At 36.0% G+C, this 72,089-nt stretch overlaps 1 protein-coding gene and 2 long non-coding RNA genes across 5 annotated transcripts; 2 read left to right on the forward strand and 1 right to left on the reverse strand.

The window, feature by feature from the left end:
• Window positions 1–15,631: 15,631 nt before the first annotated feature.
• Window positions 15,632–20,346, forward strand: LOC126695141 (uncharacterized). Its single transcript, XR_007645976.1, has 4 exons — window positions 15,632–15,761; window positions 17,580–17,958; window positions 19,163–19,282; window positions 20,116–20,346. It is a non-coding gene; the product is annotated as an uncharacterized LOC126695141 (long non-coding RNA).
• An 8,061-nt stretch (window positions 20,347–28,407) lies between these two features.
• LOC126695140 (uncharacterized) lies at window positions 28,408–30,553 on the forward strand. Its single transcript, XR_007645975.1, has 2 exons — window positions 28,408–28,773; window positions 30,095–30,553. It is a non-coding gene; the product is annotated as an uncharacterized LOC126695140 (long non-coding RNA).
• A 3,113-nt stretch (window positions 30,554–33,666) lies between these two features.
• LOC126695137 (increased DNA methylation 1) lies at window positions 33,667–57,245 on the reverse strand. 3 transcript variants are annotated; one of them, XM_050391782.1, is made up of 10 exons: window positions 56,903–57,245; window positions 51,374–51,529; window positions 42,731–45,909; window positions 39,939–40,062; window positions 38,848–38,930; window positions 37,625–37,866; window positions 36,890–36,976; window positions 36,103–36,202; window positions 35,194–35,395; window positions 33,667–35,099 (listed from the first exon to the last, which is right to left on the reverse strand). In XM_050391782.1, the coding sequence occupies exons 3-10, from the start codon at window positions 45,632–45,634 to the stop codon at window positions 33,721–33,723; spliced, it is 5,121 nt and encodes a 1,706-aa protein (XP_050247739.1). In that variant the 5' UTR covers window positions 45,635–45,909; window positions 51,374–51,529; window positions 56,903–57,245; the 3' UTR covers window positions 33,667–33,720. The 3 variants fall into 3 exon arrangements, with proteins under 3 accessions (XP_050247739.1, XP_050247737.1, XP_050247738.1); XM_050391780.1 differs by having other exon boundaries at window positions 33,667–35,105; window positions 56,903–57,244; XM_050391781.1 differs by lacking the exon at window positions 51,374–51,529 and having other exon boundaries at window positions 33,667–35,105; window positions 56,903–57,244.
• Window positions 57,246–72,089: the final 14,844 nt, after the last annotated feature.

Genomic DNA, 72,089 nt, shown 5'->3' on the forward strand with positions numbered 1-72,089 from the left:
TCTTTGTTGCCGCCAAATCACTAATACAGCAATGTGTGAATAATGCAAGCTTCGTGAGGAGAACATGTTGCATGTTATCTGGTATTGCAGGGAGTTAGCTATCGTTTGGAATTCCTTCACCTAGTTTCACCAAGCGGTTAACTCTCCTCCATCAGATTTCTGTGATTTGTTTTCCAAATTTTTGTAGGTACCAGACGAACATAGCGCTAAAATATTTGCCATCACAACTTGGTTGATTTGAAACTAGAGAAATTCTCTACACTTTAGTCGACCAGTCCATCCTCTAGCCAGTTTGTGTGCCATGGCAGGCAACTATCTACACGAATTCCTTGCTGTCCAGGAACTTGAACCAGTGCTGCCACTCCCTCCGGTTCTATGGCAGTGGCGTACTCCAGAAGTTGACCACTAAAAAGTGAACTTCGATGCATTGGCCTTAAAAGCGTCAAACTTGGCTAGTATCGAGGTTATTATACGTGATTGACATTGATGACGCCGAAAATCGTCAATTAGTCACACAGTCTTCACGTGCTCAAGACAACACCTGCATAACACAGAACAAGAAGACCTTAGGAGAGTACCGGTGTGGTACCGGCCAAAGACCCTCCGAAAGTTAAGTTAGGGAACTTTCACAACTCTAGAGTGCCAGAACTGGATAAATTATACATACCTTGGTTTGTGAGTGCTTTGGGGTTTTTATAGTAGTGTAGAACCGACTTTTTTCTTTCTTGGGGAAGAGGAACTTTTCCTTATAAAGAAGATCCTCATAAAAACACATATTTTACAGGATCCTTTCCTTATAACGATTTTACTGATTAGGGTTAATCATGAGGCACAAAATATTTCCATTTGAAGTTTCTTCAGGACTACTTAAACCATGTGGATGCCACGTGACCTTGTCACCGTCCACTTTGTATCCGTCTGCTTTCCTATCCGTCCTCCATGGAGAGTTCATCTTCTTGTGTATGCGCCCCTCGTCTTCTTCCATCATCTTAATCACAAGCTAAAAGTACCATCGCTCATGACTAGTTTAGTAGAATGAGACCGTCTACATCCATTTTACCTTCTCCAGTTGCCCCTTCACTCTACAGGTCCGTCACATAATGTTAGGACAAATCCGTGGAGTGACGGTCTAACTTTAACTTTGGGAGATGTGTTTTGATTAATAAGCTAGCCTAGGGTCATTAATGCAATAGGGGCACATGTCATATTTTTAGTGGTTAATTGCTCAAACCGAAGTGTCCCTTCGTCTTCCATGCCGTTCCCTCTATATATATGTTGCTCATTCCTCTTATTTTTTACTTTTCGCAACCAATTTTCTGATCAAAGAGTTACCGTCTTCTTCATCAAACCTTTATGCTGTCCAATTGGTGTGATCGTCTGTTATAATTCATTCGTCCCCTTGCTTCGCACTGTTCAACTGTAAGTACCTTTCTTTTTATACTTCCCCCCTTTTTAATTTTTTACTTAAATTTTGCACGCTCGTCACCTGTATAGACCTATAGAGTCTTAGGATTTTTATCCGTCACGTGTAGGTGACCGATGTCTAGTGAGGTGTCCAGTGAACAATCGTGGGTCTACGAAGAAGCGGGCTACAATGAGGTGTTTCCGTCAGGTCAAGGTGACCTCGGCACCTCCAATAGTGAAAGGGTTTTATTAACCAACTCTTCTTCCGTGGGAGAGGACAAGGACATGGATGTGGATGGGTCGGAGAGTGATTCCAATGATGACTTAGCTGATGATGAACCCCCCACTCAATCCGTCATAGGCCCTGATGGGTTTAGGGAGTTTATCATGATTCCATTGTGGACAATTAATGACTTCAACTCTTCCATCAAGCAAACACACTTTAATACAATTAAGGAGAAATACCAGATACCTATCAACATACCAATCCATCTACCCTCCAAACGTGAAAAGTGATATTATGAAGGTCTGGAAGACGTTAGTGTGTATGAGCAGATGCTAAAAGCAGGCCTGAGATTCCCTCTTAGTGCCCTTCACCGTCGTCTTCTTCAGTACCTTGGACTATTCGTCACCCAAATCTCTTCGAACGCCTGGAGAGTCTTCCTGGGTGCGGAAGTCCCGCATGGGGTTTTGTCCAACAGGGCATGAAGGATGATGGTGGAAGAGTATTTTCATTGTTATCGTCCGTCCAAGATCACCCAATCAAGGGGCATGTACAGTTTCGTGCTTAGGAGTCCGTTGCTTAGGTTAGTATGCGACACTCCTGATTCGAATAGAAACTGGAAGAGTCGTTACTTTTTCATTCAAGTGGATGACTAGATGTGTCATCCCAATAATCATGAGTGCATGCTTGTGGACAAAACTTGGGGTATAATGCCCCCATCTGGTATGTATTCGTCCATCTCAGGTCTTCATTTACTACTGTTTATTTCGTCTAATATTCTAACCGTCTCTATTTTTAGCTCGGGATCATCCAAAAGTCACCCTTGAAGAGTGGAGCTTTTTGGAAAGGATCTTTACGACCACTAAGCTATCGGAGAGGTTGTGGTTGAAGTTGGTTACCTTGGATACCCTCCACTGGTATTGCAACAGTCCTGAACCAACTAAGGCTACCCGTCGTTACGACACACGAGTCCGTCAACGTAAGTCCGTTGCCCAATACTTTCGTTTTTTGCATTTTAGAAGCTTAGCTTTTAACCCATCCATTTTTATGCAGAAATGGAAGATAGCAAGAGGAAAGCCTTCATTAAGCAGCAAGCCATTGCTAGGAAGAAACTAGAGGGTAGCCTACCCCTTAAGATGGGTCAAGCTAATCCATCCACCAAGAGAAAACCGTCAAAAAAGGTGGACCGTCTACCTAAGAAACCAAAGGTTGGGTCGGGGTCAACTATTGGTGAGACCCCTACCATCAGCAAGTTACCCCTCAAGCCAGGTCCGGGCAAGGGGAAAGGACTGATGAAGGGCCAGGTTCTTGCCATCGAGGAGCACCCCGTCCTTCTTCGTGAAGACTCAAGCTATGCCCTCAAGTAGCTCTCGTCCATTATCAAGGACGATGACTATTCAGTCTTGGTTAATCATGCTATAGAGGCCAAAGGGGAGACGAGCCCTTTTAGCTTGGCATAGGTATGTCTATTCGTCCACTTGTGTTTGTTTTGTTCCAGTGTTGTCTTTTTAAAACCTCACGATTATGAGCCGTCTGAGGGACAAGCTAGACACTAAGGAGACGGAGGTACAGGAGCTATTGGCCTGGAAGGACGTCCAAGTAGGGAAGCTTGACTTGACCAAAGAGCTCTTAAAGGAATTGGAGGCACAAGTCGAAGCACTGAAGAAAATTTTGAAGGACAAAGAGGGCGAGGTCACGGAGGTAAAGAGTCAACTCCATCAGGCAAAGTAGGATGCGATTAAGGAATATCGTGATTTTGATGACCTCCTAAGGGAGCTCAGCAACTCCTTTGCTGATGGTTTTGATGACTGCTTCCAATAGGTCAAAGCCTCTTTTCCGAACTTGGACCTTTCCCGCATCTCAATTGATACCAGAGGCTAGACTCCAACCCCTCCAGTTAACTTGGAAGGGATCGACAAGCTCTTCGCTGAGGACATAACCGTCAACGTTCAAGATGACGGGGATGCTGTTCCTGGTGATCAAGAGAAATCCGTCGAGCATGGTACCCATCAACCTGAAGATGTGCAGATTATTGAAGAGAAGAATGAAGAAACCCCCACCGTCCAGCAGTAGTTTTACTTTTTTCTTTTTACTTAGCTTTTTTTTTTCTTTTTTTTAAGTGTAAAGATCTTTTGGAAGAACAATATTTACGTTTAATTTTAACCGTTGCCTATTGCTTTTGCATGTAGACATTTCCCTTTATGGGCCTTTATAATATTTTGATTAGATGCTTAACAATATAGATATTTGTGCAAGATATCCGTCTATTTAATATCTGTAAACCAACTCTTGGGATGAACCCTCTTGTGAACTTTAATAAATACAAGCCATTGGCTAGAATGAATCCGTCCACTTTGTAGACTAAGCGATTATAAGTCAACCATTGAGCCCGTCCAGTTCCTGGGTTTTATGAGTCATCCCCTTAGGGTTAATCCGTCCACTTTATGGACTTAATAAATTTGAGTCATCCCTTCGGGATGAATTCGTCCACTTCATGGATTGGTATGAATACAAGTCACCTGTATGGTAATTTTGCGGACTGATTAAATTTGAGTAATCCCTTTGGAATGAACCCATCCACTTTGTGGACTAGATAAACTTGAACCTGTCCACTTTATGGACTTGTTATACTCATCTCTTAAGGATGAAACCCGTCCACTTTGTGGACTGGAAAAATTTGAGCTCGTCCACTTTATGGACTTGATAATGATTATGTAAAGATGTAGATAGCATACTCATGGCATTTTTGAATAATTCCTCTTATTGTGTGATAAATACGCGTATAGAAATTGTTTTTGGAAAATGAAAAATCTACCCTTCAAGCTTAACAGGAATAAAAATTTAACTAAAAAGTGATAAAATGGAAATAAGGAGTATTGTTGTCCATGCTGCTGTATACTGGTAGTACTTCTTCAGGTGCTTCGTGTTCTAGGGGTGGTGCAACTTCTGCCAGTCCAATGTCTCCAGGTGGTAAGTTCCCTTCCTATGCCATGATGCGATCCTATAAGGTCCTTCCCAATTAGGTTCTGGCTTTCCTTGGGAGGTGTCTTTTGCAATGCCTGTTACCCTCTTAGGACAAGATCTCCAACCTAGAAGTCCCTATGTCTAACCTTGGAGTTGCAGTGCTTGGCCATGAGGTCTTGATATCGTGCTAACCTTTGCTCAACCGTTGCTTTGACCTCGTCCACCAGATTAAGCTGCAAGCGCATTGCTTCGTCGTTTCTACCTTCGTCATGGTTTCCTACTCTGTAGCTTGTGAGCCCTATTTCAGTTGGAATGACCGCTTCGCTTCCATATGCTAGTTGAAACGATGTCTCTCCTGTAGGTGTCCTTGCTGTCATCCTGTATGCCTATAAGACACTTGGCAATTCTTCCAGCCATATAGCCTTTGCCCCCTCGAGCCTGGTCTTAATAATTTTGAGCAAGGATTGGTTCGTGACCCCAACTTGCCCATTGGCCTGAAGGTGGACGGGAGATGAGTAGTGATTCTTGATCCCTAGTTGTGAGCAAAAGTCTCTGAATGTGTCGTTGTCGAACTGCTTCCCATTGTTTGAGACCAGCACTCTATGTATACTGTACCTGTAAATGATGTTTTTCCATACGAAACTTCGCACATTTTTCTTCTTGATGGTGGCCAGTGCTTCGGCTTCCACCCATTTGGTGAAATAGTCTATACCAACCACCAAAAATTTCAGCTGTCGAATTGCTGTTGGGAATGGGCCTATGATGTCCAATCCCCATTGCAGGAAAGGCAATGGGGCTGTCATTGGAGTGAGTTCTTCTAACGGCCGCCAGATGAGGTTGGCAAACCTTTGGCACTTGTCACATGTTTTGATGTAAGTAATGGCATCCTTCTGCATGGTAGGCCAATAGTATCTTGCCCAGATAAGTTTGTGCATTAATGATCGCAGCCTAGAATGGTTCCTGCAGATTCCTTCGTGAACTTCTCGCATGACATAGTCTGCCTCCTCGGGGATGAGACACCTCAGATACGGTTGGGAGAAACCCTTTTTGTATAGAACGTCTTTAATCAGAATGAAACGTGTTGCTTAAACCTTCAACTTCCTTGCAGCTTCCTTATCGTCAAGCAGCACGCCATCCTTTAGGTAGGAGATTATCGGTGTCGTCCAATAGTTCTCGGAACCTATTTCCTACACATTGATGCCGTCTATTAATGGTGAGATTTGAATGAAAGATAGTACCTGACTGGGGATAAGTATGTACTTTGCTGATGCAGCTTTAGTAAGACGGTCGGCGTTCTCATTCTCCTCCCTTTATATCTGAACAAATTTCACTTGGAGGTCGCTTACTCGATTCTTCACTTACTCAAGGTACTTCTTCATCTGTTCATTCTTGCAGTCTCAGTCACCATTAACTTGACTAGTCACTACCTGGGAATCGCAGTACACGACCATATTTGCAGCTCCTACCACTTTGGCGAGATCCAGCCCCGCTATCAAAGTTTTGTACATTGCCTCATTATTGGTCATAGGGAAATCAAGATGGACCATGCATTCGAACTTATCCCCTTCCGAGCTGTGGAGTACCACACCAGCTCCACCTGTTTTCTTGTTGGAAGATCCATTCGTGTGGATGCTCCATTGTGGGCTTAATTTTGCCCCTTAGCCTTCCACAAGAGTGAACTCTACGATGAAGTCAGCGATCACTTGCCCTTTATAGCCGTACGTGGTCGATACTGTATGTCAAACTCGCTCAACTCAATTGCCCAAAATGCCATCTGTCCAGCAACTTCAGGGCTGCTCAAAGCCCTTCGCAGGGGCTTGTCTATTAGGACGATCATAGTGTGTTTGGAAATATGGCTTAAGCTTTCTCGCCGTAGTTACCAAGGCGAAAGCGAGTTTTTCCATCGGGGGGTATCTCTCTTCCACTCCTCAGAGTGCTCATCTTGTGAAGTACACGGGTTTCTGTACCCCGTTCTCTTCTCTAACTAAAGTCGCGCTGACAGCGGCTGGGGCGACGGCTAGATGTAGGAACAATTCTTCCCTTGGTTTGGACAGGCTGAGTAGTGGCAGGGAAGAAAGATATGTTTTCAAGTCTTCGAATGCTTGTTGACATTCAGTCATCCATTCAAAGGACTTTTTCAATGTGCGGAAGAAGGACAGGTACTTATCCGTTGCTCTTGAGACGAACCTATTTAGTACAGCTATCTTACGGTTCAGGCTCTGTACCTCCTTAACAGTCTTTAGCGGGGTTAACTTCATTATGGCCTGTATCTTATCCGGGTTGACCTTAATACCTCTTTGGGATACCATGAACCCTAGGAATTTTCCTGCCATCACCACGAACACACACTTGCTTGGATTCAGTTTCATGTTATAGGACTAAAGGGTGTCGAAAGTCTCTTGGAGGTCGTTCAAATGGCCATTCTCCCGTATGCTTTTTACCAGCATGTTGATCACGTAAACTTGCACATTCCTCCTAATCTAATGTATGAACATTTTGTTCATCAGCCTTTGATACGTGGCTCCTGCGTTCTTAAGTCTGAACGACATTACTTTGTAACAGAAGAGACCCTGGCTGGTGACAAATGAAGTCTTCTCTTAATCGGCCTCGTCCAGCTTGATCTGGTTGTAATCAGAGAATGCATTCATGAAACTTAGTAGCTGGTGTCTTACTGTTGAGTCCACCAAGATGTCAATCCGCGGGAAAGGATAACTGTCCTTCGGGCAAGCCCTATTTAGGTCTGTGAAGTCCAGCACATCCTCCACTTTCTGTTGGCTTTCTTAACCATCACCACGTTGGCTAGCCAGTTGGGGTAGTACACTTCTTGTATAAAGTTTGCTTCCTGTAACTTGCGCACCTCATCTGCTATGGCTTTGTCTCGCTCCTGTGCGAACACCCATTTTTTCTATCGGATGGGAGGGAAAAAGGATGATACATTCAACTTATGGACTATGATTGACGGATCAATTTCGGGCATGTCATCATGGCTCTAGGCGAACACGTCCTGGTTTTCCTTTAGGAATGTTGTGAGCACCTAACGGACTAGCAAGCTAGCCAAAGTGTTGATCCTAGTTGTTCGTTCAGGTTTAGAATCATTAAGGAGTACTTCTTCCAGTCCTTCCACCAGTTCTGCCACCATTCGTTGTTCCACTATACACATAGTCTGCAAATGATCGTCCATTTTCAACATGACTATGTAGCATTTGTGCGCCATACTCGGTGGGGAACTTGATCATCAAACGATAAGTTGAAGTTACGGCCTTCCATGAATTCAAAGTGGGGCAACCCAATATGGCATTGTAAGTGGATGAACAATCAACAACCAGGAACATAACATCCTTGGTGATCTGCTGTGGGTAATCTCCAACTATTACAGGCAGAGTGACTGCTCCTAGGGGGTGTACCCTTGTCCCTCCGAATCCAACGAGTGGCACGTTAACTGGAATCAGCCGTTCTCTATCAATCCTTATCTACTAGAATGCTGGGTAGTAAAGGATGTCAGCAGAGCTCCTATTATCCATAAGGACTAAGTGGGTGTTGTAATCCCCCACCCGTATGCTAACCACGAGCACATCGTCTGTGGGTGGTGGAGACGCTTGGCATCTTCCTCTGTGAACCCAATTATAGGATTGTCAATCTGCACCATCTTTGGGACGAATCCCGTCAACTGGATGTTCTGAACCATCCATTGGTAGGTTTTGCGAGCCTTCTTGGACGAGCCAAATGCTGAACTTCGGCATACGAAACTTCAGTGGAAGGGGGAACGAAGTGACGGGTGCGGTGAATGGTGAATCAATTCAATGGACCAAGTCATCGAGGTCACTAGACACCCATCCTCTAAAGGCGTTCATCATAAATTCCATCAATTCCTTCATCATCTGCATCTCCATGACTATGTGAGGTGGAGCTGTATCCATGGTAGATGGACGGCTTGTGTCCTGTCGCTCTGGTCTGCTTGGGGCGTTGCTACCTTCCGACCCCTCTTAGTCCCTCTGCTTAACGCTGGTGCCTTTTTGGTCCTCCTCCTGAGTGTTAAGCCCCATGTTCTTTTGGCGCAGCTGCTCTTCTAGATCATGGTTTTGCTTGGAAAGGCATTCCACTACTGTCGCAAGAGTTTGAACCTATCGCTCAAGGGTCGTGCTGCGTGGTTCGTCACCTTGATGGTTAGTGGTGGTTGCCATCGAACAAGTAAGTACCATCCAACTTTTTTGTCTGAGAAGCGTTAAGTATGGCTTATTTCCTATCTCTCCCCACAGAAGGCGCCAACTGATGATGCTAAAAATTGTCAGTTAATCACACAGTCCTCACGTGCTCAAGACAACACTTACACAACATAGAACAAGAAGATCTTAGGAGAGTACCGATGTGGTACCTGCCAAAGATCCTCCAAAGGTTAAGTTAGGGAACTTTCACAACTCTAGAGTATTAGAGCTAGGGTAAATTATGTGTGCCTTGATTTGTGAGTTCTTTGGGATTTTTATAGTAATATAGAACCGCCTTTTTTCTTTCTTGGGGAAAAGGAACTTTTCCTTATAAGGAAGATCCTCATAAAAGCACGTATTTTATGAAATCCTTTCCATATAACTATTTTGTTGATTAGGGTTTATCGTGAAGCGCAAGATATTTCATTTTGAAGTTTCTTGAGGACTACTTAAACCATGTGGATGCCATGTGACCTTGCCACCGTCCACTTTGTATCCGTCCGCTTTCTAATCCATCCTCCATGGAGAGTCCGTCTTCATGTGTACACGCCCCCCGTCTTCTTCCATCATCTTGATCACGAGCTAAAAAGTACCATTGCTTATGATTGGTTCAATAGAATGAGACCGTCTACATCCATTTTACCCTCTTTAGGTGTGGTGAAGCAGTTCCAACTCTATCCATGCCTAATCCTCTATCTTATAATGTGAATGAATTAGAGGCATTAGCTTGTCGCAGAGCAGTACAGTTTGTAGGAGAAATCGAGCATCAAAAAGTTATCTTTAAGGGTGACTCGTCAGTGTTGATTAATGCTCTATCTCAAGGGTCTGGTTTTGCTTCCTATGGGAATATCATTGAGGATATCCTCTTCCTTGCTGGTGATTTCCATTTTTTTTTTTTTTTGTCATGTTAAAAGAATTTGTAATGTTGTGGCCGATGCTCTTGCTAAAAAGGCCAAAGACTTGTTGGGGATTCAGGTTTTGGTTGGAAGACCTACCTGAAGACATTTCTCCACTTGTCCTTTTGGATATTCATTAATTTGTTTTCAGTTTAATATTTCCACAAGCTTGTTGTCAGGTTTCTCAACCAAAAAAAAAAAAAAAAAAAAAGCTAAATAGATTGAGTTTTTAAAGCACTTTTTATAATATAAAAAGTATCATATGTTAGTCAAAAGTCCACAAGTATAAGTGCTTGTGGAGTGTGGGGGGCAAGGGCTAGGGTTCAAGTCTCCAAGAGGGAGCTCCACACACATATACACTTAGATTAGGTTAGAGTAGAATTTCTACCTTATATAAAAATAAATAAATAAATAAAAGGTCCAAAATTCACCAATATCAGGCTATGCAAAGTTATGTTTGTATCAGCTCGTACAAAAATTTCTATATATTTTAGCATAAGAACTTTTTTTTTGGCATGCTCACTTTTCAAAACACTCTACATCAAATCATCTATTTTACACTACATTTCATTAAAATATCAATTTTTCTTGATTTTTTTTTAATTGTTTCTCTTTCTTTACACACAAAAATCACCATCCACTATTTTCCTTCTTTCTTGGGATATATAATGAAAAAAAATAAATGCAAAATGAATAGTGTCATTGTAAATTTATACCGTTACTATAACATATTTGTAAATTTACACAATTATATACCGACTTATGTGAGTCATTTTTATGCAAAACTATGTAAATTTTACACTTTTTTCTATTATACACTCACTAATGTGAGTGCTCTAACTGTATAAATTTTGCGTTTAGTTTTTATTCTTTCTTTATGTATTTGGATGATGAAGAAAGAGAGTAAATACTAGTTGTTGTGTGTAAAGAAAGAGAAACAATTTTTAAAAAATCAAGAAAATTTGATATTTTAACAAAATTTAGTGTAAATAGATAATATGACATGGGTATTTTGAAAAATGAGTACATAAAATAAAAAATGTAGATTCTGATGCTAAAATAGACAAAAATTTACACGTGTTGATGTGAATGCTCTCCATTTGGTATAGTTGTAGTGTTTTAATCCATAGAGCTTTTACTATTTCAAAAAAAAAAAAAAAATTCCATAGAACTTTTACAATAAAGAGATTTAACTCATATTAAGCGCTTTATTGTTTAGAGTATTTGACAAAGGACCTATGTTCGAATCTCTACTCTATCATAAAGAAACTCATCAGTGTCTTGACCTAAAGTTAAAGAGAAATTTTAGTTAAACGGATTATAAATTCAAATCTTATTATATCTATAAAAAATTAAATAAAATAAAAGTTCACAAGTACTAAAATTACAGGCTCGTCCATGCAATGGACAAGTATTAAATCTACAGGCTCGTCCTTACAAATGACGAGCATCCAATCCACAGGGCTGTCCTTGAAAGGACGATCACACAACATTAATAGCATAGTCATAAATGGCTTCGTAATCGACGACCTCCAATGGTCAAAAAGGCCAACCATGAGCCAGTTAAGCCTCATTTAAGCTGAGGAATACATTACAAAAGACAGCCAAGAAGATAGCCATTAAGAGGCTACCATCAGTTATACTCATAATAAGCCTCCCAATAGTTGTATTAAGGCTATAAATAAGCCACCAAGCAATAGGAGAAAGGTACACAGATTCAAACATACAGAATTACATTCTGATTCTCTAAAAGATATTGAGAATTCAACTGACTTAATCATCAAAGAACTGTTGGCTAACGCCACTCCGATGCCTTTCTCTCTCATCTTTACAGGGAACATTACCTCGTCATAGCTCAAACAAGGTCATTAACTAACGACCGTTTTTGGCTTAATTAGTTTGGCTCTATCTGTGGGGAATGTAGATCTGAATCATACAGATTTTCGTAGCTCTACCATTCAAACGACCCAATGGATCCAAGTTCATCAACCCCATTTAATCCAATGCAGATGACCCAGCAAATTCAAACGCCAGCAACAAGTGTTGAAGAATTGACCAAACAAAACGAGGAGTTGAGGCATTGCCTCTCTCAGGAGAATAGTAACGTGCCTACTTGCCAATGTAACTAGAACAACGATGACAAGGAAGGTCATATCCCATGAACCAGTAATAGGGAAGAAAGTTCCAGGTGAACAAAGTAGTCCAATTCCAGGTGAACAAGGCAGTCCAATTGAAACAATGATGAGCTTTTGATGAGCATGAGGAAAGAGATGAACGAATAAAAATGCCTTGAAAGGAAAGTCATCCAAGAAACTAGATGGAATTATCAAAAGAAAAAACTCTCCATTCACTAGTGAGGTCCTAGAGTGCCCTCTCCCATCGAAGTTTCAACTCCCCTAATTGGAGACTTATGAATGTTCAAAATGTGTGTAAAACACTCTTGAACGTTTAGACCCCCAAATTACAAATTACCAATTCAAGCTTATTAACAAACAATGTACGTGCAGAAAATTTAAATAAGCTAAAACAGAATTGATAACATAATCTAAACCAAATAAAATCACAACCACAGCAGAATTTAAATAGCAAAGATTAAGGGAAGAGGGATGCAAACACAAAGACAACATAGCGATATGTTATCGAAGAGGAAACCGAAATCCTCAACATAAAACCTCTCCACCGCCCTCCAAGCGGTAAATAATCCACTAGAGAGTCAAGTTGGGATACATGAACAGCAGAAGACCCTCCAAGCCTAATCTACCCAGTGTACCTAAGCCCTCCAAGCTCCTACTCTAACGAGGTTACGCCGAACCTTTGTCTTCTCTAGCTTACCGAATTCCGCTATAGCCCATAGCATCAACTAATATTAATTGGTCCCTTCCTAACTGCTTCCCAAGAACCAAATAGCCTTCTTACAGATATGGGTATGGTGAGAAAAAGGATTTGGCTAATAAACCTCTCAAGGATGTAACTATGGAGGGGTGAGAGTTGAGGAATTTGAAGAGTCACTATGTAAAGATTGTGGATGAGTCAATCTATTTTTTCTCTAGGGTTTCTCTCTTAAAATTCTCTCCGGAAGCTCTCAATATTTCGTGGGTATAAGGGGTATTTATACTGGAGTGAGAAAGGAATGCGAAGAGTCAGTTTTTCTAAAACAGAGTCGACTGGTGACTTGGCCTCGCGACTTGACTGAGTTGCGAGTCCAAGTCGCGAGCTAACTGAATGGTCAGTCTGGACTTTTTGTCCTGTAGTGCTACAGCTGGCATGACAGTTCAGTTTCTCTACATGCTTCACTCGTGTGCATCATCTCACAGCTTGCCAGTCGTGAGCCACCCACGAGATCCAGTCACGAGTCCCTGCTTCAGTGCACATTCTTAAGTATTTCTTCACACTCTCTCACACACTATCCTTACATGATTCCCACCTAAATACAGGGTTTCTAAGTGCTGAATTACAAGCAAATTGGTACGGAATAAAGGCAATAAAATGGTTGATTAAATTCAACCTTACTACTTATAACGGGCATACAAATCCACTAGACCACATAGAGTCTTTAAAGACATTGTTGAACCTTTAGCAGACACTCGATGAAGTGATCTGTAGATCCTTCCCAACAACTCTCAAAAGAGTTGCTCGAGTTTGGTTCAGCAAGTTAGCAATATCTTTGCTCACAAATTTCGAACAATTAGGTGATTCCTTTGTACGACATTTTATTGGTGGCCAAAGACACAAAAGGCTAACTTCGCATCTACTAACAATAAAACAGCAAGAAGGGGAAACTTTGAGGGCTTACGTGAAGTGTTTCACCCAAGCAATCTTGGAGATAGACGAAGCTAACGACCAAGTTCAACTGACGGCCTTCTAGGCTAGCTTGATGACCAAGAATTTCATCTTTTCGTTAGCCAAGACCCCAGTGACTCCAATGATTAGCCTTTTGTTCAAAGCCCAGAAGTACATGAACGGAGAGGATGCGTTAACGACGAAGGGGATAGATGGAAAGAAAAAAATGGAAGAAATTGATGAGCCCTAACACAAAAAGAAGGAGAAGAAGGATCATTCCCCCAATCGAAAGAATGACAACGAAAGTAAACAAGCCCATACAATATCGTCAAGTATTCTAGAAGAGGAACTTATTACCTCAAATCACTTGACAGCAAACAATCACCTCATCCATGGAATGTAGAGCACCTTAAGAGGTATTACTTTTAGTTAGGTGATATTTTCAATTTTCTTTCATCAAACTGTTTTGTAAGCAGGAATGAATAAAAGGACAATTTCCCCCACATGAATAAATGTCGTTCTCTTGGAAAATCTAAAAGTCTTATTTACTATACAAAAGACAAATTATTTTCAAGAAGAAAGCCCATCATTGAAGTCCAACGAGTGAAACCAAGTAGATGATGAAAATCTCAATAACAGTAAAATCATCACATAAGGTTAAATTCAAATGAGTAAAATCATATTGACAACCAAATTATTAAAACGAGAGTAAGTCATATGATTCAATTCACAAGGTTAAAACCAACGAGTACAATCATAAAGACGATTAAATTCTCAAAGCGAGAGTAAGTCATATAATTAAATTCATAAGGTTAAAAACTGATGAGTACAATCATAATGACGAATTAAATTCTCAAAGCGAGAGCAAGTCATATGATTAAATTCATAAGGTTAAAAACCGACAAGTACAATCATAATGACGATTAGATTCTCAAAGCAAGAGTAAGTCATATGATTAAATCCATAAGGTTAAAAACCAACGAGTACAATCATAATGACAATTAAATTCTCAAAGCGAGAGTAAGTCATATGATTAAATTCATAAGGTTAAAAACCGACGAGTACAATCATAATGACGAATGAAATTCTCAAAGTGAGAGTAAGTCACATGATTAAATATGCATGGTTAAAACTTGACAAGTACGATCACAATGACGATCAAATTCTCAAAGCAAGAGTAAGTCATATGATTAAACTCACAAGGTTAAAAACCAATGGGTAAAATCATGTTGATGATAAAATTCTCATCACGAAAGTAAAAGCCACGTGAGTAAACCCACAAGGTTAAAATCAATGAGAAAAATCACATTGACAACAAAAAATTCTCAACACGAGAGTAAGTCATGTGATCAAACTCATAAGATTAAAACCTATGAACAAAATCATATAAACAGCCCAATTCTCAAAATAAGAATAAAGTTGTATGGTTAAAGTCACAAGTATAAAAACCGAGGGCATAACCATTTCAACGAAATTCTTAAAGAAGCAGGCAAGATCAACAATATCAACAAATCAAAAGTTCTACCTAATTATCAAGATTAGCAAGAAATATGTGATATAAATGGCATTCAAAAATAGGAGTCTTCATCAAAATAGGTGTAAACTGTCAATATTCCAATAGTCATCCAAAAGGTCAATGCAAGAATAAGGGGTAACTGATGAGTACTAAAATTACAAGCTCGTCTATGCAATAGACGAGTATTAAATCTCTGTCATCATCATCATTATCTATATATATATATATATATATATATATATATATATATATAATCGAAAGCTCTGATTTTTGGTTGACATTTTCACAATTTTACACATTACCATTTAAAAAAAAATTAAATCTGATTTATTTCTTTCTATTAAAATTAATAAACTAATTAAAAAACCTCTCTTTCTTCCCCAAAAGCAAACCCGAGATTTAATCAAAAAAAAAAAAGCAAACACAATCATAAAAATCTGAATCAAACCTCTCTCAAACGCAGACCCAAGCACTACCATGGAGAAATTATAAAGTCCTTTGGTGGACAAGTGACGTGGTCCACCATTCCACTAAAAGACTCCCACTTGTTTAAAATTGCTGAGTCAGTAATCAGTTTCTGTTTTAAAAAATTTTCTAACTCAGCAATTTTAAATAGGTGGGAGTCTTTTAGTGGAATGGTGGACCACGTCACTTGTCCACCATGAGGACTTTATAATTTCTCCACTACCATAGGTGCCTCTCTCTCAAACGTAGACCCAAGCTTGACCATGGGTTAAATCTTCGACCCGGCCCCTACATCAGATCATTCTCTCTAGGTATTTCTCAATTAATCTATGACTATTTTCTTTTCCTATTGTCTTCAATTAGGTTTTCTATCAATTTAGGAATTTCAATTCCTAACCCTTTTTTCATTGTTGGAACTACCATAAGTAAAGTTTTTTTTTTCTTCTTTCTTAGATCTAGGTATGAGAAATTTGGTTGGAATGATTTTTATTTAGGTATTTGGATTACATTAGGTTCTGATTTGATTTTTTTTGGTTTCTCTCAAAAATTGCCTTTCTCAATTTAATTTACAATAATCCTATTAAATTATATTTGCTTTTGTTATGTTTTATATATTGCTATAATTGATTTTTTTTTTTTTTTTGGGTTTTCATTAAAACACTAATTACAAGTTTCTCAATATATAAAACCTAACCGATTTGGAATTCTAATATGTGACTATTTTTATTCAATATTTTTAGTAATGGGTTTGTTTTGAATTTGTCTTTTGGATTTAAATCTTTCAATTTCTTTCTCTGCAATCTATAGCCTCTAATATCGTTAAAGCAGAGGTAGAGGTATTAATTTCTTTTCCTAATATTCTCTTCATTTATGGTTTGTTGTCAATTTAGGAATTTCGACTCATAACCCTTTTCCTCTCTTATCTATTGAAATCAGGGGAAACACCCACCAAATGAAATCCTACATATGTTTTAATGTTTAGTAATCCTTTAAACTTAATCATTTCACTTTAATTGTTGAGTTTTGTTTTCCCTCTTACCTGCTATGTTATTTATAAGGGGTATTGAAATTGTTGGATTTTGAAATCTAAAAGTATAATGTTCTTTATACAAAATAAAATGTTCAATGTTAAATATTGTATTCGAAAGTAAAATGTTCTCTAACTCATAGAACCTAACCTCCATCAAAGCTCCGCTGGCTGCAATGCTAAATAGAAAACGTTTTTGGATGAAGTACAGTTTGTCTTCTTTTCTTGGTTTGTTTGGAATTAAATTTTTCGTAGTCTTAAGTCTAAGATAACCTGGATTTGTGTGTGTGTGTATGGGAATTACAAACTTTTTTAGGCAAAGATACATATATATATATATTGAAGTTAGTACAATCTCCAGTTACAGCTATAACTCCTATGTTGTTGGTAGTAAACTTTGGACTATTTTCAATTAACTAATAGAACATTAACAAATACGTTATTTGTGCTTGATGAGATGTATACATATTGATTATGATTTTCATGTTGTAGAATGATTAATAGATTTGAAAAGGACAAAAAAAAAAAAAAAAGATGCGTAGGAGCCACTGAATGGAGGGAAAATCCTTAAATTTTCTTCAAATATTGCTGTATTTGGATGATTTAAAAGTTATATAGGCGTGGCTTTATGCATTTGCTTTTATGTGTTTGACCTTTGAGTTTTTTGAGTAAATGATCTATTGGTTTTTTCTCCTGTGTATGTGTTTTTTAATGTGTTATATGTGTGCCGATCTTTGGTATTATTCAATTCTAAGATACAGACGTTGCATTGTGTTAATCCTATAGAAGTCTAACACTAATTATCTTGAATGCCATTTGATTTTCTGGCACATGTTTGTCTATTGGTTTAATATTTTCATATTTAAGCTTCATTGAGAGATGATGTCTTTAGGAAATGTCTTAGAAATTCCTATCCAAATGTATCTTTTTTGAGTGAGTTATTTTCTTAAAACGATGCTTGGTCCTAAATTAGTTTTATATAAATAAATATATATATATATATATATATTCATGATTATTGATATGCAGATTATTTACAAATAGAATGTGCTTTTAATGGATTTTTTCCTGTTATCTGTTATTATTTTTTCAATATGCCTAGATAGCAAAGAGTAGATAAGAGAATCAAAAGTGTGTCCAACAAAGGTTACTAGAAGATTTAGGAAGCAAAACTCATTCCAAGTTCACTGTATTGGACAAGGGAACTGAAATCTGTTCTAATTTGAAAGAGATCAGTGACTCAAATATATTGGTGCCACACCAGATCCAAGATAAGGTTCTAAAGGATGGCTAGAAGAAGAATGAGAAGACTATATCTAGGTAATACTAACCATTATGCTCGCATTTGAATTGGTTATGAATAAATAGAAAATCAGATTCTACAAGTTTTGTAAGAAAATATTGTGGATATGAATGAGTTTCGTAGTGGAGATAGTATTGAAGAGCCTCCTAACTCTCAAAATCTGACAACAATCCTACAGGTTTTGCTTTATCTTCAAGTTCTGCTTTATTTTGCTATTTAGATTTTTTTTAGCATTTCCAATTTAGCTTAGCTTAGTCGTTTGTTTGGCTGAATAATTATTTGGCTACCTAAAATGCCAGCCTTCTTTGTCTCCACTCAGGCCCCTTCTTTTTTCTTTTCTTTTTTTCCAAACCTTCTGCCTCTTCTGTACAAGTTCATGTCTTTTTCATAAATTTTATTCAGTTTTAGTTTCTATTTTAGTTTTAATTTAATAATTGTTGTCAATTGGGTTTTAGTTTGAGTAATACTGAAATCTGAAGTCAATTTGGATTTTAAGAGTGCCATATGCACCCACGAATTTGTAAACTTGATTGCTTTTGTCTTTCTTTTCTCTAATTTAGATATGTCTCTCAACACTGCTAAAGCACTTCTCAAGATCCCTAAAAATCAATTTTTTTTTGCCAATTCCTGTGAATTACATTTGGGTCTTCAAAAAAAAGTTTTTATCTTTTTAAGCCTTGGTATTGAATTTGGGTTGTGAGTTTTGTATCGTAGTTGTTTTTATGGGTTAGCATGCAAAGCCAAGATTAGCAACATTAAATAGGGATAATGTACCATTGTCAAGGCTTTGCTACTGGATCCTATTCTGCTTTGCAGAGGGTCAAGCATTTGAAGTTGAATTTAATTTAGCGCCAAGGCATAGTGTTTACCCACCAAAAACGTAAACATACTTTCAAACCATTAAATATTGAACCATCACTAGCTTTTATTCTGTTGTTCTGTTGGGAAAGTTTAATACATAGAACATTTATAAATATACTAAAAGTTGAACATTTATATGTCTGCAAATTACATTTACAAATATGCAGAGAGACAGTAAAGTGTGCAACCCAACCAGTTATCCACAGCCTTCACTTGCAATGTTGCGGCTGTATTACTTGAAATAGAGATCAAGTCTATTGATTAAATAAAGAAGTAGAAGCAAAGCAGAAGAAGGCATAGCCATCGGTTTCCATTTTCAAACTTTAAAAAGCTACTTTATTTTTTACTAAAAGAACCCTTACTTTATCTTATTTCTAACATCTTTTTACTAATTCTGCTATATGATTTTCATGAATAGAAGGCAATAGAACAACTTAATTTTCACTCTTCTCAAAAAAAAAAAAAATTATATATACAATCTGTTTGATAAAATTCCTGAATGATATTTTGTTTGATTCTAGAATTCTTATATATGGAGAGTTGTCAATTGGAAGGAAAATAAGGAGGGTGGTCTTGGTAGGAGTAAAGTAATGCTCCCCGATGAAATGCTGATGGAGGTTGGGACATTTCTTACAACTTAGGTACTACCATTTATTTATTTTTTGAATTTATAATTATGGCCCTTGATTGATGACTGAAGTATTTTGTTTCTTTTAGAAGCACACAAACTCTTCAAGTAATTTTTTAAAACAAAAAATCACGATTTGTTTTTGTATTAATGTTATTATTTTGTGAGAGTGCTTCAGATCTTCTATGTTTGGATTGGTTTTCAAAATTTGAAAATATAGGTTGTCTTAAGAAAAACTTTGACCAATCTCACCATATTTTGATTGATTTTTAGAAAATTGGAAGGCCATAAAAACTTTAACCAATCTCAATTGAATGCATGAGAATGCTTAAGATCTTCCTTATTCTCCTGAAAAGATGATACACATGGACATATATTGACTTTGAAATTGTTGGCCAAGATTCAAGGACAGATTGTTGGATGAACTGATCGCCAATTTTCATGTACATGGTATCAGATAGAGCAATTTGCTCTAACAAATTCAATTATCTCTATACTCTTAAGAGTGCTAAAGTTAAAGCTTGATGAACAATAAGAGGACAGTGGAGTTCTAAGTTGTTTGTAATTATTGTAATGTTTATGAGAAATTCCTCTTTTGTGATTGTATGTTTGTTGTTGAGGACTTGAAGCAATCAGATGGGATTATATATTTATGGTTAGGATAGTCCTTATTCATAAGACACTACAATCCTTTGGTTAATATACTCCAAATTAAGTTCCAAACTATAACTAATTTACTTTTGCTGAAATTGGTATAATGTACAAATGTGTTCCTATTTATTATTAATTTATTCACATATATGCCTCAAAGTTGGACATTGATATTAATTTACCTGCTTCATACAGGTACTCAAAACAATGTCTACTATGTTGATAACTTTGAAGTTGAGGACAGGATATCAAATGCTATGATTTAATGTTCAAAGGTCTTTTGAATTTTCACAAGATAATAAATTTTTTTAGTACTTAGAATGCCCTTTAGAGAAGGTAATTCTTTCGTTCCTTTGACGTAGAGCTTTTATAAAGATGTGGATGATCTTAACACTTTCAATACTATCAAGTTTGCAACACAGTAGTTTACCAAGTAATATTTCTACAATAATTTGATGTTTTTTTAGCTCTTAAGATTTAAATTTTAAGAGTAAACTGGCAAAATCTTTTGAAAACATCATAATTCTTTCACATGTTTCTCTTTTTTATTTTAGTGACTACGGCAGCCAAAATTGGATCAGTATTTTAACTTGCTGTCTCCTTTAAGACCTTGGCAAACATAGATCAAATGTTAGTGATTTATAATCAATATTTTGGTCTCCTTTGTAGCAAAACCATGATGTCTTCTAGGAATCAATTTTGTTAAATTATTAGTAGGTTATTCTACTAGAGTTCAAATTACCACTCAAAAGGCCTAATTTTTTTTTTAATATACTTTCAGGTTGTTAATGCTGACCTTCATAATAAGGTTCGCTCATGATTTGTATGTTCTAAATTGCAGAGGATGATGAAGCCTTTAATGTACTATACTATATTGCTTTATTTTAGTAAACTGTCAAAACAAAATAACACTTGACTTCTATTTCTCTCTCTCTCTTAGCTTTCAAGCCATTGTTGATAGCAACTTCTATTCCTAACAATATCACTCTCTCTTTTATGATTCTTGATATTTAAGTTGTCCAAAGTCATGCCTCCCAATTTATGAGATTGCTAATTAAAAAGAAAACAACTCTTTGCATGAGGGTAATATTGTTCAAGTTGTTGGTTATTGAAATTCTTAATAAAAGAAGGCTGCTTGGGTTTTGAAAAAGGTTTTCAAATTGGTTTACAGTGAGTGAATAGTTTTGTATTATTGAAATAATTTGATTGTCTATTTAATTGTAGATTTTTTTTCCTGTATGTTTGTTTAATGATCTATATTTTTCCCTTATGTATCATATAATATTATATATTGTGGTACATGTTATATACCCAATAGTTTTCTCGTGCATTGCACGAGTGAGTGATTAGTTAGAATAAGACTCTTTCATGTTCAATTTTTATGCTACCAAAAATAACTCTATAAAATATTTGAAAGTGACTTAATAAAATGCAAAGTAATGAGTATATAAAAGTAAATTTCATACTTGAAAACCCACGACACAATAATATGGGAAGCACATGCAAAGATTTATTTCAATTTCCTTTTATTTCTTTTAAGCCATTAGTTGTATTTTTATTTGTGAGCAAGACTTAGGTACAGTACTTAGGTGCTGTTCCTTAGGTTCCCCTTTTAAGATTCTGCTATATGGATTTTTTCTCATGGGATGGAAGTGTATTTTTTAATTAAGTAGCCACATGACTGAATCTTAAGAGGAAAACTTAAGGAATAACACCTAAGGTACTATAACTAAGTTCTTTTCCTTTTATTTTAGCCCTAGTATTTAATAATAGGGTATTTTGTAATAAGTCATTAGAATTTCCTATGAAAGAAAAACTTTACGATGAATATTTGTCAATACTTTAGGACAAAAATCCCTACCCAAATCACATTATAGTAATTTTCAAGATCAAAACATAAGGCAATGGAGCAACACATTAATTGCACCATTTAAAGAAAATAGAATGAATGTTCTAAGCCCACTCCAAAGTAGTCTACCATGGAGCCAACCTCGAAAGATATAATGAAAGTTGTTCAACACTAAGGGTATATTTGGTAACTGTTTTTTCTCCTTATTTTTTATTTTCAAAAACAATTTTCTATTTTTGAGACTAAAAAACTTGTTTGGTAACCCAAAATAGACAGAAAACAAAAACTATTCTCAAAACTCAATTTGTGAATGAAATTGAAAACATGCAAAATGCAATTTTCAATGTCTAGTTTTCAGTTTCCGCTACATGCTTCCTCTCCCTCATGTGAGGGAGAGGAAGCAAGCAACGGAAACAGGGTAGATTTTCTCCTATCATAGAGCCTACTGAACAATCCTTTATACTAATCCAGTAATACTAGGAACACATAAAGTCTCATAACTTTTGCCACAACTCGCCAAGTGGTGAGTTGTGAGTGATGGAGGTGTGGACCCATCATTTTACGTTCACCATTCACAACTTATCACATGACGAATTTTGGCAAAAGTTGTGGGACTTTATGTGTCCATAGCATTTTCCCTTTATACTCAATGTAGGGCAGACTTGACAAGAGAGTAAAACATTATAGGGTGCAAATGACATGAAAATAGCATTTAATGAGTGTACTTCTGATCAGCCCTTTATGGAGCATAAGATTAGACCATTTAAAGCAGTGGACCAGACTAATACAATGGTGCTTTCTGTAGCTCAAGAAAAGATTGTCTCATTTGTAACCCTAATTCCACGCTTCGATTTTGTAATTCTAAATGGATTTAATGATGTGATGGAATACAAGGCTTTTTTTGTTCTAGTGTACACCAAAGTGATTGAAGAATTGGTGCTAGTATCCTGTATCAGAATTCTAATCTTTACCCACTTCAAAACTCAAGGTCACAGTGTCAAGCATTCTCCAACTAAGGGAGAATGATGTAGGAAGGGCAAACAAAGATTTATTTTACCTTTGTCTTATTTCCTTTTAGCCATCAATTGTATTTTTATTCTAGGCCATAGTTTTTAATTTGGCTAATTAGTATTTTCTCTTAAAGTCTATGTTTTTTTTTTTTTTTTTTTTGGGTAATAAGTCATTAGGGTTTCCTTTGACAATTAGAATTAGGGTTTAGTACTGTTGACACCCTATTTTGCAACCCGCATTTAACCTCACATGGAGGTAAAATGGTAATTTCACCTTGGAAATAGGCATCTTAATTCTGGCCATTAGATTCTTAATCTCATTTCATCAAAATGATCTTCATGTTGTAACGATCAAATTGACTGGTCATAAGCCCTAATCGAACCATCAGATTGAAAGTTATCAACAAATCAAGTTTTAATAGCCGAGATGCACTATCACAAATTGAGTATGATTATATGTGATTATGAACAATTGATTCCAATTGGTTATAATTATAATCAATTTGAGATTAATGACGTGTCATAATTTGATTGGCTAGGACTACATCTTATGGTAAGGTTGCACATATTTAATTAATTAAATAGTCAAACATTAATTATTTAATGAGAAATCTTACTCATTGAATAGGGTCTAGGTTAATTGGAAACTAATTTGGGATCTATTAATGTTAATTGTGCTAAAATTATTTTCTAGCAAATGACTTCTGCTCACCATTCCGGGGCTTCAATTTGAGCATAAGAACGAGACAATTCCTATTCGAATTGAATAAGATATGATTTTTTGAATTTGTTTCTGCAGGCTGTTACAATAACTACGAGAAAACCGAATTTTGTTTGCTCTTCACTCCCACCAATCTCTACATTTAATGCACCAACTTTCTCCAAAGTCTAAAATAGGGTCTAGGTTCATGATTCTTTTTTATCATTTGTCAACCCTTATTAAATGATCTTCCATTCATATTTTTGCCACTACTGCTATATATACCCCTCCTCTCCTCCATTCCAAACATACAAAAAGCCCCCATCTCTTCTCCTCACTTGAGTTCTAGTGAAGTAGAGTAGTCTTGTCATATCTTAGTCTTCCTGAGACTCAAGGTATTGGTGAGACTCACTCTCCCTCTCCTAGTTCTTCTTTTCTACTCCACCCATAGGAGCTCCATCAAGAGTCTCCTCCTCCACCGTGTGAATCTTACATGCAAGTATAATCTCTTTCCCTAACTTGTTTTTTTATATTATTATGATGAGATTAAGATGCATGCTAGTGTTTATTTAAATTCCTTAAATATGTTTTTTAATCCAAATGCAATGCTTAATAAATTGAATTAGTGTGTATCACATGCACACATATCAAATTCAACATACAAATTGATTGATAATATATTGGATGATATGATATGAATGTCGGCCACCATAGTCTAGAAGACCGATTTCACCGGGTAAGATGAGTGCCTAACACCTTCCCCATCTTCTAACATAGCCTCAGAGTTTAGATCAAGGGTTGATAGATCAATGCTTATCAATGTAATTTTCAATTTCTAGATTGTAACGAGGAAACAAAGTCATGTACTTTATCTTAGATTGTATCTAGGACCAAAACCATGTAATTTCTTATGATCAATGTAAAGTCATTTGCAAATCAATAAAATGAGGAATTTTTCAATTTTGGTTTTCTTATTTATTCCAATAATTAAATAAGTGACAACTCCATTGTATAACCCTTAATCTAAAGGGGAAAATATAGTTGATCAAACATTTATTTTGAGAGACAATAACACAACTCACCCCATTCACGTAGGTTTGGCCCAACACCAAAAAACAAGGCCGCGGGCGCAATCTCTCACAAGTACTCCTATATAAGTCAAATATTGTACTCCTAGTTGGCTCTAAGCATGCCTACTTGCTAATTCCTAGATTCTATCTATTTTTTTCCATTAACACTAAAACCCTTCAGGAATCCTGTAAAACTCTATTATAATTTTACCAAACCCTTTAAAGCTCATTTATAACTTTACCAAACGAACTCTTTAAATGAGACCCAAGCCCACATTAGACCTTATATCTCAAGATATCAAAGAAGGTCCACAATTGTTTATAAACAGAAGAAAGAGTACACTTCTAACGAATGTGGGACTCACAACAAAGACAAGTAAAAATTCTAAATTCCACGAATGGTAGAATTTCATGTGTTTGATTCTTTCCATAAAAATTAAACTTTAATTATTTTATAAGGAAAGAAAAAAAAAAAAAAAAAACAACATGTGTCATTGCTATGTTGCCATTAGTGGAGCATAGGAAGCAAAAATGTGACAAAATTTTTATTCCTAGACAACCAATTTTTTGGAACACACGAACCAACATTTACTTCATTCTCCACCAAGTAAATAAAGTTTCAATGACGCCCAAAAGGTGGAGTTGAGGTAAACTTGTTGTAAAATTGTTATCCCCATAGCACTACTCATTTATTCTCATTTTTTGGTGTCCAATATAATAATGGTGAGGATAGTCGTTTGCAAGCCACATGTTGGAGAGTAGGTTGTAAAAAGGACCAAAATGACTACAAACTCAAACTAAGAGGTACCAAAAGGTATTTTTGCATTGTTTTTACTTCTTTTCTCTATCTTCCTGGATGAATACTAGTCAGTTTTTCATGTATTAGAGCATTAGCATTGGTTGTGCTAAAACACCCAAAATCATATTTTAGCACCCCAAAGAGCAAAAACACACCTACATCAAGTGTACTAAAACTTACAAAAAAATAAATAAATAAATAAAACATTTGTGCTACAGTGACCTGCTGCCTCTCTCTCTCAAACCTTGCCACCAATGCCTTTGAGGTGGAGATTGGGGTGGATCATGATGGAGATTGGCGTGCAATGGTTGTTCAAATTGGCATGCATTTATGGTGGTTGTTCATATCGGCATTGAGCTCGGTTGGTGGCAATTTGTTACAATTGGCATTCAATGGTTGTTAAAATAAGCATGCGTTTGTGGCATTTGTTGAGATTGGTTGCTAGCGATTTGTTCTAATTTGGGTCACAGTGAATGTTTTTGTCATGGTTGGTTGCTGGGTTTGGGTCGTAGTGGTTTTGGTTGGTGTTGGTTGATCTCACCGTGGGTGGCGGTCGGCTAGCTATTGTTGCTTGTGTTTGGTGTGGGTTTGTTTTGGATTGTGGTTGTGGCGATGGTTGTTGGGGGTAACTTACTGCTGGTTTTCTTTTTCTTTTTTTGGTGAAAACCGTTGAAATGATTTACATTATTTTATGGGACCTGTGTTAAAATAGGAAATAGGATGTAGGGTAAATTGTGAATTGTATGCTAAAATAGATAAAATATATTTTTAGGGTGCTAGATTAAATTTTATTTTTAGCACCTCACGTGCAAATGCTGGCGAGCTGAGGGATGAGGGAGGCCGGCGAGCTGAGGGATGAGGGAGGCCGGTGAGCTGGAGAGAAAAAAAATTTTTTGAGGAAGAAAGAAGAATGAAGAGAAGTCGGAGAGAGAGAGAGAGAGAGAGAGGACTATTTTAATCAAAGAGGAGAGAGAGAGATGTAATAAAAAACTATTTTTTTTTTTAGCTTTGAGCTACAGTGCACATCTATTTTTAGATGTGCACTGTAGCCATTCATCTAAAATTTTTAACTATGGCTCCACTGCTGCAGGGGTTTTTTTGTGTTTGTGGAGCTAAATTTTAGCAATATAGCATTATAGCTACACTGCTGTGAATGCTCTTAGGGAGGCTAGCTATTTGAGAGAGCACTAGGCTAGCAAATGTTCTTAGGGAGGCTAGCTTTTTTTCTTTTTCTTTTTTTTTCTTTTTTTTTTTTAAGTAAAGAGTAATACTTATTAAAACACACACAAAAATAATAACATTAGTGTTTTAAACCGGATTTATAATATATTACATTATAATATAGGGAGGCTAGCTATTTGAGAAAGCATTAGGCCACTAGTTGTCTATGTTGGGAACTTGGGCTAGCTACTACAACGCCAATAGGATAAAGAAAAATATGACCTTCAGGCTTCTCAGAACGTCTTCGGTCCTATTTATTTCTCGCAATTAAGTCTAAAGTCGTAATTATTTTTCATAAAAATTTTGAGGTGGTGATATTTCTCGCAACTAAATCTAGAGTCACAATTATTTTTCATAAAATTTTTAAGGTGGTGAGGTGTTAATGATAATTAATAAAATAATGTTAATGATGAATCCAGATAAAAGTTAATAACAACTTGACAACTCGAAAGTTGTAAAATTTGTTAGTAAAAAATATTAGGCTAAAATCCAAAACTAGCCCTTTAAGTTTCAAAAAATTTATTTATTTATTTTAGTCCTCTAGGTTTTAGTTTTGTCATTTCAGTCCTCTAAATTTCAAATATTGTCAATCTAGTCCTCCGTTAGGCTTCCGTTAATTGTTGCTATTTACTTTGACCAAAACGACGCCATTTGGGGCTCTCTTTTTTCATAATTAAAAATAATAATAAAAAATAAAAAATAAAAACTCTTACTACCAAAAAAAAAAAAAAAAAACAAAAACAAAAACAAACAAACAAATAGAAACTAAGGGTACGTTGTTTGTTTTGGCTTCAAACCACTTCCGGAAATGCTTTTCCGTAAACGTGTGTGTTTGGTAGTTACTGAAAATTGGGTCAAACTGAAATTGTTTTCTGCGTTCACCGTAAAATAAGAGCTCCCGGGCGTAAAAGCATTTCCGTTTTTATTTTACCTTTAAATCACTTCCGAAACTCACAGACGTGCAAAGAGAGAAAAAGAGAGAGAAGGACTCATAGACTCGCAAAACGGCAGAGAGAGAGAGAAAGAAGAGAGAGTAGGGAGAGTGAGCAGCGGCCCAACCCCAGATGCAGTGGCAAGATCGTGCCCCAACCCTAGACGCAGCAGCGAGATTGCGCCGTCGAGTTCGTGTCGCCGAGTTCGCAGTTCGCGCTGCAATCTCTCTCTTTCTTGATCTCCCTCTCCTTTTGAACCGGGTCTGATCGTCGATGATCTGCTTGATTGCCGATCACTCTCTCGCCGATCTACTTTCTCGCCAATCACTCTTTCGCTAATCTGCTTGATCTCTTTGATCTATGATTTTTTTGTTGTTGTTGTGGTGGTATGGGTGGTGGCGTTTTGGTGGTTTCTGTGTTGTGTGGTGGTGGGTTTTATGTGGATAGTGGTGGATTTTCTGTGGGCGGTTGTGGATTTTTTTATATAAAATTTGTTTGGTAGCTGAGAAAATGGCTGAGAAAGTGTAAAAAATTTGTAGGAAAATAGCATTTACAGAATATTACCAAACACTGAAAATTGTTTTCTAATATAATTTTTAAAATGCAACCAAACATTAGAAAACATATTCCTTTCCCGAAAATATTTTCACCTGAAAATATTTTACACCCGAAAAATATTTTACACTAAAACAAACACAGCCTTATATTTGGAAATTTTTTGTTATAAAATTTGGTTGGGAGCTGAGAAAATGGCTAGGAAAATGTGAAAACTTTGTAGGAAAATAGCATTATCAGAATGTTACCAAACATCAGAAATTGTTTTCTGGACTATTTTTCATTGTAGAACCAAACACCCGGATTTCATTTTCCTTACAGGAATTCATTTTCCCCCACATTCATTTTACACTCAAAATTTGATTTACATCGAACCAAACGCAACCTAAGGGGAACGACGTCGTTCCCTTGCAACTGAAAACAAAATAAAAAACCCTACCCCCATCGATACCCTAGCCTCACCGATTTCTGAGAAAAAAATTAAGGGGCTGAGGAAATTGACTGAGGGAGAAAGAAAGAGGGGGAAAGAGAAAGAAAGTGAGGCTCACTTCACTGCCCCATCAAGTATGAGGTGAGTCCTCATGAGCGCACCTGTCTCCACCATGCTCAGATCCAAATACAATGTTCGATCCATGCCCGTGCAAAAAGACGATGAGGTCCAAGTTGTTTGTGGCACCTTCAAGGGTTGCGAGGGCAAGGTTGTCTAGGTCTACCGTCGTAAGTGGTCATCCACATTGAGCGTCGATTAAAATCAGTCCTGGATTCTTCTTTATCGTTTGTACTTCTTGCTTTCCATTTTTGAGTTTAACACTTTACATTCGGATCATATATTATTGGCTTTTTTGACTATCTATCTTTTTGGAGTGACAAAGCAGAAATGATAAATGACCTGTGGTTTAGTTGCAGTGACCGAATATAGTGGCATTGTTTTTGTTTTTGTTACTATGTCTAATAGTTTGCTTAAATTCATAATTTTCACCCACAAAATGAAAATTTTATCATATTTTTTGTTTGGAATGTTCTAGTGAATATTGCTTGATTTATCATTAGTGGCATTATACCCGAATTGTTTTTGGATGCTCAATATTAAGCAAAGGACTTATATGACTCAATTTTCTCCTTCACTCTCTCTTTCCCCCTCTTTCTTTTTCCCTTAGTCAATCCCTCAACTCTTTAATTTTTTTTTTCTCAAAAATCGATGAGGCTAGGGTATTAATGGGGGTGGGGTTTTTTGTTTTGTTTTTAGTTGCAGGGGAACAGCATCGTTCCCCTTAGTTTCTGTGGTGTTTTTTTATTTTTATTTTTTGTTGTAATAACAATTTTTCATTTTTTTTAATTACGAAAAAAGAGCTCAAAACGGCATCATTTTGGTCAGAGTAAACGATAACAATTAACAGAAACCTAACGGAGGACTAGATTGACAAAATCTGAAACTTAGAAGACTAAAATAACAAATCTAAAACTTAGAGGACTGAAATGATAAAAGTTGAAACTTAAGAGGGTCCGTTTTGGATTTTAGCCAAAATATTACGTATGCTATGAGTATAAAGCTAGGGGCAAAAGAGTAATCTCAATGTATACCTATATATATCAATAATATGTTATATGTTAGTGTATACCTATATATATCATCCAGAGTAGTTTCTATTCCTGAGGAAGAGTATCACCGCCTCTTGTCTATGCATTCTAACTCTGCTGGGTTTGGTTCTATAGCTACCTTGGCTCACCAAGGTACTTCCATTGCTTGTCTTGCAACTCAGGAACCTTGGGTCATTGACCCAGGTACTATTGATCATATGACAATTACCTCAGGTTTACTCTCTAATCTTGAGCACTCTAGTAGTCTTCCCAATGTTACTATGGCAGATGGCTCATCCACTACAGTTTCTGGTTTGGGCATTGCCAATCTCAGTCCTAATCTTTCTCTCTCTTCTTCTTATATATTCCCGATTTTCCTTTTAATCTTTTGTTGATTAGTAAGCTTACTAAACTTTTGAATTGTGCTGCCATTTTTTTATCCACTCATTGTATCTTTCAGATCTCAAGACAAGGAAGATTCTTAGTGGAGGGCATGAAGCCGATGGACTTTATTCCTGGATCAGCGTGGTTCTTCCAATTTAGTGGCTTCTTACTGTCTATCACCTCTTTAGCATCATTGTCGCATTGGCCATCCATCTCTCAAGAATTTGAAGTTGTTAATCCCGTGGTGTCATTAAATTGAGTCATTACAATGTGAAGCATGTCGTTTGGTTAAACACCATAAGGTGCCATTTGTGTCTAGGTGTGAGAGTCGTGTTAGTAGTCCATTTCATTTAGTTCATTATGATATTTGAGGTCCAATAAACACTCCCTCATTATTGGAATTTAGATATTTTGTCACTTTTGTTGATTATTCTAGGGTCACCTATCTTTATCTTATGAAAGAAAGGTCTGAATTGTACTCAATTTTCAAATCATTTTTTATGGAAATAAAGACTCAATTTAATGCTTCACTTCATATTTTTCGATCTGATAATGCTCGTGAATAGTTTCATACATCTTGTCTCAATTCTTGATGACCATGGTATAATTCACTAATCTTCATGCCCCCATACTCCACAACAAAATGGGGTTGTTGAATGCAAAATGCGTCATTTGTTAGAGGTCACTCGTGCCTTATTGTTTCATAAGCATGTTCCCAAATCACATTGGAGTGATGTTGTTCTAATTGCATGCCAACTAATCAATCACATGCCATCCACTATTCTAGGTGGTCAGATCCCTTATATTGTGCTTTCTCCTAATTCACATTTATTTCACCTACCTCCTAAGATCTTTGGTTGTGTGTGCTCTATTCATATCTTAAGTCCAGGGAGTGATAAACTTGATCCTAGATTAATTAAATGTGTTTTTCTTAGGTATTCTCGTACTCAGAAGGGATACTAATGTTATTCACCTACTCTTCGTTGTCGTTTCACTAGTGCTGATGTCACATTTGATGAGTCTTAATAGTGGCAGTTCTTTTCTTTTTCTTCCTCGCTTACTGCCTGTATCTCTTGCTGAATCTCCTTCTTAGAAACCACTCCAGGTGTATCGTTGTCGGCAAAAACCTCCAACAAAGACTTTTCCCCGCCTAGTGACCTGCCTCATGATCCCAACTCTCTTCCAATTGCTTTGCACAAAAATTGTACCTCTCATCTTGTCTCTCAATTTTTCTTTTATGGTCATTTGTCTTCATCTCTCCATGCTTTTACCACGTCCTTGAATTCTATTGTTGTTCCTAAGTCTGTCTAGGAGGCTATGTCCATCCCTAGTAGAAAGTCTGCTATAGAGGCAGAAATGTCTACTTTGTCTGAAAATGTTACTTGGTCTTTGGTTACTCATCCTCCAAGGAAAAACTATTGTTGGCTGTCGTTGGGTGTATACTGTGAGTACTTGCCTGATGGTTCTATTGCGTGTTTGAAGGCTCGCTTGGTTGCCAAAAGGTATACCCAAACATATGGTATTGACTATGCAGAGACATTCTCACCTGTTGCTAAAATATCTTCTGTTAGGATTTTGATCTCCTTGACTGCTAATTTTGGCTAGCCAATATTTCAGTTAGACGTTAAAAATGTCTTCTTGAATGGTGATTTGAAGGAAGAGGTGTATATCGAGCAACCACTTGGTTTTGTTGCTTAGGGGGAGTCTGGAAAAGTGTGTAGGTTGAATAAGGTCATCTATGATCTTAAACAGTCTACCAAAGCTTGGTTTGGTAAATTCAATAAAGCAATATTAAAGTTTGGATAGCAGTGTTGCCATTCTGATCACTCTGTGTTTTCTCATACCTTTGAAAGAAAAAAGATTTTACTGATATTATATATTGATGATATTAAAATCAATGGTTGACAAGAAAGGTATTGATGATTTGAAGAGATACCTACAAAACTCCTTTCAAACTAAAGATCTGGAAAACTTCATTATTTCATGGATATTGAGGTAGAACGATCTAAAGAAGGTATTAGTCTATCACAAAGAAAGTATGTGTTGTATATTTTGGATGAAACTGGTTTGTTAGGATCTAAACCAATGGAGACTCCTATGGATCTAGTGTAAGTTTGGATCCACGTCTGAGTTTTACTTTTGTGTTTTGCGTTTTGCCTTTTTTTTTTTTTTTTTTTTTTTTTTTTCTACACGCGTTTCAGGGGACAAGCGCAACAGTAAAGTACTGTTCAGTACTATTTGGCCCTGTTTTTTTTACTTTTCTGTCAATCAGTGGGTCCGTGCACTATTCATGGACCCACAAATTTCATTTTTTATCAATTTTTTCATTAAAAATTGGTCCCACAGCACTATTCACACATTTAAAAATTATTTTGCTACAGTGTTTTCAGTTTTCAGTTTTCAGTTTCAGCAAAATAAGTTCTATCCAAACACACCCCTAATGTCAAATTGTATGAAGATTAGGGAAAGCTGTAATCTAATCCTGAGAGATATAGTCATTTGGTTGGTAAACTAAACTATCTCACCATTACTTGTCTAGATATATCATTTGCAATCAATTTTTTAAGCCAATATATGAAAGATCCTCGCTTTCCACATTGGGATGCAGTTATTCATCTAGATCGTGGTCTTTTGTATAAAATTAATGGTCATCTACAGGTAGAAGCCTATATTGATGCTGATTAAGCAGGATCACCATCAAATAGAAAATACACTGCTAGGTATTGCACTTTTCTGGGAGGAAACCTAATTACTTGAAAAAGAAAGAAACAAACTGTTGTTACCAGATCTATTGCAGAGGCTGAGTATAAAGCCATGACACACACATCATGTGAGCTTATGTGGATTAAGCATTTACTTGAGGAATTAAAATTTGTTGTGAAGATGCCTATGACTATGCATTGTGATCGTCAAGCAGCAATTCACATTGCCTCCAATCTTGTGTTCCATGAGAGAACCAAGCATAAAAAAGTAAATTGTCATATTACTGAGGAGAAGGTAGAAGATGGTGTAATTGCTACTCCATATGTTTCTACAAAAGTCCAAATTGATGATATGTTTAAAGCATTATGTAAAACTCGTTTGGATTTATTATGTAACAAGCTAGGATTGCATGAAAATACTCTCCAGCTTTAGGGGGAGTGTTATGAGTATAAAGCTAGGGGCAAAAAAATAATCTCAATGTATACTTATATATATCAATAATATGTTATATGTTAGGGTAATTTGAACAAACCCGACATATAGGTTTTCTCCAAAACAATGTGTATATATATATATATATGAAGCATTACTCTATTTCTCAAGATTGTCTGTCTTTTCCTGTTTCTATATTTGCATTGCTCACCATCTCCAAAAGACAATTCCATTCTCATTTTGCAACTATTTTTTTCACTTGTTGAGATGCCATATCGTGATTGATGTACAACAATAATGTCAATGATATCCATGTGAAATTGATGTTCCACCAATCAGAATTTGCCATCCCAAAAAGTTGTAAAATTTTCCATGTCTCTAGCATTACTTCAGTCCTCATTTTGTTCTCTCCCTCTACTATATTCTTTTTTAAATTTTGGAGGGGGTGAGGGGGAGTTTAAACCTTTCATTTTTGTTATTCTTTCAGATTTATATAATATAAGCCATGCCAACTAGCTAAAATAATTTGTTCCCTGACCATAACATAATTTTTTCTGAATATATAATTTATTTCCGCTTATCATTCAACTCACGGGCTGTCTGTAGCTGTTCATCCAACGAGATTTGTGTTTCATCATACATACCTGAAGATTCAATACTAGAAACCATTTCAGGCTGGCTATCCCCTAATGTTGGAACCAACTCTTCACAGGACAGCTTCGAAAATTGGTCCTGCAAACTACTTCCTTGGTTTTCACCTAGTTGCCCATTCTTGACTTCTGTTATCCTGTTGTCCAATTCAGCACCATCTTCATTAGTGCCACAGTTTGCATTAGACTTCTTTGCAGACAGAATGATTCCCATCTTAGCACCATCTTTACATTCCTCCAAATTCCCACCCACAAGTCTGATTTCCATTTCAGCACCAACTTCAACTGCGAAGCAGATTTCATCAGATTGTTGTAAAGACACGATCCCCATTTCAGCACCAACTTCTAATTCCTGTAAATTGTTGCCTTCAACAAGTCTGTACTCTGTTTCAGTACCAACTTCGACAGTGCAGCAGGTTGCATTAGATTGTTGTAAAGACTCGATCCCCATTTCGGCACCAACTTTTAATTCCTGCAAATTGTTGCCTTCAACAATTCTATACTCCGTTTCGGCACCAACTTCAATGGTGCAGCAGGTTGCATCAGATTGCTGTACAGACTCAATCTCTGTTTCAGCACCAACTTTTAACTCCTGCAAACTGTCGCCTTCCACAAGTCTGTTCTCCGTTTCAGCACCAACTTCAACAGTGCAGCAGGTTGCATCAGATTGCTGTACAGACACGATTGCTGTTTCAGCACCAACTTTTAATTCCTCCAAATTGTTGCCTTCCACAAATCTGTTCCAGGTTGCATCAGATTGCTGTATAGACTCAATCTCTGTTTCAGCACCAACTTTGAATTCCTGCAAACTGTTGCCTTCGACAAATCTATTCTCCATTTCAACACCAACTTTGACAGTGCAGCAGGTTGCATCAGATTGCTGTACAGACTCAATCTCTGTTTCAGCACCAACTTTTAAATCCTGCAAATTGTTGCCTTCCACAAGTCTGATTTTAGTTTCAGCACCAACTAGGTTAGCACAAGAGTTTCCCTCAGACTGCTGTACAGAGTCCATCATAGGCTCACCTCCAGAATGAATACCAAGTTTAGCTGATTCTTTCATTCCTATTGACGATATATCTACTTGTCCTGTATCACCATCATCGATTGCCATTTTACCATCAGCTTCAAATTCGTGCAAATTCTTTCCATTGGTTATTTCGATTATCAATTTAGCACCAACTTGGTTAGTGCCAGAACTTCCATCAGATTGCTGTAGGAACTCTGCCATGGGCTTTCCTTTGGAACAAGTATCTACTTTTGTTGATTCCTCTGTTCGTAAAGGCGATTTATCACCTGGTCCTTCATCACCCAAGAATTAAATTAAACTCTCAAAAAATTTAAATGCCAACATGAATGAAGTAATACAAAGAGAAGAGGAAACACTCACCAGAATGTCCATCTGCCTTTTGATTTTCGCACAAGGGTTTTTTGAGCAAAACTGTTCCAGGAAAAACCATCAAGTTGATCTTATTCAGACTTTTCTTTTCATTGTCTTCCAATGGTATGAAGCCAAAACCCTCTGTCCATGTGTCCACTAAATTCGGAATGGCAGATATCACAAGCTTTTCCACCTTGAAAGATGCTAGCATCTAGAGAACCATGCCGCCACGGACAAACAATATCACAAAGAAGCAAATAGGAAAACTCGATATGAAGAAAATGTGTGGGAATACTGAACTTTAAATTGATCTCTGATCTACATTCTATACAATGACTGGAGTTTTAGTTCTGAAAGTTTATACCTTGTGCAGAAAACTAAAGATGGTATGTTCTACTCATAGGTTGTAGCAGAATATAGTGGAATCTGGAAATATAAAACTACAAAAGTTCACTCCCATAAGCTATGGAGATCTCTTACCAAGAAAAATAAAAGGGGAAGAAGAAAGAAAGGGGATGAGGGGTTGGGGAAGAGAGAGAGAGAAGGGAGGGGGGAGCAACACAGATGGCCTCAACTTTTTAAATATATTAGGAAACTGTGTCTTATTTTTTTTGTCCTTATCTTATTAGGAAACTTTGTAAGGTACTCATAAGGCAGTCGAGAAACAAAATGCTGTTTAAAACTTAAAAGGAAGTATTAAAATATCTTCTTCATGGAAAAGAAGAAAAAAGATTCATAACTTAATACCATCAAGAACCATAAAGTTCAAGATCACTTACCAAAAAAAAAAAAAGAGCCACAGTTCAAATAAATATTTGGGATGTGCAAACCTCATCCCAAGTAATATTTGGGCAATCGATAAAAGCCAGTTACTACCAAAACTGTCCAATATATTCACAGTAAAGAACAAATTTTTACCTCTTCAATAGCAGTCACAAGGCGTCGACACATTCCCTGGCGGCGGTATTGACTGCAAGTTGCAATAAGAGGCATCTCTGCAACTGTAGTTCCATGGACCCTGTAAATAGATAAAGGTCAGGAAAAACCAACAGTAAACTGGAAGCAAACAGGCACCCTCCAAAAAACTAAAATTTCAAAAGTTGAAAATTCATAATATAATGGACTTTCACTTAAGGAAGAATTGAAAACAGAAAAGAACATGGGAAGAATTCTAGAATTTCATCTATCTATACATCATGGGAAACTGCAATAGCATATCCTCAAATATCATGTTATCAGGAAGAAAGATAATTCAAAACATTCTTTCAGTAGACAGTCTAGCAGTGAATAATATATTTTTAAAATAAACAGATAGCAAAAGAAATATGTCAGAAGCATTAAACATTAATAACTACTAATCATATCAAAGGGTGTGAATAATAATACATTAAGGGTGTGATTGATGATCGAAGCATATGGAAAGATTCCATTACATCTTTTTTCAAGAATTTTAAAAAAATAAATAAGGACTACTATCAGCTAAACTAAACCAATGTTAATAGTAATAGATGCCATTTACATATAAAATGATTGCTTTCTTTGTATTCTAAGTCAATAGCATATTGTTCAGCAAAATAAAATAATAATAAAAGCCAATAGCATATTGTTACTCAGGATCTTCATGGGACAATGTTTACATATAGCAAAATGTCTCAGTTATATGATCTAGAAAATCCACTTACAAGGGCATATATATTCATACTACCTGATGGATGCTACAGAAATTAGCACATCATCTTTCTCTAGGACCACTGAGTAAAATCCATGAAAATTTAGACGTGCAAAATCTGACCTGAAGATCACAGAGAAAAAACAACTATTAAAATACGTTGTTTAAGTCAAAATTATATTCTCTAACACCCGAATTCAATAAATCATGAAACACCTCTTCTGCCCAGCATTCTTGTAGGAGCCTCCTCCGCCCAAAAGCCAGCCAGAGAAGAAAGAAAAATATGATAACAAGTCTGATGAATGATGAAGGAAGATGGCACATGGATGAACCAAAAATAGCAGAGATGGCAGTAACCTATGTTCAGGAGAATTACACTAGTTCGAATTCCAACAAAATAGACAAGTCCGTTGGAGTAGTTAGCGAAGTGGTTACAACAGTCATGAGCACTAGAAGTACAATGATTTGAGTATATGAGGTATTTAACTGAGATGGACAGAATCAGAGGGAGGGACCAAATTGACAATGATATCAAACATTAAGATTGACCGTACAAAAATTAAAACGTTAAGGACCGAATTGACAACAACCTCAAACTAAAGGTGATCAAAGTGTAATTTGCCCTAAAATTATTGTATTACCATGCAGAAACCATAACAAGGGCAGAAAGGAGCAGCAGAGAAATGGAAAGAAAAATAAAATAAAATAATAATAATAATAATAATATGAAGAGACAAAAAAACTGAAAATTAGACTATTCAAGTCACTCACCCCCAATTGTACAAAACATGGGGTATCATGTCTATCCCTGTTCTTGGATCCACCATGGAAAGAAAGCATTCCTCCATGATAGAAAGAGCAACAGCTAATCTTGAATTGCATTCTGCCTTAAGTGCAAAACGCTGGGCAGAATGCACCTTCTGATCATCATGTATGCATCTAAGAAGCATCCATGAAAAACCATCAGCAACATGATTGATGAGCCCAACACGAGACTGAAGACCTGAATAAACCTGCACATACCAGTGAATTCTTAAAAATTTAATATTATTTAGACTAATAAAATGACTAAATTATATGAAATTACTGTTACTGGATGGAAGAAAAGAGATCCATAGGCACAAAGCAATCTCCTAAGTAGATTTACCACAGTAGCCACATAAAATTAAGCAGTCATGCACAGCATTAGTGCATTAACTTATCTCCTTCTAGTGGAAGAAACAACTCATTTCCAAAAGATAGTTATATCTCTTTTGGGTTTGAACACAGCAGGAAACTGAAGTCAAAGATAAGGGCATCTTTCACTAATGCAGGAAAACTCATAGGAAAATTGTCAAACTTCCTCCCTTTCTAAGTCAATAGAGAAGTTCATTTCTTTCGATGAAAAAAAAAATTGATAGAGAATAAAAGGCACATGGGGCAAGGGCACAAGGAAATATGTAAGAAGAAGGAATTATACTGCTTTCAGGATACTATTAAAGTTTATACACAGTTACCTTTGGGTAAATGTAATAAATATGGTAAAAACGTCACAACTACAACAAGAATTATAAAACACACAAATTGCAAGCAGAAACAAACTAATAAGAATTATCTTTCTGACAATCATAGTCACTCAAATTTTTGCAACTGCTCATTAAAAGTAAACAAAGACACAATAAATCTCCCTAATAAAAGAAGACAACGTCATGCTTCTAGATACTATTAAATAAGAGAATCAATATTTTCAAATGTTTGCCTACCTAGCATTAAAAAAAATTAATAATAATTTCAGGATGATGATTCAACCAGTCACAATAGGAGGATTGGACATAAAAGTATGAACAAGTATGAACATACGTTTTATGAGGAAAAGAATAACTGTAACTCATAGCCAATCCTTACCTCACCAGCAACACTAACATACCAGTGAAGATAATTAATTCTTTCATTTGTTAAATTCGACAGATCATTTAGAAGGAAAAATTTAGAGTCTAGAAAACATAGTAAGGTACCACTTGACAGCTTCCACCACAAAACCAAATATCCGATACTGCTCCTTCATATCTACCTTTTCTTTTCATGCATGCCTCATGATCTGTTCACCAAATTATGCTGATCAGTAAACTAGACATCAAAATCACTGCAAAGCATCATGAACAAAACATATTCTATGTGTAAAAGTAGCAACTGATTATCTATATATAAAAAGTATAATTATCAGGTATCTTAGAAACCATATTCCCAAGAAGCACCATGGAAAAAACATTGTCTGAATGTAAAAGTGCAACTCATTGTCTATCTATGAAAACTATGTTTATCACATATATTACGCAAACATATATCCAGGAAAAGCAATATGGATAAAGCATGACTGAAAGGCTAAAACTGCAACCACTCTACAGGATCCTTAATATAAAACTGAGATAGCAGAGGCAAGTTCCTAGTGGTTTTAATTATATCACAAACACTTGCTTACTTCAAGGACAATGCACAAACTTATCTACCTTCACCCCATGGAAGCAAATTGAACTTCATTACATGCAGATGACACTAGAAAAAATGTGTATTTGTTAGTTCACTAGCAATGAATATATTAAAACCATATTAAAATATTCTAGTAGTATATTGTCTAGAACAATGCATATATTAAAACCAAATTAAAAACATCATAGTACCTATATTGTCCAGAACAATGCATGTATTAAAACCAAATTAAAAATTTTAAAAAAAAAAAAAAAAAAAATCTAGTACCTAAATTGTCTAGAATGGAAATTATATTAGCATCTGAATTTGCTGCTTCACAGACAAGCTAAGGTTGATATGTTGATAGTTGTCAGTTGTTTTTATTTCCCCCTATTTTAAAGACATAATACTTATTAAAAAAAACTACCCAATATGCCAATCCAGATGTTTAAGTAAATATGTGAAATAGAGGTCATATTATGAGTTATTTACCCATATAAAAAATTCAAACCATCCACATAATTTGAAACATCTTTCTTCATAAAATAAAATAAAAAATTTCTCGAGCTATTAACAGTTTTGGAACAGTTTTAGCTACAAGGAGAGTAACTGATCTAGAACTGGGGTGAGGGGGAATTACATTTATGCTCGCACTGTGAACATTTTAATGCATCAGAAGAACTTGAAGCCTCTTTATCATTAACCAATTCCCCACATATCCGACAGGTGCAATTCGGGCAGTACCAGCTGCCTTCAGGCAGCTCCTGAAGTACAAAGGCAAAATTAGGTCATTCACTTAGTGAAAGTATGGAGAAAAACCTACAACTCTTAAAGAATCATATTCAATACAAATCTTTATAAAAGGGAAAACTGTAAGGCAATTATAGAAACAAGACGCCTTATTTTTGGAACCAAAAGAAAAGGAAAACATTCAGAAAGAATAGAGTGAATAAATAGATATCATCAGCTTTCTCCGAATGCAAGAAAATAATCTGATACTAGCCAAATGCATAATGTAAAGATATCACGCGTTCCAGAGAAACACAAATAAACAGTGCCAAAATGCACGTTGGCGGAAAATAAATTCTTTCCCAAGATAAGTAACAGGAATTCAAGTTTATATGCACTAAAAAAGGAACATATATATATCACACTAATTTATTTTGATAAGCAAATGTTATATATGTAAGGACCAAATAGTATCCATCAATTGGAGATCATAATAAGGATAATGGCCAAAATCTGTCTGTATGGATCAATGTTTCAAAGTTCAATTACTCAATTAGACACATATCATTGTCATGAAGAACAGCCTTTTAGCAAAAATGATAGAGACCAATCCAAAATAAAAATCACCACAAAAGTGGAGTTCTTTTTTATTCCATAGTACTAAACACACAACAATGTTCAGATACACAATACGTAAGACTTTAAACTGTTGGACCATATAAATACAAAAATCACCTAGAGGTAATAATGAAAATTGATCTACAAACTTACCCCAGGGGGAGGAAAGGAAAATGAATAATAAGCACCTCAAAAACAATAAGTCTGCACAAAAAGAGTGCAGAAATAGAAATTACGACATCATATAACATATCTTAGTGATCCAAATGGTCCCAATGCACATGGAGGAGTAGCCTTCCAAATACTAGTCCCTAAAACAATGAAACTTTCCATTGCCAACACTCCAGTAATAGAATAAAAAAATTTGGCATGACACGTACAGGATACAGAACTAATCAATAAATTTAATAAGAGAAAATTTGCATGCCTTATTCAATTATAAACCCAAAAACAAAACAAAACTTTCATATTAGAACTTCCTAGTTTGATGAACTGATGCTATTATCTACCAGATAGTCAAATAATAAGATCATTCCTTTTCAGTTCTGATTAATAAGAGCATTCACATTGGTGGAAAGCTATTTTAGCACCCAAAACACTAAAAAGCATGCTACATTGATGGTACTAAAGTTAAAATTTTTAGCACCCAAGCTACAGGAAACTGCCATCAATACCAGTTCACAGTAGCTGAAAGGTAACTATTTTTTATTCCTTCTCCTTCTCTCTCTGTTTACAGTTTACACCGACTCTCGCCTCTCTCTTTCATTCTCTCACTTCTCCCTCTCTCTGTCATCTTCTCCTCTCTCTCAACCGGACTTAGCCAAGACCCATGGCCGAAGCTCTCGTCCTTCTCTATCTCTTTATTATTATTTTTGATTTATTTTGTTTTATCTATGGCTGAAAATCTCTCTCTTTCCTATTGTTTGTTTGGTTACTGGTTGATTTTGTTAGGGTTTGGAGATTTGGGTTTGGGTTTGAAAGGTGGGATTTTGTGGTGGTGTTTGGTTTTATTTTGGCTTGGGGCCATGGTGGTGGTTAGGTTGCTGTTTTTAGGTTGAGTTGATTTTGGTGTTGGGTGGGTTTCAGTTTGTGTGGTGGCTGGTGGGTGGATATCCATTTGATGATCAGACGAAGTGAGAGAGAGAGAGAGGGGGGGAGAGAAGAATAAATAAATGAATAGTGTTTAACTTAGATATAAAAATAAGAGATGGGATGTTGAGTGAGTTGCGAAATGGTGAATTAAAATAGATAAAGTAGCTAATTTGGGTGCTAAAAGCTAAATTTTTTAGTATCAGCGACGTGAATGCTCTAATATTTTAACGGTTTTTCAATTGTCATTGCAGCTTGAATTATAGAATATGCCATTACTTACAAAGAAATCTTATATTTTTAAAGAATTATAGAATATGCCACTACTTACAAAGATATCTTATATTTTTTAAGGGTGAGAAAATTAGTCAAGAAAATAAAATATCTGAGGTTATGTTTAGTAACAGTTTTTGTTTTCTATTTTCAAAAACTTGTTTTTGGAAATATAAAGAAAAAAAAATTCTTGTATTTTTGAAATCAAAAACATGTTTGGTTAGTTGAAATTAAATAAAAAAAAAAAAAATTTTGAAGAAAAAAAAATACTAAAATATATTGTTACTAGGATTTAATCTCTAATGCTAACTCATTTAAATGAGACAGATTCATTAAATTAAATATGTGTTTTCATTAACTTTTGAAAATTAGAAACTAAAAACAGTATTTTTCATATTTTCAGTTTCCTTCACAAATTAAGTTTTGAAAACATTTTTTGTTTTCTGTCCATTTTGGATTGCCAAACGTGTTTTTTTAGTCTTAAAAATAGAAAATTGTTTTTGGTAACAGAAAATAAGGGGAAAAAAAAGTTACCAAACATACCCTAAAATTTTATACTTGGTTTAGATTTTTCATAATAAATTATTTTATTTGGATCAAGTTGGTAGAACCATGGAGGTCTAAGAAGCATATATATTTGCATGAAAGAGGAGAGGAACAGGACAAGAAGCAGATGGATAAAAGCAAACCAGCATAAACCTACAATTCTAGCAAAAGACAAACCTGTGTAGACAGACAAGCCTGATGAAAAGTAGAGGGACAGTTATCACAGCATATCAACTCGCCACCATCACCACACAGCCCACATGAATCATCATTTTGATCGTCCGGATCAACTTGTACCAGCCGGATCCCACTTTTTCTGATCTTGTATTCGGCAGACCAGGCTTGAAGATGGCATAATGTGAAGGGCTTGCCAGACTCCATGAAAAGATTCAAGCAGGGCCGGTTCAGTTTGAACCCTGCATGGATCTTGAACTCAGAAATTGTAAGCACCTTACTGCAACACTTACAAATAATGCCATCCCTGGAAACCAGACCATCTTTAATAACACCATCGTCCTTGGGGTTACGATACTGGATCACATCATTCAGAGATATGACTCCAGCATCAATCAACCATGATAACACTGTTCTTACTCCTGCAGAATACCATTTTCCATCCTTAAAGTGCTTCCCCCCACTACCCAGGCTTCTTGGAAGCAACTTGCAATGACCCTGTTGGCTTTTAAGCTTTCTCAGAGCTCTTGATTTGTAGGCTTTCATTTTAGAACGTTGAGCAGTACTTGGGCTGAAATCTTTGTTTTTTATAAAGGCTGAAACCAAGAGGTCATCATCGTCAATTTGGCATCTACTTGATTTCTTTTTTCCAGTTTTAGAACCATTATGATCATGATGTACTTTCTTCAACCTTGAGCATCTTTTCTCAATTTGATCCTGAGTAGAGCTTAAAGATAAGGAGTTCTTGTGATTTCCTTGATTTCTTGCATTTGGACTGAGGTACTCCTGGACCTCTTTCAAACCTGACAAATATCCATGTGCTTTGATATCGGGCAAGTCAGCCTTATCAGTAGAAGTTGTGCATTGCATGTCACTTCGGTATAATGTACTCAATTTGATTTCTGAAATCTTTCTAGACTTCCTGCGGAACTTCCGTTTCAAAACATCCACTGCAGAAAATTTATTAACCATTTTGAACTTAGAAGTTTCAGAGTACTGCCCACCCTCTTGCTCACCACATTCAAACTGCTGAACTGCCTCTGAATCCTGAGAATGATCCAGACCATAACTTGTGCAGTTTGGATGGTCAACCAATGATCCCTGAAGATGACTTTCCACCTTATTGATAACTTTGCCTTCTTGCAATTTATCTTTCTTCTCCAAAGAGTCCATTGATACATCTTCTGCAACTTCCTTAGGTATTATCACATTATGGTCAGAACTCTGTTTATCAGAGCTTGGTGAATTTGTATTACTATCCTGATGAGGGGAAACAGCTTCAGACCCTCCAAGCATGCTGTTGGAATTTCTGGAATTAACAAGAACATCATAGACACAACTACCCGACTTAAAAAATGTGCTATGCGACCCACAACTGCTTATCTTGTTCCCAGAGATTCCACTACACTGATTTCCCATCCCATTGACAGTATCCACCAAACACATATTGTCAGCCTTACAATTAAATACACCTGTCAGAGATTCCACTGCCCCATTATTTTCCTGTCCGCCATGTTTTGAGACTTGTTCACTGCTGGCATGGTAGTTACCCTCAAACTCTGTCAATGCATGTTCAGCAGATGAATGTCTCAGAGGAAACTTCCGTTTGACACTGTTTGTCAAGGCCAAAACAGCCTTATTTTTCTTGTTCTTATCAATAACAAAACTTCGAGTTGCTTTAACCACCTCTCCCTTTCTCAATGTGCCAATCTTTCTATCAATAAACACAGCAGTCACGAATGGATCTAAAAGCCTCCAACAATGAGCCAATGTGCTAGCAGTTTCTGAATGATACATCTCCTCAATATTTATTAATGTATTAGATAGATCTGAATAGAACTGACTAAAATTAGACCATTCCTTACCCTCGTCCTTCTGCGGAAAAATATACCCATCTTCAAATAAAACTTCACCACATAACCTCCAAACTTTAGGGAATTCACGAATTGACCTTCCCTTTGGTGTTATATAGACTGACTCCATATAACTCCTACTAGGTCTTTTATACTTCTCAATACACCATCCCGCTGCCTCAAGTAAGTGAATGATATGGTACTGGAGAAGAGGACGAGGATCTTTCATAGGGTCGGTCTTCAGAGACATTTTAGATAGATCCATTTTATGAGTTTCTAATAGCCTTGGTCTCTCCTCAGCTTGTAGAGGAGACCCAGACCTCTCTGCAACAGCAATAGAAGGACTTGCAATCAATAACCTGGTTGCAAAGCTCTCTTGGGAAGCAGGTGAAGCGATGGCTTTACTTACAATTACTTCTTTTCCATCATTCCCATCCAAGCCCGGCAATCTACACTTTAGAACATCTTGTTCATCCAAAAAGCCTGGTCTGTCCATTTTCACATGTTGCTTCAACAGATAGCAACTAGATGTAACACCCCGACTTGATGATTCAACTAAATGGAAGGTCACCTTTTCACAAACAGGGTCTCTAGCTGGACACAACATGCCAGAAACAATTTCTTCTGGAACCACTGAGGAACTCAAAATCTTTCCTGAACCAGGTGTGGTATTAGGCAGTTCATCAACAGAAAACCTCATTCGCTTAACACTCACATCAGCATCATTCATCTCAACCAAAGTGAATCTGTTAGGAGAACACCCTGGTGCAGAAGTTTCTCCACAATCCATGGGTACATTATAAACATTCTCTAAATGTATATCTTTAGAGGAAGAATGACTTGTTACAACTGAGTTTTCGCTGTTAGAACAGAGTGATGTATCTACGTTTCTACCGGACTCGCATTCAAAGTTAATTACTCCAGTAACAAGACACCTCTTACTAGCACGATCAATATCATTACCAAAGAATACCTCTCTGAAAATATGGTGCTCATCATTTGATCCCTCAAACCCATCATCACGCAAGTCCTCAATTTCTTTTCCAAGCAACATCTATTCCAATTGATTGCAGTTTCAACTCATCTAGGGTCTATTTCCTCTGCTCTACATATAATTAATATCACAAAAGGCAAAGTCTACCACATTGCAAATTGATGTGGTGAAGAGTTACAGGATTTCTCCATTCATTAAATCAAGCACACAATAGAAACTAAAGATCTTCCTCTTGATCAATGATCAACCCGCCATTCAATCCATATGAAATCATTTTAATTGGCCTTTGGCTTGCTGAGAAGTGGTTAAATACCATCCAGTAATTGCTACGAAACCTACAAAGAAAGAAAGCAGTTTAACTAAATGCATAAGATCTATAAGCTTGCAATAAGTACACAACTTATATATAACAGCAACCAGAAATCGTTACAAAATCTGCAAGATCAATAACTTATAAATTATCAGAAAACATGCATGGCACAGTCAAACTATTTCATAACTTTATAGCATTAACTTTACAGCTACAGACAGAACAAGAGCATAAGCTGTTCCTGAAAATCACATAAGAACTCTTTACATCATGCCTGCAAAATTTAGAGATCAAAAGCACACAATGTGAGTCCCCCAAAACTTTCAAACTCTGAATTACATGCAACCCAAGAGTCCAAAATATCAGGCTAAAAGACCACAAAACAAAGAATCCAGGCGACCCAGTAACAATTAGTCTCCCACAACTGAAAATGGGATAGCACCTGGATTAGGGCTTCAATTTAACTTCTAATGACAGAATTTCCCACTTTAATTGAGGCCAAAAAGCACTTTAAGATATGAAGAAATTTATGAACTTCCAGGTCCTCCACCAAGAAAAGAAAAAAAGTAGGGTGTCAAAATGAAAAGATATCACACAGAAAACTCTTTTTTCATTGGTTGGTCAAAAAGTCAAACAGAAAAATGAAACCATCTGATCTTTGACAAACAAGAAATTAAAAATTAAACAACTCAAACATCTAACACTTGGCTGACCAAATGGGGACAACCAGCCAACCAGTTTAATTCTCTCAACACAACTACAGCCAACTAGCTAGGGAGAGAAGGAAGAGATTCTTCAAGCTTTAAAATGTCCCAATGGGGGGGACACTAATTTTGGGACCGGATGGCTCCTTAATTGCTTTTTTCCAAGCCTGTTGGAGTGTGGTGACATAAAGATATAATGAAATTTTACCTCCACTTACATGATAAAGGTATGTTTGAAAAGAGTTTAAATGCTACTTGCATTGCTCTTATCTCTAAAATGATACAAGTAGAGCTTATAGGAAGTGTGTACAAAATTCTTGCAATGGTCCTTTCAAATAGATTAAAGAATGTGATGGGAGAACTTCCATCCAAACACTCAAAATGCATTTCTCCATGGACCTAAGGGAGAGATTGGAAAAGGTATATAACCATATTAATTGGGGTGTTCTCTTGTATATGCTGAGGAGGTGTGGCTTTAGAGAAGGGTGGAGGAAGTGATTGCATTTTGCATTTCCACAGTCCAGTTCTCAATGGTGGTGAATGGCACTCCTAGTGGCTTTTCGGCAAGCACAAAGGGTATACATTAGGTAGACACATTATCCCCACTTCTTTTCATCTTTGTGATGAAAGCGAGTAGATTGATTTCTAATGCAATGGATGGGATTTTCAATCAAGTTTCACAGTGAATTTGGTAAACAATGATCTCCTCAACAGTTCCCATTTGATTTTTTCAGATGATACACTCATTTTTTTTTGTCTTTGTGATGGAGGCCTTGAGTAGATTGATTTCTAATGCAGTGGATGGGGTTTTTAATCAAGTTGCACAGTGAATTTGGTAAACAAAGATCTCAACATTTCCCATTCAATCTTTGCAGATGATGCACTCATCTGACTGTGACGCTATGCCAAACCAACTAAGGTATTTACAATTGATATTGTTGTGATTTGAAATTTTTTTTGATAAGTAAAGTACTTCGTTGAAAGAAAAAACTAGTACAACAGGGCCAGAGCACACAGGACATGTATTAAGATAGTTATAAGCAGAAAACAAAAATAAGAAGTAAACAAAGTACATCTATCAAGCAAAACCGCAAATGAAGAAAAAGATAAAACACCCAAAGCATTAGTCCACCCAAACAAAGTCTGGAAGAAAGACCTATTCATCTCCTGAATGAGACTTTCATTTCCTTCAAAAGTTTGAGCATTTCTCTCCCTCCAAATACCCCACATCAAACAATGGGGAACCATGATCCAAATTGCCCCATTTCTATGCTTCCTGAATTTGCCTGGCCAGCAAGCTAGTAAATCCACTACATCCTTGGGCATAACGCAAAAAAACCCCAAAAAGCGCAAACACCATACTCCACAACTCACTAGCTATCAGGCAATGCAAGAGAAATCCATTTGGGCAAATCAAAGTGTCCCCATAGGAGTGCCCAGGCACCTTGAAAGAGTTGTTGGCATTCTTGGTTGTAAGGAGCCTTCTACCATTAAAATACTTGGGATTACCTATAGGAGCTCGTTTTGAAACTACAGCTATTTGGGATGGAATTTTAGAAACAATGGAAAAAAGGATAGCAACAACAACAACAAGCCTTAATCCTAAATTTCTGGGGTCGACTATGAATCCTCAACAGATTAAATAGGATCGGCCACATGTATTCTTTTTCTTTATTCTATCCCATTTGAAGTCATATTCTCTTGCACATCCTAAATTGATAAGTCATTTTTCTATTACTTCTACTAATGTTATTTTGGGTCTTCCTCTACTTTTTTTAATTCCCTTAATTTGGATCAACTCACTCTTTCTTACCGGTGCAAGCTAGAAGAAAATATATTGACTCTCTTTCTAGTTGCTCTAAAACAATTTCAAGATTCATCAAAGGGCGGACAAATCGCCTTACCAAAGAGTATGCATCCTAGTCTTTCTACAAATTTTATGTCATTATTTCCTCTTCTTGTTAGAGTATCAAATATAATGGAAAAAAATTCAAAGGGATTTCTTTGGAGTGAAATGGGGTTGAGTCAAAATTTCAATTACTTAATTGGAACTCAGTTTGCATCCTATTCATTTGGGAGGACTAGGGATTAAAAAGTTATCAGCAACCAAGCCCTATAAAATAAAGGCAAAAATACCATTTTAGTCCTTACATTTTAGGGTCAAGTTGACAATAACCCCAAAATGTGGGGACCAAAATGGTATTTTCACCTTAAATAAATGGTTGTGGTGTGTTAAGCTGGAGAGGGATTCCATCCAATGAGGAGTGGGAGAAATATGGGATGAAGTTGTAAGGGGTCCATATGGCATAAGCCTATGGAAATATATAGGCCAAGGTTGCATTATTTTGAAAGTTTTATAAGTTACATGAGGGGGATAGGTACTAGAATTCATTATTGGTATGATCGCAGTTGTAGGGATGATAGCTTCAAGAACCAGTACCCAGAGCTCTTCCAAATTGTTAAAAACAGAGGCAATAGGGGCTGATTATTTGGATGTGTCAAATGGCAGTACTCAGTGGGGTCCTTTTTTTCCGGCAGTTCAAGATTGGGAGCTACAGTCCATGGATTCTTTCTTGGAGGATCTATATGCTGCTAAGGTGCACTAGGTTCAAGAGGATAAGATGATCTGAAGTCTTTCTAAATCTAAAAACCATGGCTTAAAAGTAAATACTTACCATAAGTTGTTAACAATGGGGGGTAACCAGCACTTTCCTTGTAGACATATTTGGCATGTTAGACCTCCAACTCACATTGATTTTTTGTTTGGATACAAGTGAGGTGTAAAATTTAAACATCTGATAATTTGAGGAAGAGGAATATTTTAATTACGGAGCGATATTAGGAGGCCATAGACTCTTTTGACATTGTGGTGTACCTAGAGATTTATGGGACTTTGTATTGTGCTTATTAGTAGTGAGTTGGGTGATGCCAAAAAGGGTGCTGGATTTATTTGACTTGTTGGAAGGTTAATTTGGAAAAAAGGCACAATCAGAAATTTAGGGGCTATTTACTTCGATTTTGATGTGAACCATACAAAGAGAAAGGAATGTGTACTTTCAAAGGCAAAGAACGTTCAATAATCCAGTTGAAGTCTCAGTTATTAGTAACACTTTATGAGTGAGAGTAAGCTGCCAGGCCATCTTCTGCTTCAGATTTTGTAGCTCTTATGGACAGACTGTACTTTAGATGATGTTCCTCGTTGCTCGTCTTTATCAGGTTATCCTATTGTATATTCCCTGTGTGCTTGGGTTTACACACCTCTATTATTATTTTATTATAAAATTTAGGGAAAAAACTGCAAATAAGCAGAGCCTAGATCAAAATAATGTCATTCTTCATTCTAGCAACAACGTCAGCCCCAAAGGGGCAGACAATGATTTCTGTGGTGTGTTGGGTGATACTGTGATCCACAATCTCCCACCTTCACTAAGGCATCCAAGATAAGCAATCTGTCTAAATTGGTTTGGAAAGAGCATAACCATTAACCACATGATCTATGAAGGGTTAGAGCTGCATTGGTCAAAGCGAAATAATAGGTTTGCACAGTCTGTCATTACATGGGTGCAAATAGCGCTGTCTTATTTTGTAGCTTTTTTATGCTAGGTTTTGGGAGATATAAGCTACAAGTTATGCTTGCTTTAGGTTTGTTTACATTCCATCTACTTGGATATGACCTCACCCCTGATTTAACAATTAACAACAATAATAGGCTTTAATCCCAAATTTCAACAACAATAATAGGCCTTAATTCCAAATTTTCGGGGTTGGCTCAGATCCTTATCAAATTAGTTAGGGTTGGTCACATATATTCTTTTCCTCCATTTTATTCTATATGAAATCATACTCTCTATTAGTCCCTTACAAGTCCTTTTTTATTACTTCTACTAATGTTATTTTGGTTCTTCCTCTTATCTTTTTTCGTTCCCTCAACTTGGATCAACTCACTCTTTCTTACCGATACAATACTCACTCTCCTCTAAACATAACCAAATCATCTCAATTGACTCTCCCTCATCTGTTCATAAATAGGGGCTACCCCTATTGATGTAGGACAAGACAACCTAGTCTTCCCACCTAGATTAGTCCCACGGTAAACCTTACGCTTCACCACCTAAGGTTGTTTGGATTCACAACCAAACACAATGCAAATTTTGCACGAATAATCTCTGAATAATATTAATAATTGTAAGAATACAAAATAAACCATCTAAAGCTTTATATACAGTTTCTAGGAATCGCAAGAGATAAAAATAAACATCCCTAAAACAAATCCTAATCGAACTCAAATACTAATCCAATACTAGTCCAAATAATAAACTAATCCTTATCTAAGAACATGAAATTCAATCCCCATCACAACTCAAACTAAACAAATAAAAACATTAAAATCCAAAATTATCCAATGAAAATTCAAAATAAAATATTGAAATTTTTTTTGGTAATGCTCCTGCATCACCTATCATTAAGTGGATTTCCTCATTTCAAATCCTATCTTTCCATGTATTTCTACTTATCTATCTTAACATTTTCATTTCAGCAATACTCACTCTATGAATATGTTGCTTCTTAACAACCCAACCTTTGGTTCTAAAGTGGATCCATTCATAATAGAGTGAGTAAATTTTAAGCTGGCAATCAACCTACCGCAACCCTCCTTTTCCTAGGGTTGGGACTAACTGTGAACAAATATATGACACTAAGCACAAACACAGGCTGAGTTCCCTGAATTAACAATCAATCTTCTTCAAATCAATTCCAAACAAGATATAAGGGAGTTGAACTCACCTGAGTAAACAATTTTCGGGTCATCAAGATAGGATATTTGGGGGTACATCTAAGAATGCCACTTTTCCACTTTACAACCGCTAGAGTTTCATTCATCAGCTAGCATAGAAAACCAGACCATCAAAAAGCATGGTAGGCATGCCTTTGGCTCCGTCACTGACAAATAGGAAAGAGGCAAAGAATCAAGCATTAGGCATGCATACAATACTCTAAATGCTCTGGATAACAAATATTACAACTCTGTTTCCAACTTATAATAAAACACAAGCAAATAAAACAACAGCTCTCTATATTCTCTCCCCATGCCACCAGCCATGTCCATATCTTAGTTCTTGTGAGATGAGACCCCTTTTCAATGTTTTACAAAACAAAACTAATTAGACGGGTTTGAATGGCGGTTCTTTTGAACAGAAAGGCATGTTATATATTAACTGCATCAGAAGGTTATTATTAATCTACGTTTTTCTTTTCCTTTAATATACAAGTGTATCCCATTACTCAATGTGGCTTGACACAAGCTTTTCTCTTTCTTTTCCTTTTTGAACAAGAAGTACCAACTGATTGGACAAGTCGAAGATATAAATGTCATTTTGCTAAATAGGAAGTATAAGATATATACAGGCGTATCCCATTACTCAATGTGGAATGACAAGCTTTTCTCTTTCCTCTTCCTTTTTGAACAAGACATACCAACTGATTGGACAAGTCAGAGATACAAATTTCATTCAGCTAAATAGGAAGTATAAGATTCTTGAATGCCTCATAGATATTTCTCCTTCTGGCAAAAAAGAGAGATTTACTACATAGTAGCAATCCCATTGCTTGACTCATCATGAGTTCAGCAAAAATTACCAACCTACTGTCTAAAGTGAGAAACTTGCATTAAATCAATATCATTACCAAATAAAAGACATCAATCATATCTATTAATTTTTGTCCACTAACGTTTGACTCATAAATGTGTCACAGACTCATAGAAAATAATGTTATTACATAACATTTGGTTTGTGTGAGTTACTGGAATGCAGCAAAACTGCATTTAAGGAAATTGAGCACTACAATATGCATCGTATGACTCTTGGTTCTAAATCATACCGTAAATAGCTACAGAATTACACCTACTGCTTTGCATTCATTATACTTAAAGCAATTTGTGCTTCATCAATCACATTAAATGTTTCAACTTAATTACAAGGCTTTTTCAATGACTTCCAAGAGCTTTCATTTAAGTAACACATTCTCACAACTTTACAGTCTGAAAAAAATGTGTGTTTCGCATGAGAGTGTAATATACTTATCAACATATTTTACTAAATTGGAAACTTAATAAAGGTGAAATAGCATTCCATAAAACTGAGGCAGACTTTTTTCCTCCTGAGTTTCAAGTAAACAAAATGGGAGACAAAACTTCCACATTATATTTGAGCAACTTCATTTACCCTATATCATGACAAAAAAAGTACCTATATCCATCATGGAGGGAAATTCCATTTATAAAATATAAGTTAATACATTCAAGACACGCCAAAAGTGTCAAGTCAGAATTACTATACTATTGCTAATTACATTGAAACACCAATACAAATAATGTAGATATTTAATACTAAACATAAGGACCTCCCAGGCTTACATTAAGTGCGAAACCCTGTCTAGGTTCCTGAATTCTCCAACAAAGTCATATATGATCAGTACATTCCATCGATTACATTGCATGCTAAATTAACACTGAACAATACAAGAATTCCACATCCAAAAATGCATGGTAAATTAAGAGCCACAATCACCATATACCACATACCCTACCTGCTTTGCAGATCAAACCACCAAATCAATCACTAAATTAAATAGTTCAAATACCAATTGATACCAAAATCTACATTCAACAATTCTACTTACAAATAAAAATAATAATAACCCAAAAGGCCCACATTTGCACCCATGTTCTGATCAACGTGCAAAGACAAGAAGGGTAGACATTTAATAAGAGTTTAAAGCGTTCAAGCTTAATAGATTTTGCTGATGTATGTGTGTGTGTATATGTAAGAGAGAGAGAGAACAGAGAAGTTTTTCAACAGCCTCATCCCTTCACAATTGGCCAAACCCCTCTTGTAAAGAGGCCCAGAGGGATGCAAAACTTTAGAGAAGGAAGAGAGAGAGGGAGAGAAGAGAGTAAAGCTGTGGAAAACATAGATAGGCTTGCTCCTAAGTACAACAGCAGTAGTTTGATTCTCTAGAACCCTCTTCCCTTTTTCTACTTCTCTCTAGCACTCTTAATCTGTGTATGTCATCCAGACTGTACTCTGTTCCCTCTCTCTCTTATTATTTTTCCAACCCTTTCATATAGTATACTTAACCCCAAAAGATGGCGTTTGTAAAATATAATTTGATATAATACTTAAGGCATCACACTATAAAATTCTAACCAATCTACATCTAACCAAAGTGTCACAACAACAGAAAATTACTTAAGGGGGAGAGGAGGAGGGGGGGGGGGGGGGGGTGGTTTGACCCGCCCGCCTACCAATCAAAGAGGCTGAGAGTAAACATAGGCTCTTTTCCTTGACTTGTATAGTATGTAGTAATAATAGCTCTTAGTTACCTTAGCTCATTTAGATGCTATCATCTTCTATTCTATTACATAACTAGACTGGTATATGTTGTTAATGGCCCTCATTTGAGCTATGCAGAAAGCTACAAGTAGTGATACATAATGACTTCTTAGAGTAATATATATAGGTTGGCTTAAGCTTCTTTTTTTTCTTTTTTTTTTCTTTTTTGGGGAGGGACGGGGGGGAAGAGGAAGAGTGAGATTGCAAACAAAAAACGTTAGCAAGAGTGGCACTCGGCTTTCATTGGGCAACAATATGTGATGCAACACCTATTGTCTGAGAAGAAAGATGCCGCCAAATTCTTAGTTTTAATGGTATTTTTGAAAATCATGAGATGTGTAAATGTGTATCTTCTGTCAATATTCTCTCGCTCTTTTTAATGATTTTTTTTTTTTTTTTTTGGATAAGTACCATTTTTAATGAATTTTATGTTACTTATATATATAATTAAAAAATAAAAAAGGAAGTTAGTAAGTGTGCATGGCTTCTACTGTTTCCTCCTCGACTATCAAGTATAATTGGAAAGAAATAGCGGAATAAAGAGTAATATGACATGTTTATTTCATTTTCACGATTGGCATGCCATGGCAACCATTTATTATGCATGCAATCCAAATCTATGAATTAGTTATAAGAGAACAACTATGAAAAATCTACTCTCTATGACATTTTACATTTAAATGAACTAAACATTAGGGTATCAACCAAGCAGGGAAACTGGAAGGGGGAGGAGTAGGCCAGTCCCCCTTTACAAATGATCGACTTCTCCAGGTACATTTTAACCATACTTGTTCATACACCCTTTTATCTACTCCCCCCCACATTGTAATTTAGTTTGGCCTTATTAGAAATGATGGAGAAAATGTGCAGGCAGATAAAGGCATGTACCAATAATTAAGAATACCCACCACCTTTCACCGACATGCAAAAGCATATATTATTCTAATGAAAACTTTAACATGATATTTAATTTGGCACATTCTAATAGTGCTGCATTCCCTATTTAAACCCACTGGTAAGAGAGATGCAGGAAAGCTGGACAGTGCTCCCAAGTACAAGAGCAATTTGGTCTCTTTCTTTAGAACCTCCTCCTTTATCTACATCCTTCTAGCTCCCTGTACATGTTTACATGTCATTTAATTAACTTTCATCCTCTTTCCCTATCTCCACTTAGTTCTCTCTCTTTGTGTCTTTTCCACTCTTTCATTCAAAGAACATAACATCCTATAAGATTCACTATATTTTGTATGGATGGATGATGCATGTATATAGTATAATTTTAGGGGTTCTTTTATTGTCCTTGGATAGTTTGTAGTAGACAAAAAATCAAAGTCACCACGGCTAGTTTTAGATGACCATTATATCTAGATTGCTCTGTACATTAAAGGCTCTCATATGCACCATGTATACAAACAATGAGTAACATTAAAGGCTAGTTTTAGATGACCATTATATCTAGATTGCTCTGTACATTAAAGGCTCTCATATGCACCATGTATACAAACAATGAGTAACAGTTAATGCTATCTTTTTATGTATGCACACATGGGCGTGTATGTTCAGTTCTTCATTCTTTTTATTTTGGGTTGGGCCGGGGGGGGGGGGGGGGGGGGGGGTGGGCAGCGCACTGAAATGAGAATGCAATATGGTAACAACAAAGACAGTTGGTTTCATTTAGTTGTGGCAACAACAACCCCAATGAATAATACCAACAAATTCTTGGTTTTAACTGTAATATTGCAAGATGCAAGACACGTCAATCTATTTATAGTTTCTACTGGTTCCTTTTTCAACAAGCACGTGTAACAGGATTGTTTAAAAGGGAACAGATACTTTTTGGGAGAAGCTTTTAGGCTTTCCAATTAGGTAAGCCACTATAAAAACTCCAACAAATATGAAAAGATTAGAAGGAACCAATATCATAATTTATTCTCTATGACATCTCACATTTAAACCCACTCAATCCTAACTAAAGTAAACCTAGCAGAGAACATAAACAGGAGAGAGAAAAAAGTGCGCAGATCCCTTTTCAAATAGTTCAATTCTCTAATATATGTTTTAGCCCATGCTTCCCATACAACCCTTGTCTCATCTTCTGGTGTTGTAAGTTAGCTTAGCTTTACCAAAATAATGGATCATAAATAAGTATTGAAACATAGAAATTTAATAAAGGCATGCAGCCAGCAAGTACAAAAATACCTTCAATGTTCATAGTCATGCAAAAGCAAATATTAACTCTTGAAAATAAAATTTGGGGAAAAAAATATGATTCATTCTACTCTTGCGACATTCCATATTTAAAAATAATACTAATAATGCAGATGTATTATGAGGAGAAAGGAATTTTCATAGGTTTGCATGATTGCAATTCCTGTGGATGTTTTCATTGTGAACAAGTCCAAGTTTACCTACAAAACATAACATACCCCTCCAGTGTAGCCCTCAGGAAAAACAAGAGTTAAATACATACAAATCCCCAGAATGGAAAAACCAAGCAATGGTTGAGCTAAGGTCAGAGAATCAGTGAGCACAAGAGATCAAATTGAAAAGATCCCAACCTTTAAGAACAATATAGAAACGTGTGTGTATATTAGAAAGAGAGAGAAACCTGAACATTTCACCACAATCAAAAGAGCAGAAGCCATTCATGCATTCAATCAAAAGAGCATCAAACCCAACCAAAAAAAAAAAAAAAACAAACAAACAAGCAGAAATCCCATGAACATTTCACCACAATCTTTTAAACCCATAAGCAGAAATGAATGAAAAATCAACAATCAAAACCAAAAAGGGCCAAAGATGTTACCTTTTTTAGAATATCAAAAGCAAAAAATTAACCCCAACAAATCACATTCAACAATTCCACACTAAGTAAAATATAAAAAACTAAAAACTGATAAATAGCCAAGAAGAAGCTCACCTCTGCAATGCATTTTCCACAGAGAGAGAGAGAGAGCAACATGCAATGAAAGATCTTAGTCTTAGGGTTGAAAGATTGAAGAAGCAGCAAAGCTTAGGGAGTATTGTTGTTGCTGTTGAGAGAGGTGAGAGAATGTTTGGAGGAAGCAGAAAAAGGGGTTTCCTTTGGCTTTGGCTTTGGATTTGGCCTCATCATCTCAGCTCAGCCAAACAGTAACAGTAAAGAGGGCTTTGGGAAACCCGAATAGTGTTCTCCCAGTCCCATGCCAGCATCTCTCTCCCCATGTGAGTGTTACGTCATTATTTCTGCTTTTCCCTAAACCACTTTGCGTTGTCTACTTGTGCCGGTGGCTTTTTTTTTTTAATTTTTAATATCCATCACGTTAATATACACGAATTGCTTTTCAATGCAAGCACCGCTACAAATTTGAATTTTGGTCCCATCACAATTAATTTTACATTTTGTTAAGAGGGTTCAATCTTTTTCATTCTTTTGTTAGAAAGGATAATAAGTGTCCCTAAGACACTGATTAATAATCCATTTAAAGAAAATTTTTATGAGACATGAAGAAAAAAAAAATAATTAATTGTGGACTACTTTTTTGTTGTCCCAGGGAAACTATTTGCGTACTCCCTAGGAAACTTTTTGCAATCCCACATCGAAGACAACTCCCTCCACTTACTGTCTTATAAGTTATGAAGCTGAAGAAATAATATACCTTCACTTACTGTCTTATAAGCTGTGAAGCTGAAGAAATAGTGTACCATCACTTATTTAGTTGTCTTCGATGTGGGATTGCAAAAAGTTTCCTAAAGAGTATGCAAATAGTTTCCCTAGGACAACAAAAAATAGCTCATATTAATATTTTGACAATTTTTTTCATTTTTCAATATCAGACTAAAATATTAATTAATTTTTGATGTAAGTGAAAATTAAACTCAAAATTTCTTATTTAATCATTAAAAACTTTACAAATTAAACTAACTGAAACCACTTAATTTTATCTATTGAATTAATTATAACTCACAATTATTATCATGGTTCTTATTATGGATAGTGTACTTGATTTGTTTTTGCCGTTTTTGAATAGTTCGTGCTGAAAACATTAATAGCTGCAAAGAATTTTGCTAGTACATCATAGTATGTTATCATTTTTTGGATTGATTGGTTTTTTTTTTTTTTTTGGCAAAAGATGCCCTCGTACGGGCAAAGCGAGTAAAGAGATAAGGTTTTATATGTACGTTGTCTCACTTGATTTGATTTGCATTTAGTACATTTTCGATTTTGCATTTAGTACATGTCAACGTTTCTATAGCTTTAATTGGTTTTTTATTTTTCAATCTCACAAATATCTTTAATTGGTTTACTGAGTTTCGATTTTTTTTTTTTTTTTTTTTTTTGAAGAATCCACTGAGTTTCGACTTGTACACGTTATGTGAAACAAACAAAATAATAGTCCTACCTGGGAAAAATACTGAAAAAAAAAATGCCTGTTTTTTCTTTTTTGGCTGAGTATATGTTATAGTGTATTTGATCAACAAGAGTGTTTGGGCAGAGCTCGGGCGGTTGTTATGACATAATTATTCCATTTTCATCTTCATCATCATTTAAGGTCTAACTAATATCTAATAATTGTTGTTATCGTAGTAGTATGACGCTTTTCTAACTGGTACCAGTGCTAGTGTACTAAATCAGCCAATGTTATACCTAGGTCATCAAATAAGGAAAATTATATCTATTTCATTGCAAGATCCTAGATTTCTTTGGTAAAATTATAAAATATTTCAGGAATATCATAAATGCGTACTTCTCCTTTTACATAAACGGTGAGTTTTATTATGAATTTAACTAACATGTAACTCATGCTTACGTACAGAAACATTCAGCAATTGTGATAATGAGATATTCATCTCGATTTCCACACTAAGTATTATGAATAGAGGTCTCTTGGTACCAAAATTAAAAAAATTAAATTAGACACATAGCACAAAATTATACTACAAGTAAGAATTAATTTTGATTCGATTTGAATTCTAAAATTGTACTCCAATTTAGTGTGCATATTTTGCGTTTCAGCATTTTTTTTTTTTCTCTTTTTGAGTCGAAATGTTTGACTTTTCCCGTGAACAATGCACACACGCACGTTTTGCGTTTCAGCAATTTTTTTTTTTTTCTTTTTGAGTCAAAATGTTTGACTTTTCCCGTAAACAGTGCACGGTATGCACTATTCACGGACCCACAAATTTCACTTTTCAACAACTTTTTCATTAAAAATAGGTCTCACGGTACTATTCACTCATTTAAAAATTATTTTGCTACAGTGTTTTTCAGTTTTCAGTTTTATCCAAACGGACCCTTAATATTATATACATGATTATATTTTTTCCACTTTTAAAAAATTAACAAAATCTTAATCCAAACACACTGAAAAGTGAAAACTATTGAAAAACAAGATTCAAAGAAATTTTGGTCTATTTTTCTTATTTTGTAGATTCTTTTTTCTTTTTTCCTTTTTCTTTTTTTTGTAATTTGAGATTTTACAATAAGCTACAGTTTAGAGAATGCACTATTTGTTTCCAAATACAGTAGTAGTTGTAAAACTTATACATAAGATTTATTTTTGGTTTGAATTGTTGTTGTTTGTATTTACCACTTGCTCATCATAAGTACCACATCAACACCACCATCTAAAAAAGCTTACCAAATGATAACATGTTAAAATTAAAATATAAAAAAATTAAAATTAAAATAAATAAAAAAACAATTAAAAAAAACTTAAAATCTAATATGAGTGAATAAAAGACGGTTTGGAAACCCACAAAACTAAGTTATATCACTCAGTTTTCATAACTCATGGTCCAAAACTCGTGGGTCCCATCGAAAAAATCTTGTTTGGCTTGGTTTTTGAGTGATGTTTCCATCATTCAAAACTTAAAAATTTGAGTGAGGATGATGAAAATTGAAAACAGAAAATGGGAGTTTCCAAAAGTTCAAACTCAGTTTTCAATGGCATATTGGTAAATAGAGTGACTAGGTCATAACATGCATAAAGGGTACTTAGGTCATAAGAGTCTAGAAGACTAGACTCTATCTGGGCGGAATGGGTGCCTACATCTTCCCATTCCATAACCTAGCCTCCAAATTTAGGTCTTTGGATAAGTGGATCTAAGCCTTGTCTTTATTTTTATTTTTGGGTAGAATGTAAATAGGACAAAAAAGCCATGTAATTTTTTGGTAGATTGTAACTAGGACCCAAAGCCATATAATTTTCAATTTTTCAATTATGTAATTTTTTATTTAATCAATGAAAGGAAACAATTCATTCATGTATTTTATATTTAGTTTTTCTTATTTTTTGTATAAGAAAATAAGTGACGACTCCACACCACTTACCCAAAAAAAGAGGTGCCCTAAAAAGCACTCCAAAAATCTCTCTTTTTTGAGGGGCCTAATTTTCCCCGGTTTCTCACACCTAGATTCAAGGATTTGAGAGAATTATGAAATTAACATATTTTTCATATTTTGGATATAAATTTAAGATCAAAGCTATACATGAACATATGGACAATATTCAAACATATTTAAGGAATTTAAATAATCAACTAGCATGATTTAATCTTAAATTAACATTATAGGAAAAATGAAAAACAAGGTAGGGAAATGGATAATACCTATATGTAAGATCCACGTGGTGGAGGTCCTAAGGGAGGAGTAGAGAAGAAGAACTAGGAGAGGGAGAGTGAGACTCACTCAATGTCTTAAGTCGTAGGAAGACCAAGATATGACAAAACTAACTTTACTTCACTAGAACTTGAGAGGGGGGGGGAGAGAAAGGATATTTCTGTCACTTTTTTGGAATGAAGGGAGGGAGGTTTATATAATAGTGGTAGAAAAAATATGAATGGAATGACATTCAATGAGGGTTGACAAAGGATTAGAGAAAATCATAAACCTAGACACAATATCAGAGTTTAGGGAAGGCTGGTGCATTAAATTCAGAGGTTAGTGGGAGTGATGAGCAAGCAAAATGACTAAAATTTGGGTTTTTCCCATAACTCCTGTAACAGCCCTCAGAACCAATTTTGAAAACTCATGGAAGGTTCATCTTCAGCAATTACTGATACCATTAAACCCCGCTTTGACCTTTCCCTTTGTAAATTCACTGCAAATAGATTAGACTACCTGTATGAAATATCTCATATACCAGAAGATAGTAAAATCCCTATTACTGACTTCCCTATTGTAAATCCATATACTGTATTTGATAAACCCCAACCTTCATTCAAAAAAACCATAAAAAAAAAATTTATTAGTCCGTCTCACCCTTCTACTATAAAAGAATATGTCCAAGCTTCTAAGTTTGACCAATTCAATATTCCAGCAAGTGAAAATGAAAATTTCATCACCCTTGCTCTTCCCAAAGAGTTTGTAATTCCATGGCAAAAACAAGGGTATAAACATCTTCATTTTAGTGCAGTAAGATTGGCACTAACTTTCCATGGAAGAAAAAGACTCCCTGTCACCTCTAGGATTTCACTCCTTGACTCCAGATTCTTAGAATACCAAAATGCAATCATAGGAACTATTCAAACAACACTAAATGCAAGAATAGTTTTTGTCACGCTTTTTCCGAACTTCAATATGTCCCTTAAAGATCCTCATCTTTATGATGCTCTCAAGGTGTAAGTCTAGATTACAGGAGCCTCTTAAGTACAAGATACATTTGCTACTACACTTCATTATCAACTTGCTTATAGGCTTCAAAATCATGCATTTGACATGGCAGTTCCAGACATGGCCTAATCTAATGATGCTTTGTCCCGAGACAACTCACCAGGGACCAGATGACTTTTCTCTTTCCAGAATCATGGATTACGAAATATGAAACGCTCCATCAAGCAACTAGGCCAGTCCAATTGAACAACCCTTTCTTTATCAAGAAAGAAAACGGCAAAGTAGAGACAAGATTCTTGGTAACTCCACCAAAAAAGAAAGATGTAACAGTCTTTCCAACTCAAATGGCTATGCTTCAACTAGTATCATTTGTTTGTGAAGATGGCCTCAAGATCAATGCATTCTGTGAAGATGGAAAGCTTTGCTATGAAGGCAAATCACCCTCTGGCCACATATGGTAGGATATTTGTGATTGTACTGATTGCAAAGAAGAAGAAAGTTTTGAAGAAGATTATTCAAGAAGAAGGAAGAAAAAATCCACCCAACTGATCCTCAAAGAAAGATATGAAGTAGGTGATCTAGAAGTTGATCTCCTTGAAGAACCATCTAGGAAATTTGATTATTATGTTCTTTACCCTAAAACCAGAAAACAAAAAATCTGCTCCTCCATGTAAGGAAGATCATGATCAAAACCTTAAACCTCTATTAATCCTATACTATCAGAAAGTCCTTCCCCAATTACCAAGATGTCAACCTTTTCCTACTAGTCAAACCCATTTGCAGAAACCCTTAGCTTGCTACATGTTTGACCATGCTTCACCTACTTATTCACAAGATTTCCGTCTTGAAATTTTTGAACATCCTCAAACCAACACAAAGCATGTTTGGAAAATCAATAATCTTGTTGGAACCAACCCAGATGGAACCAGGAGACAAGTTTCTTTGGCTGAAGCGGCTTTGAATTGGCAAGCAGAAAATGTTATGGCACAAAACCAAGCTCTTTCAAAAATCCTTGATAACCAACAAAAGCTAGCTGAGGTAGTTACTCATACCTTCTCATCCTTAAGTTCTCTTACTGAAAATTTGAAGAAAAAAATTAACATGGTTGAACAAGAGCTTGCAACAATTGCTTCCACAGTTAAGGATATGTCTGTTTCTTTCCCTCTCATAAGGCAGAAAGAAAAAGAAAGAAAACAGCTATTGGCACAGCTTCAATCCATAGAAGGATCACAGAAGGAAGCTACTCAACCTTCCCCGATGCTTGTTTATACGCCTTACCAATCATTGTATAAAGACCTGTCCATGCCTTTAACTTCTCCATTTTCATCAATTGCTCTTAGCCAAAACTTCCAACCATTAGCCATGACACATCCTGAACATAACCCTTTCAAGCCAAGTGGAATTCTTTCAAGCATAACATATTCAACTCCACTTAAAGTAGAACCTCAAGCTAAGCCACAGAATGAACCTTCTTTTAAGAAAAAGGACAAAGAACTGTTATACCAACACCTAGATTCAACAATTGGTGTTTCTTCAAAACCTCCAGACATGAACATATTAGCTATAGACCCTGACCCTCCAAATCCAATTTCGTCATTCCTGAAAAACCCTACCCTTGAAAATCCAAGAGAACCATTTGTGCTTCTGGTAATTGATGTCACTAATTTAGACTTGTCTAATCTTGGTCTAGAAGAAGTGCTCATGGTGGATAACCAACCAACTGTAGAAGAAGATGATGTTCTCTGCCCTAAACCACCTTCATCTCCACCACCAATTTTCCCTCCACCACCTTTTGTTCCTGACACCCAAACATGCTTAACCCACCTATCAACCACAGATTCAAAACATTTGTTTACCATTGACAATGCCCCTCCTTCTAAATGGCACGACAAAATTTTTAACATGTATTCATGGTGCACAACTGAACTTTAGGCCCCAAATTCTACTGTTGCTTAGGTCATTACCAAGTTTGTTGCAAGAATCACAGGAAGACTAAGAGAATGGTGGATTAATCAAGGAAAATTTTGGCTGAGACAAGCAGCTCAATGCAAAACACTAGAAGATTTTTTCATGGTCATCCATAATGAATTTCTTGGTTTGCCGACCCATCATACAGAAGTAGCACGAGAAGAATTCTTGGTGATGACTGTTGCTCATTTGAAAGGAAAGATTTGGAAAAGCTTTTTGATAGGATGTCTGGATGATTCTATGTTTTTAATGGCATGGATGATGTCAATTCCAAGCATACCTTTCTCAACTCCCTCTCGAAACTATTGGGAGATGAAACTCTCCGAATGATGAACCTCTAAAAAATAACTCTGCAACAGGCCTCTTTGGGAGAAATTTATCAGCATGTGCTTATTACTCTTGAAAAGCTCTACAACCAAAGAGAATTTCTTTCGGAGATTAACAAAGTTCACTATAGGCTTAAAGATAGTTTCAATAGAAAAGATTTTTAGATAAAGTGCTACGAGAAAAATTGCAATTGTCCAACAAAAAGAAGAGATCATTTCAAGAAATACTCGTTGAAAAGGAGACACCATGCAAGACCAAGGAAGAAATTTTTCAAAAACACAAATGGAAGTTCCTTAGAAGAAAGCAATTCAAAGGAAAATTTTCAAAAGTTTGTTTTGTGTGTAGAAGACCAGGCCACTTTGCAAAGAATTATCCAAAAAAGGAGAAAGCAACAAAGCTTCTTGAACAAGCACAGATTCATGCAGATGACACTCCTTTCTCTGATGTAGAATCACTTTTTTCGCTTGATGATGAATATTCTCCTCAAGCTTTAGCAGTCATGGCCTATTCCACATCAAAAGAAGATTCAGATTTGGAGAATGATGATACCTCAAATCTAGAAATCCAAACCATTTATACATCTCAGCCATTATAGCCCTTTTAACCAGCCCTACTCCTATAGCCCAAGTACATATTCTCCTAGAAACTTACTCCAGATCCATTCCAATCATAGCCCTTTTTGATATTGAAGCTGCAGCAACAATTCTCCATCCTAAGATTTTGCCTGCAGAATTCTGGCTGCCCCATAACCAGATGTTTCGTGCAGCAAATGGAGAGACATTTTTAATCACCTAGAAGAGTAATCCTATTTTTATCAGAATTTTTCCAACCCTCACCATAAAACACCAAGTCCTTGGATCCCCTCTTACAGGTAGAGACCTTCTTATAGGATTTGATCTCCTTCACCAAATACCCAGTCTTAAATGGTCTTCAAAAGGACTTTTGCATAAACAGAAACTTCTCACCTAGACCCAAGTCCCTCATCTATTTTGCAGTTGACCCCTTTGACTCTTTGAGAGATCATCAATGATTGTTGTGCAAATAGCCATTCGGAATTCCTCCCTAAAAATCCAAACCCCTTGTGGAAGAACCTAAATTTTTTCATACACCTTCCCTTAAAAAAGAATGAAGATGTAAAACCCTACAAAAGCCAGTCATCGAGGGATGAACCCAGAACATTTAGCCTTAGTTAAACAAGAGTTATCTACCTTCCTATCTGAAGGCCTCAAAGAACTTACAACCTCCCTGTGGGCGTGTGAAACTTTTTATGTTAACAAGCATGCTGAACAAGTCAGAGGAAAACTCAGATTGGTCATTAATTATCAAGATCTTAATCATTTTCTTGCAGATGACAAGTTCCCTTTACCAAACAAAAGTGCTCTCTTCCAGCATCTTTCAAATGCAAAAGTATTCTCAAAATTTGACCTCAAAGAAGGATTTTGGCAATTAGGAATCCATCCTAAAGAAAGTTATAAGATAGCATTTTGCATTCCAAATCATCATTATCAATGGATTGTCATGCCCTTTGGCCTCAAAAATGCACCTTCCCAATTTCAAAAAGCAATGGTAATGTTGTTCCAGCCACTTTTAGCCAATGCATTAATTTATGTAGATGATATCCTCCTATTCTCAAAAGATGCAGAATCCTACGAAAAATTGCTTACTGAATTTTACAATTTAGTGAAATCCCAAGGAATAATGCTTTCGAAAAAAAAAAAAAAAAAAAAAAAAAAAAAAAAAAAAAAGGTCAGTGGACAATCTTTTATAGATTTTTTGGGAGTAAGCATTTCAGGTGGTAAATACACGTTGTAGCCTCACATAGCTATCTCTCTTGGTGAATTTCCAGAAAAGCTCACAAGTACCAAGCAGATACAACAGTTTCTTGGAATTGTTAATTACATGTCTGACTTCATTCCCAAGGTTTCCAGATATAGGAACTGTTTAGCTTAACTCTTGAAGAAGACCCCTCCAAAATGGAATTCTATTCACACAAAAGTAGTTCAACAATTAAAAAGATTAGTAGAAAAGCTTCCCCCGCTACAGATTCCAAGAACAGGCAAATGAAATTTTGTAGACAGATGCAAGTGATGAATATTGGGCAACAACTCTTTTTGAAGAAGTTGATGGAAAAATAAACATTTGTGGATATAAAAGTGGTGCATTCAAGCCTTCAAAACTTCATTTCCACTCTACTTTCAAGGAAATTCTTGCAGTAAAACATGGAATTGAAAATTTCCAGTTCCACCTTCTTGGGCATAATTTCCTAGTTGAGGTGGACATGTCCTCCTTTCCAAAAATGCTTTAGTTCAAAAGGAAAATGCTTCCACATCCTCAGTTACTCAAATGGTCAAATTGGTTTTCACAATGGACTTTTCAAGTAAAGCATATAAATGGAAAAGATAACCTTATCACTGATTATCTATCTAGAAAGCCTCCAGTTATAAACATCACAATTGTTCCTCCACCCCTTTGCATATATCCTATTACTGATCCATCCTCATCTTCAGGATCTTACTCTGCAGCCCCTGATGATATCTTTAATATGATAGAAAACCCTCCCCCAGATATAAAAGACCAAATAAAGACCTTAACCCTTGAAGCCAAATCCAAAAGAATCATTAGAGTCCTCCATAATTACCTTAAAGAGCACCAAAGCCACTTCCTTGCCATTTATCCTTACATAGACCAACCATGGAAAACCCCTTTTGCTTTTTGGGTAACCAATTGGACGGTCATCCATTATCTCTACATGTGGTATTTACTCAATGAGTATTATTTGTGTCTTCATTTTGAACCAGAGTTTTACAGTTTTATTTTCCATTGTGACAATAAATATTTCCAAAAATTTTGGTTTGAAATTCTGAAAAATGATGCTCATAATGGAGATTGGAGAAAGTATCCCATCACAGTACATCCAAGATTTGGTCATAAGATTACTAAAGGGTGCTTAATTGCTAAACTTAATTCCAAAAATGATATCTAAGCAGAAGGAATCTTTCACCAATCAGAGATGCATTGGGTCACTAACCCAGATGGCACACTCCATTCACATATAGACACTTCTTGGGTATCCTGTTACCAAGCTCTTACAAAAGCAAAATCCCTTAATAAGGGAATCTTATTTGAAATAGTACCAACTGATCCAGAAGTTTGTAGACAACAGTGGCCTCATGAAGATCATTGGGAAATGCCCAATCCTCTTATTGGCTGTGATGACCCCTACTACCATAACCATGATCCAGATGTTGATGCTGATGTGGACGAAGTATGGTTCCAAGGAAGAGATGGATGGACGGACTAAACAGTTTTAACACTTAAAAAAAAAAAAAAAAAAGGTCCTAGAAATGTCCTGATGCATGTGAACCTTATCCTGACATGCACAATTATTGCCCTTGTAGAAGTCTGTCCAGAAGAAGATAAGTCTCCAACCAAGCCCCTTCCCCCTTTTCCACTTGTCAATCCATGACTCAGGCCACTACTATCTTCTGAAATGTATAATGTACATTATCTCTAATCTCCGTGAATTATAAATGGAGGCCTTGTAACTCTGAAGAGGTAGGAGAGAAAAGAGAGAGCCTCTATCAGAATGTCTATCAGAATATCTTATGTTTATCAAAGTGTCTTATGTCTATTGTAAAACCCCTGTTTAATATAATAATATTAGTTAGCTTTGGCTATTAATATATATATATATATATATATATATATATATATATATATATTAATAGTCAAAGTTAAGAGAAAATCCAATTAGAGTCTAATTTGTGTGTCTTGTGTCTCATCTAATCCTTTTTTTTTTTTTTTTTTGGTGCCAAGTGATATATATATATATATATATATATAAACCAAAGCTTGGAGAAATTTTGATTTTGCCTTTGTTAGCTTTTCATATAAATTAAATTGTTTAGATTTATACAGTTAATTTTTTTATTATATTTTTTTATATTGTTTATATTTAGATATTTTGTATGTGAAGATCTTGAATGTAATAAACTATAATTGAGCTAAACAATCTCATGCACCTATCTCCATTCAATTTAAGAGATATTATTGAACCAATTTATTCTTTATTTTGTGTTGTATTTAGTAGAATTTCACGGACAATGTTAGTGAATTGATATTGTATATGTAGTGTCCAATAGTGATTTTCAAAATTATATACACAACAACAATTTAATGAGAAACTTGGTGTAACCAATATCATTAAAATTGCAAGGAAAAATCATTTAGTACCTCCAAATATCCTGGTCGAATTAATGTCCTATATATTTAATAACTCAAACTAAAATCATTAGCACCACTACAATTCATCATTCTTGTGAGCACGGGTTACATAGTAGTTAATCAAGTGTGTGTAACCTTACTATAAATTGTAGTCCTAACCAATTGAATTATGACACATCATTAATTTCAAATTGATTATAATTAAACCAATAAGTATTAATTGTTCAGAATTACATATAGTCAAACATCATTTGTGAGAGTACATTTCGACTATTAAAACTTGATTCGATGATAACTTTCAATCCGATGGTCCAATTATGGCTTATGATCAGCCAATTTGATCGTTACAACATCATGATCACTTCGATAAAATGAAATTAAGGATCTAATAGCCACAATTAAGATGTTTATCTCCAAGGTAAAAATAGTCTTTTACCCTCCTTGTGAGATTAAATGTGGGTTGCAAAATGGAGTGTCAACAACAGTTTATATTATCCAAAACATGTGATTACAAGGTAAAACATCCAAGAGCATGATGAAACCTAATTCTAAGCATGGATAGATTGGATATTTGAAAGAGATAGTGAATATGTGTGACTTGTTACAAACCATAATTTAAGAGTGTTGAGGTCTAAAAAAGGGTCATAGTGAAATAAGCCCAAAAAAAAAAAAAAAGAACAAGTCAAGCGCAAAAGGAAAATTCAAGCTAAGCCCAAAGTAATAGATACGAGAGACCTATGAGGGAATAAAAGAAAGGCCCAGAGGATCCTGAAGCCTGAAAAAAAAAAAAAAAAAAAAAAAAAAAAAAAAGGGACCACGGCAAAGTATAAGAAGCAAGGATCCTCAGGAACCATCAATAAGCACGGATCCCTTCAGGCACAAAGAAAAAGGAAGAATGGGACAAATCGATAGAAAGAAGACAGAAGAAGAAAACAAGAAATAAAAGCAAAACGCGAGCGACCTCTCATGGCACAGACATAAAAGGCCTCGGGGAACCAGGACAGGGAAGAAGAATGATAACAAACGACTTTCAAAAATGGCAGAACAGGATTCCGCCCAAATAGGAAAAAAGGGGAAAAGTGGAAGACGCCAGAAATGGGGATGTCGAGAAAGGGCATACCTCAGCACGTCCCAAAGAAGATGGCCAACCAGGAACTTTCAAAAGAATCAGAGCTGAAAGAAGGAAAGAATGAGAAAAAATGGAAAAGGGACTTACCGAGACGATGGGAACAGGACATGCTCTGTTTGCAAAAGAGCAAAACAGGGGAACCAACGATTCCCCGGGAAGACCAAAAAACTCCATTATAAAAGGAGGGGATGGGTTGTGAAGAAGAGCAGCGAAAAAAAAGAAAGAAACACAAGAAAGAAGAAATTCTCCAGGAAAAACTATCAGAAAATCTGTGCAGAAAGGAAAATCATAAGGGAAAAACAAGTATTGCTTCCCGGTATCCTGTAAAAGCCACTATTGCACATACTCGGATTCAACGAGAATCAAACTTTGCAAGTTTTGAAGGTTGAAATAGTCATTCAAGACTGCAATTTTTGAGCTTGATTGAACCTTGTATCACGTCCTAGTGAGCTTTCTGTAATCAAACAGATAATGTATTAATGAAACATTGCTTCATATTTCCCAGGATCCCCACAGCACTAATTTTTATCGCTTTGCTAATCCTGTTTCTTTCCTTCTGAATTTACCTTGTTAATTTTTGGCACTCTTCGATATCCTTGTTTGTCATTTTCTTTATATTGTCAGGAGTATTCTCTGCATCCACTTGATTCTTAAACAGCTCGTTAGCTGCGGTGAGTCAAGGCCCGGTCCACCAAATCCTCCTTTTCATTTAGGCCCGGGATCCTTGGGCCTGAGTGTCACGAAAAAGGCACTCTCACAAAGAGCATATGGATATTTATTGAAATTGAAAAACTCTAATTCATGCAAAGGTTATGAATATCCTAGATCTAACATGCTAACATATAAGAACATGTGAAAAACCTAGAAACTAAACATGCTTACATCTAAAAAGTTAGGGCAAAAAAATAGAGAGAATGTTCAGAAACCTTACCTGAATGCATAGCACTCCGAGCTAGATAGCACTTCTAGTGGGGTTTGTAAGCAAGAAGTTAGTAGCTTGATGTAGACACCTCATTTTGTACCCCTTATGACTTGAGCCCTCGTTCCCCAATAACGATATCACTAAAAGGACCCATGACTGGTCTAGGGCCTAGCTAAGGAAACTCTTTAACTTGAAGGGCATTTTGGAAAAGAAAAACCTTGCATAAACCCTAGCTAGTGATCACGGGTACATCACCTGTGTGCACAGGCACTAACCATACGCACATGCCCTCAAGCACGTGCGCACATGTAGGGTTCGCAGAAGTCATGTAAATAAAGTTTTTGACAAAAACATGTGCAGAACTAATTTCACATTGCATGTGAAGAGCCCCACACCTAGTGGGTTCATTTTCAATCCCTAATGGATTCCTTGCATAAACCCTACCCATGCGTGCACGGGTACATCACCTCCACGTGCAAGCACCGATCATGCGCACGCACCCTCGAGCACGCACACATGTAGGGTTTGTAAAAGCTATGTGAGGAAAGTTTTCGATGGAAACACGTGCAAAACTAATTCCACATCACTTAAGAAGAACCCAACGCCCACTGGATTCCTTTTCAATCACCAGTGGATTCCTTTTCAAAATTTACAAATCCCCTACGGATCCTCTCTTCAAAATTAAGCACCTAAGTGGATTGCCTTCTCAAAGTTAAAAGTTCCCATAAAGAATATCTTGTAGGATCCCTAGAAGATCATACTTCGTAAATGACTCAGTGTTAGACTCCGTATCTTCGATATTCCTCCAAGGGTTGTTTAGTAACCCTTACTTTCAATAAATCCTTCCAAGGTTTGTTTAGTAACCCTAACTCTCAAGGGTTGTTTAGTAACCCTAATATCTAAGGGTCGTTTAGTAACCTTTAATTTCAATAAATCATTCCAAGGGTTGTTTGGTAACCCTAACTCTCAAGGGTTGTTTAGTAACCCTTACTCTAAAAAAAAATTCTCTTAAAGGTTGTCTGTAACCCTTTCTTTTAATGGATTCTTCCAAGGGTTGTTTAGTAACCCTAACATCCAAGGGTTGTTCAGTAACCCTTTCTTTCAAAAAGTTCTCTCGCTTAAGGGTTGTTTAGTAACCCTTACTCTCAATAAATTCTCTTCTTAAGGGTTGATTAGTAACCCTAACATCTAAAGGTTGTTCATCAACCTCCTCTTCTAGAGGTTATTAAGTAACCTTTATCCTTGAGGTTGTTCAGTAACCTCTTACTTTAAAGGTTGTTCAGTAACCTTTTCCTAAAGGTTATTCAATAACCTTTTTTTTTCACTCAATTCTTTTAAAAGCTATTCAGTAACTCTTTCACTAAGTTTTTGAAAATTGTTCAGTAACTCTTCACAAAGCAAAAAGTTTTTTCAAAACATGTTGTTGCATGAACTACACTTGGACCTAATCCTCATAAGGCAAGGTACATAGGCAGTTTTCCATAAAGATTTGGTTCGCCCTTCCAAAGCATCGTAACTATTATCTGCATTAGTCAAATGGATGTCGCAAAATCTTATGTCTTATTTACATTGAAATTTGTTTTCCCAAGCTTCGAAGCATTTCAAGCTCTATCAATAAAGGGCCTTCTATAGACTCCCCATTTTGTGACTCCTATTCAACCTCACTTGCATTGCATTGCACACCATCACCATCTCATGTCTCCAAGGCAAGGCTGTAAATTTGATCGCTCAATCTTCAAATTAATACTTTTCATAAAACAAATTTTGAGGTCATAACGATCAAAATGATAGTTCATGAGTATTAATCGAACTACTAGATTAAAATATATCAAAGAAACGAGTTTCAACAATAAAGTGCACTTGCATGAAACCGGTCCCGATCATATGAGATTATAATCTCTTAATTCTAATTGGTCTATTTTAGTCCAATTTAAATTAAATGA

This window comes from Quercus robur, chromosome 8 (assembly GCF_932294415.1).
Source record: "Quercus robur chromosome 8, dhQueRobu3.1, whole genome shotgun sequence".
Taxonomy (NCBI): domain Eukaryota; kingdom Viridiplantae; phylum Streptophyta; class Magnoliopsida; order Fagales; family Fagaceae; genus Quercus; species Quercus robur.

What these genes read in the sequence shown, in the direction of transcription:
- LOC126695137 (XM_050391781.1), bottom strand. Translation starts at nt 45,634, where the DNA reads ATGTTGCTTGGAAAAGAAATTGAGGACTTGCGTGATGATGGGTTTGAG. An exon ending in AGGCTTGTCTGTCTACACAG is followed by an intron (nt 40,063 to 42,730) that starts GTTTGTCTTTTG and finishes TTTGTACTTCAG; the next exon opens with GAGCTGCCTGAAGGCAGCTG. An exon ending in GTGGTGGAAGCTGTCAAGTG is followed by an intron (nt 37,867 to 38,847) that starts GTACCTTACTAT and finishes TGGTATGTGCAG; the next exon opens with GTTTATTCAGGTCTTCAGTC.